General features: G+C 39.1%; 2 protein-coding genes across 6 annotated transcripts in view; both read right to left on the reverse strand.

The window, feature by feature from the left end:
• Nucleotides 1-9,249, reverse strand: part of LOC111157900 (KAT8 regulatory NSL complex subunit 2) — a 19,908-nt gene extending 10,659 nt beyond the window's left edge. For all 3 annotated transcript variants that reach the window (XM_022519619.1, XM_022519621.1, XM_022519620.1), the window contains exons 1-7: nt 9,201-9,249; nt 8,388-8,646; nt 7,410-7,588; nt 6,770-6,884; nt 2,449-2,612; nt 2,059-2,225; nt 1,402-1,498 (exon numbers count right to left, since the gene is read on the reverse strand). In XM_022519619.1, coding sequence (XP_022375327.1) covers nt 1,402-1,498; nt 2,059-2,225; nt 2,449-2,612; nt 6,770-6,884; nt 7,410-7,588; nt 8,388-8,638 — 973 coding nt within the window. In that variant the 5' untranslated portion in view covers nt 8,639-8,646; nt 9,201-9,249. The remainder of the gene's footprint in view (nt 1-1,401; nt 1,499-2,058; nt 2,226-2,448; nt 2,613-6,769; nt 6,885-7,409; nt 7,589-8,387; nt 8,647-9,200) is intronic.
• A 9,586-nt stretch (nt 9,250-18,835) lies between these two features.
• LOC111157918 (cyclin T1) lies at nt 18,836-51,659 on the reverse strand. 3 transcript variants are annotated; one of them, XM_022519653.1, is made up of 9 exons: nt 51,390-51,659; nt 49,590-49,671; nt 42,177-42,305; nt 38,875-38,935; nt 37,039-37,101; nt 35,712-35,757; nt 33,835-33,998; nt 33,602-33,672; nt 18,836-20,269 (listed from the first exon to the last, which is right to left on the reverse strand). In XM_022519653.1, exons 1-9 carry the CDS (start codon nt 51,548-51,550, stop codon nt 18,866-18,868), a joined length of 2,181 nt encoding a protein of 726 aa, XP_022375361.1. In that variant the 5' UTR covers nt 51,551-51,659; the 3' UTR covers nt 18,836-18,865. The 3 variants fall into 3 exon arrangements, with proteins under 3 accessions (XP_022375361.1, XP_022375362.1, XP_022375363.1); XM_022519654.1 differs by lacking the exon at nt 33,602-33,672 and having other exon boundaries at nt 33,947-33,998; nt 51,390-51,550; XM_022519655.1 differs by lacking the exons at nt 18,836-20,269; nt 33,835-33,998 and having other exon boundaries at nt 33,607-33,672; nt 51,390-51,550.
• Nucleotides 51,660-52,508: the final 849 nt, after the last annotated feature.

The raw sequence follows: 52,508 nt of genomic DNA on the forward strand, positions 1-52,508 counted from the left end.
AAGTGGGTTAAAGCCTCTGCCTTTGGCTCAGGTCATGATCCCAGGGTCCTGGGATCAAGTCCCACGTCGTGCTCTCTGCTCAGCGGGGAGCCTGCTTCCTCCTCTCTCTGCCTGCCTCTCTGCCTACTTGTGATCTCTGTCAAATAAATAAATAAAATCTTAAAAAAAAAGAAATATGAATACTGCCAAGCTCCTCTCTAAAAAGCTTGTACCACTTAATCTTCCCACTGGCAGTATTTAGAAGGACTCATTCACCACAACCTCACCTCAACTTCAACTTGAAATTCACACATTCATTAAATATATATATACAAGTATCAAATTCACAGATTAAAAATTTTCTTATTTCCTGTTTCACTTATGTACAGTGACAATAAACTTTCCAACATTGAGCCATCTTTTGCCCAATTGTTTTGAGCATTTATCTTTGGTTTCTAATTACCTTGCGCCAAGTAATTTGTGTATTAAGGACAATAATCCTTTATCAGATATTACAATAATTAATAAACTGGTAAAATATTCAAATAAACAGAACAGAAAACAATTTTTTCCTCTCAGATGACCAAGAGAAGATTCTTTTTCTTTTCCTATTGGAAAAGATAAACTTCATTTCCAAATATTTTATATCTCTTGCCAGGCAAATGAAATCCAGCAAGATTTAAGCCTTTTAGATAATAAAGATCGTCATACTTAACAAGTGCTTTTACTGTGAAATTAACTTTCTTGATATCCATAATAAGGATGCACTTTCACAATCCAATAAACTCAGAAAGTCTTACAAACTGACAGTAAATGTGGTCTCATAGCAGAATCAAGAGATGCTAGGATGGTTCAAAGGCAAACTAACTGGGAGGGTGGGGAGTGGAATCATTCTATTTTTGGAAATAGTAAGTTTTCAATTTGAATGAAGTCTAAAATATACAAATTAGGGCCCTGACCATACAAAAGGATACTTCTTAAATAAAGGTCACAGTTCAGAACCGACTGTTTTCTAGTAGAAAACCTGTATTAATTGTGTGTGTGTGTGTGTGTGTGTGAGAGAGAGAGTGTGTGAGATAATTGGATTTAACACTATTCTATTTCCAGTGAAAAAGTTCTAGCATGGATCTCTGTATTTTGGAATCCTAATACTAATCTACTATAAATAAATATTAGCCCACTGCTATCTCCAATGACTCAGATATTTCTTTCTAATGAATTGACCATTACATTTCCAAAGTTTTGAAATGGCCAACAGACCATAGAAAGACATTTCTTTAGGCTCCTGTTTGAAACCAACAGCTTCAGCAAACTGCTGGCCTTGATTCAGGGCCAAAGGAAAACAAAGACCTTCAATTAAGCAAACTATCAGAGATTCCCACCAGCCGTTAGCTAGCAAATTGAACTGAATAAAAAAGATACGGGTAAGGCAATGTCTGGTCATTGGAAGAGACTGATTGGAACAACGAACATCATCCACAAAAGCCAAGCACCTCTGACTGGAACGAGTCGTGTGAGCCTACAATGGAGAAAACAGATAAATCAAACAAACCAACCATCAATAGAAAATACAGCCAACTGGAGCATCTGGGTGGCTCAGTTTGCATCCAGCTCTTTGTTTCGGCTCTGGTCACGATTTCATGAGTTGAGAGATTGAGCCCATGCCAGGCTTCCTGCTCAAAGGGGAGTCTGCTTAAAGATTCTCTCCCTCTGCCCCCACCCCACTCACATGCACTCTCTCTGTCTCTATAAATCTTACAGAAAGAAAGAAAGAAAGGAAGGAAGGAAGGAGGGAGGGAGGGAGGGAGGGAGGGAGGGAGGGAGGGACGGAGGGAAAATACAACAAATTATCTATGAGAATAGATACTTGTAACATATAAGAAAGGTACATCCTTAAAAGCTAAAAAACTCAACACATGGCAACCTCAAGATCAGCAGTCTCTGGACTCAAGTGCTCTTTTCAATTTACCCCACATCCAATTAAGTCAGATTTCAGAGCCAAGACTGTACAGTATCTTGACTATTACTCTTAGTAAACAAAGCAAATATATACCCCTTAGAGGTATAAACACAAATTACCTGTTGGGCAGCACCATCTGTGGCCAGCATTCTGCGTTCCTTCAGCTGCCTGTGTAATAAGGCTTCCACTCCATAACGCTGGCGATACCGCCGAAGACACTTCAGACGCTTTAAGTTCTCTCGTTCTTTGGCCAAAAGTCCCTCTGGTCCAGTCAGGAGACTACTACCTGATGAGTCACAACAGTCAAGATGTTATGTGCTGAGCAACCAATAAAGGATGGCTGCTCCAAATTAACAAGAAATAAACAGGGTAAATTCTGGCCATAAGATAGCTATTTTCAAAAGCAAATTCTCCTTCACTCCAGGTACCAAGACAGATAAATCTAACTATTACCAAATTCACATTGTGAACCCACAAATAGCTGGTTGGGACCAGCATAAAAAACTTACCTAGAGCTTCATGTTCCACTTTGCGATTATGTAAATAACGTCTCTTCTTCTCTTTGAGCAGATGTTGAAGTCGTTTAAACTGATCGATGTACAAAGACTGCAAACGAATTAGCTTCTCACGCATTATCAGAGCAACTTCTTCTGCTGTGTAGACACCAGCATGTCTGGAATAAAACAGAATTCAGCAAAGAATAAGAAAACACAATATTAAACCCAAGCTTAAAAGGAGAAAAGGGTAGAGAGAAAACTTAAGTTTATTATTTAACAGTAAGCCACCACTCAGACCATCACCTTATTAAATACGAATGTTTTCATACACAGCATTCGAGTTATTAAAAAACAAATAATAGGGGCGCCTGGGTGGCTCAGTGGGTTAAAGCCTCTGCCTTCAGCTCAGGTCATGATCCCAGGTCCTCGGATTGAGCCCCGCATTGGGCTCTCTGCTCAGCCAGAAGCCTGCTTCCCCTTCTCTCTCTGCCTGCCTCTCTGCCTACTTGTGATCTCTGTCAAGTAAATAAATCTTTAAAAATAATAATAATAATAATAATAATAAAGAAAATTCCTGAGCATTGGATACTAATGTATGATCTCACAATATGAAGAAGGGGAGTGGTTTCGTTATTTTTCCCAGTTATCTGCAGTTAAGAAATGAAGATTTCGAACATTAAAATTTTTTATTGATCTACAATCTTATTCAATTTCATAATTCGTAATTTAGTCACTTAGCAGTCAGGATAGCTTAAAAGTATTCAATTTAATAATATTACTATCTTAATACAGTTTAATTGAAATACAAAAAATAGTAATTTCAATTTCTAATTTAAAATATATTCCTATATTGGAATTTACATGAGCCCTCAAAACACTGGTCCACAGTGGCTATTCACTGTCCCCAGCTCATTTTCTTGACAAATTTCTCAAAAATATAGCACCCTGGGGTGGCCCCTAATTGCCAAAGATCTAGATCCACATCATCTTTACTAAGCTTGGCCACCAATTATAAACATAAGAAGTTATTCCAGTGATTATGATTAGGTCACATAAGCAACTAAGTTAAAGAAGCAATTTAACTAGAGACTTTCCTGATTCTGACTTAAGTCTAAATGAAAAGATTAACTGCAAATTTAAAAGATTTTTGGTTCCATTAGCCTTGTATGATCATTAAATAACCGGGAAGAGGACATTAGATATATACTTGACTTCCTATTTTCATATTTTAACTGAGTAAAAATTATATCCTTTATTTAAAACCATACATACAAATTATGTACTCAAACTAATTTGAAATACAAATATTACACCTTCTTTAAAAATTATCTGTTAAGCCATTAAAACACACAGAATAAATAGAATTATTAACTTCAGGACCGAAAGCAAGTAATCTCTCCCCAAAACCTTTCTCGAATATAAATGGAAGCCAATATTACCTGTGCATTAAGTACAATTACAAAGTAGTCTGAAGTAAAAATACCAAATTAAGAACCAAAACATGATGAATAAAAACTAGCCAATTATACAAATGACAAAATCTAAGACTACCAGAAAGTTGTGAAAAGATTTTAAAAATATCTGAAGTCTAAATAAGATAACTAATTTGCATCTTCAGGAAAACAGGTTTGTTGCATTAGTATGTTTGCAAACCTAAACTATTGAGGACTTAACCTAATGTTAATTTTGTTAAAATGAAATTAACTTCATTGTACCCTGCCAGAAGAGAATTTAACCAACAGTCTGGGGACTAGAATTTATAAATGGAAAGTCACTATAATTAGAATTTACTACAAATCACTGGGGGGAGTGGGTCATTTATTTAAAGATGGATGTTTCAGGGGCACCTGGGTGGCTCAGTGGGTTAAAGCCTCTGCCTTCGGCTCAGGTCATGATCCCAGGGTCCTGGGATCGAGCCCCGCATCAGGCTCTCTGCTCAGCAGGGATCCTGCTTCCCTTCCTCTCTCTGCCTGCCTCTCTGCCTACCTGTGATCTCTATCTGTCAAATAAATAAATAAAATCTTAAAAAAAAAAAAAAAAAGATGGATGTTTCAGATATTCACAGCTAGTTACTAAAATTACGTACCAACTTCCTTTACTCTGATATTCACAAATTTAAGTCAGGGTTTTATTACTTGAATTCATCTTCAAAAAAGAGGGAGCCATCTTATATTCTATTAAATAATGTCTCTTGGGGTGCCTGGGTGGCTCAGTGGGTTAAAGCCTCTGCCTTCAGCTCAGGTCATGATCCCAGGGTCCTGGGATCAAGCCCCAAATTGTGCTCTCCGCTCAGGAGGCAGCCTGCTTCCTCCTCTCTCTCTGCCTGCCTCTCTGCCTACTTGTCACCTCTGTCAAACAAACAAACAAACAAATAAATAAATAAATCTTTTTAAAAAGGAAAGATTTAACAATTAGTCTTAAGCTAAAACTTCACCAGTGCAGGATGTTGTTGTAAATGAAGTCCTCAGGTTCCTTTTTACAAAGCAATTAAGTAAATGGTTACTTTGAGGAAAATCACATAGACATACCTAAAGGTGAGGAAGAAACTATACCAATATTAATTCTAGTCAGGATAAAATCTCTAATGACATCATCATAAACAATAGAAAAGCAGCCTTCTGAAAAACCAAGTGAAGAGGATGTATGCTGGGCACGTGAGTGGCTCAGTGGGTTAAGCCTCTGCCTCGGGCTCAGGTCATGATCTCAGGGTCCTGCATCAGGCTCTCTGCTCAGCAGGGAGCCTGCTTCCCCCTCTCTCTCTGCCTGCCTCTCTGCCTACTTGTGATCTGTCAAATAAATAAAATTTTTTTATAAAGATATATGCTGTTGTTAATGATTCAAAAAATGGTCCTAGTAACAACAAAACACTGTCACCAGAGAGGAAATTAAAAGAATTTCATTAAATAAAGACTTATATTAAATTTAAGACATCGGTACGTAACCTTATTAACAAATTTAGTATTAGAAGACATTTAACAACTCTACTGACATCCCTAAAAATGCAAGTATTTTAGGAGGCCGAAGTTCTTTTTGGATCATCTCATAGCGGAATTAAGAGAAACCTTATACTTAGTTGCCTACTTCATTTTCCCCTTTGAATATTCCTTTTAGGAGAAATTGACATCAAGTACCTAGTCCTTTTAACACTTATACATCTCATAAAATTAAGTGGTATTTTTAAGTTACACCAGCATAAATATGTCCCCTAGAGACTGATCCACTCTAAATTACTACTGACAAAATCAAGTTTTTGGACCTTCGAAGCTGAGTTATTTACCACACCAAAGGACAGTCATTTTGTGACTATAGAGAGCATAAACCTCTTCAAAGTAGCAAGTCTGGAATTTCCAGAAGCACAACTGGGTGGGTGGGGGTGGGTGTTTGGTATAAAGTTACTGCTGTGAGAGAATCCTGCCAGGTAATGAACACTCCTTTCTTTTCAAAGTACTTAGATGAGACTTTCCAAACAAGTACTTCCTAAAGAGCTGACTAAATTGACATTACTCAAGAAAAATACATGAAATTAATTCTACTTTGAAAATGTAAACCTAAATGACTTTTTATGACGAGACCAGAAATTCATTATCCCTTGTACTATTTACTTCTATGCAAACTGTCAACGGAATTGTTGAGACAGTACACAGAAAGAATAAAGAAAACAAAAAAGGAAAAAATTAAACTAAACCCAAACCATGAGACAGAAATATGAGATTGGGAGTGGCAATGTTTTTTTCCTACAACTCCTTAGGTGATCATGGGCTAAGTAAAGAGTAGAACCTTAGTTAAGATATAATTAGCTGATCACTCACTTCTGGGATCCTAAATCAGTTTCTCTTTCTTAGGCATGAAACAAAAGGAAACTCCTGAACATCTTCTTATTTTTCTACCAGGGAAAAAAAAACTCATAAAATGTAAATTTGCAAAAAAAAAAAAAAGTAGTTATTCAAATACAGTAACATTACTGTTCCTGAGGTTTAAGCCAGGAATCCATTTAAATCAATTTCCTCTTCTCTAACTGATCGAAGCATTTCTCAACCGACCTCCTGTTATGTCCAAGAAATTTCCTATTTTCTCCCCTATACATTTTCATGTGTAGAATTTGATACCCAAAATTTTTCCAAATTCCCGACTTCCAAAAAAGAATAAAATCTTGCTGTGCAGCAAGACAGTGATGAACCAGGACACTTTAAAATACAGAAGCTATTACTGTTCACAAATAGCTAAACTCTCTTCACCCCTCCTAGGTTCTTTATCTATTAAAAGCATGCATTATTGTAGTCCACATTCTAACTACAAAAAAAATTTTAAAGTCTTATGTGGAGTTACAACTTACTTTAGGGGATCTTCTTGATCACTGTCTATGCTATCAGCTTCACTGTCAGGGTCACCTCTCCATGTCTGATCCACAGTAATGGGTTCCTGCTCCCCATCACTCCAGCTGTCTTCATCTGAGGCAAGGAAGGGAGAGCAGCCATTAAGACTTCCCACCTCTGTAACTCCACCACACAGAACTAGATTACTTAACCCACCAACCCAAACATTAACATTTAAGAGAAACAAACAAACAAAAACCCCCAACAACTTAATACAAAGGCACCGGCAAATAAAACTGGCTTGTAAAAATATAACCCAAGTAAGGTTACTTAAAACATAAATAAAGTAACCGTGCCCTCAAAAGGACAGAGAGGTCAACTCAAAATTATTCTTGCTTCCTGAAATTACCTTGCCTAACAAAGACAAGCATAAAAATGGCAATGAAGGAAACAGTCATAAACTCAAGACAGTAAATCCAAGTACACACTACCTCAAACCGAAAAGAACTGGTGAACACAGCAATCCTGGAATTCTCACCAAATCGTCAATGAATTACAATTTTATTCTATTATCATGTGTATGTTAAGGCACTGTGCTAAACCAAAATAAGTTCTTTAACTTACTTTTTCCTTTTTCATTCTAGGAGAAAAGATTCTTACCCAGAATTCGACTAGCTTCACTGCGGCTACTTTCTGGAGTTTGAGACCCCAGCTCTGTCTTAGCGTAAGAGCTTAGCTGGCACAAGAGTGTTTCACCCACAGGCCCTGGATTGGTCTTCTTCATTTGAGCATGAAGTGCCAGGGCATTCCTACGGGCATGTTCAGCGCAGAAAGACACGCTAAGGAGACAAAATATTAACATTTTATACTCAGGTCCTTTCTTGAAAGAGTTCAACCATTTTCACAGTCACTAGTCTTTACATCATTTTTAGGAAATTAAAATAACTACTACCTTCATTTATAAGTTAAAAAGGCCAGGAAGGCAGAGTAATTTAACCGGCCCAATGTCAACTCATTTGGTCTTACTAAGGGGACATGCAGGTAGCATAATAATCTGGCACTTCATTCATCAAACTAAACATCCCAACTATAAAAATGCTGACATCACCTTAGAACAAATCAAAGAGATCCACTTGCATCTCTCAAAAATTGTTTCTGATAACTCTACATTTTACTTCAGTATCTATCCACTGAAGGTAGTAAGATATAAGGCACAATTTTAAATCCAAAATATACATGCAGAATTAACTAGCCAAGTTATGTTTCTGCATGAATACTTTTGCTTCAATGATGAAAGCTATGAAGCCATTCCCAGAAGAATGCACATATACACAACTTAACAAGGTTCAGGGATGACCCAAAGGGCCAGGGACCCCAGGGTTAAGAATAATCTAGAATATCCCCTTATTTTATAGACAAGGGAAAAGGTCTAAAGAAATTAAGTGAGTGCCCCAACTGGAAGTGGCCTCTTTGCAGTCTTCAACGGTTTGGGTGTTTTCGTTTTTGTTTTCTTCTCCTCAAAGATATATCCATAACCCCAATTTTACAAAAACTCCAGCTATTCACAAGGCCACAATATCCACCTCCCCCTCTCGTTTTAAAACTTAAAAACGATATAGATTATCTATACATATATACCCATCTTTCTTCTCAGGCTTTGGTGCAGCACTGGGACATCTTTTTCCATTCTTCGTTGATATATAACTACACTGCTTGAAGGGTGCATTCTTGTCTTCAAGGATATGCTTAATGCAAAACTCCTGCCCCTCCAAGCGAGGTTGCGAGCATGGGCGATGAGTGAATGAACAAGACAGGGGTTCCTGGGACCTGGGCACTGGGGTGATCCTCCCCCGATTGGTCGGCAAGACGTGGATCCGAATCCTGTTCATACCAAAACCTGCAGGGTCACACAGATCAAAAAGCCCTTACCCTTCCCGAAAATTCCTGCTCCACGACATCCGGGCCGACCCCGGGGAGTTTCCAAAAGACTGGCAGAAGTCACACTCCGTAACTGCCCTCCTCCCACGTCTCCCAGGCCACCAGTCCATCTGTCTCACTTCATTTTCTCCCCCATGCCCGCCGCCACCCGAACCACCAGCACGTCCTAAGTATCCCGGGCTCGCACGGCCGCCGCACGAGCCGGGAGTGCCCGCCCCACGCGGCGGCAGCAACGCCACAGCGCCGCGCCGCGCCGGGCCTCCGCCTCCCTGCACGCCTTCTTTGTCCCGGCCCGCCTCAGAGCTCACGGCTGGGCCCTGCCCGTCCTCGGCCGCCCGTGCAAGCGCCATTTTGTCCTCCGGCTCCGGGCACCAGAGAATCTGGCTTCTGGAAGCCTACAGAAGGAAAGCAACCTCGACGTTGACTGGGACGAAGTTGCAGCTCGAAGACGGAAGAAGGGGAGAAGCAGCAGCCTAACTGCGGTAGCGAGATTAAGCAGCACCGCCATCTTACCTCTGCCGCCGCGCCGCACCGAGCCGCTAGCTCTCCGGGCGCGCCACCCGCGTCTAACTCGACCCCGCTCCTTTCCAAGCTCCCAACCCCTGATTGGCTACTGTGCCCACGGCTGTGTGTCACCATTGGCCGAGGCGTGTACCTATCACGGCCGGGGGGGGCGGGGCGCTGAGAAAAAGCGCGGCTGGGGTGGCTAAGACAATCTGTCCATCAGTCAGCAACTCCGCCCCAGGGAGAATGAGGTTGACCGTACGCTGGCTGCGGGAGTCGCTCACGCTGCAGGGCTGTGCTTCCAGTTCGCGGCATGGCTGGTTTTCAGGCTGCTTTTGACCGCTGTGTAGACGTAGGCTGCTATTACCTCACCACCCTGACAAAGCGAGTAAAAAATCAGACATGCAGAGGCCAAAATAGCTGTACAGTTGACTCTTACAGTTTATACAGGAAAAGGCTGTAGTTTTCTTTTGTGAGCAGTTCATTTATTGAAACATTGAGTATTTACGGAGCCTGGGGAATTTATAAACACTTGATTTTTCAGAGCAACCCTGATTTAAGGGGGCTATTATCTCCAGTTTTACAGTTAAGATAACCGAGGAACAGAATGGTCCTATATCTAGTTATGGGAGAAGGAGGTGAATGTTGTGAACCCAGCCCTCATTCTTTATCCCTCCTCTCATATAGTATAGACCATGACCGAGAATAAGGAAATACGAGTTCCGGTTTAGGCCCAGTTTCTCTAAAACCCTCTACGATTTCATGCTAAATAAGGCAGGTATATAGAAATGGCAAACATGGGTGCCTGGGTGGCTCAATGGGTTAAGCCTCTGCCGTCAGCTCAGGTCATGATCTCAGGGTCCAGGGATCAAGCCCCTCAGCCGGGAGCCTGCTTCCCCCTCTCTCTCTGCCTGCCTCTCTGCCTACTTGTGATCTCTCTGCCAAATAAATAAAACAAAATCTTAAAAAAAAAAGGGGGGGGGGGCGCCTGGGTGGCTCAGAGGGTTAAAGCCTCTGCCTTCGGCTCAGGTCATGATCCCAGGGTCCTGTATCGAGCCCCGCATCTGGCTCTCTGCTCGGCAGGGAGCCTGCTTCCTCCTCTCTCTCTGCCTATCTCTCTGCCTACTTGTGATCTCTGTCTGTCAAATAAATAAATTAAAAAATAAATAAATAAATAAAATTTAAAAAAAAAAGAAATGGCAGACACAATCCCAATTTTATCATATTTTAACGATTTTTAGTTAAATCATCTTTTTTCATCTCCACCGCACCTCTTATTGGAAGGAACCAACAATTTCCCCCTCTCACCTTTCTGGATCTTTTCTGCATCCCATCCTTCCAATGCTTCTTTATCTATTGTCAGTTTAAGAGGTTTCTCCAGCACCAATGAGCAGGTATGATTCACACTGCGGGTGAGCAGACAATCTACAATGCTCAACAACAGCAGTTTGGACACAAAAGTGATTAAAATTAAAATTGGGGGAGGGCAGGGGCGCCTGGGTGGCTCAGTGGGTTAAACCTCTGCCTTCGGCTCAGGTCATGATTCCAGGGTCCTGGGATTGAGCCCCGCATCGGGCTCTCTGCTCAGCAGGGAGCCACTTCCCCCTCTCTCTCTCTGCCTGCCTACTTGTAATCTCTGTCAAATAAAATAAATAAAATTTTTTAAAAAATGGGGGGAGGGCAGTTGGAAGAGATGTCATTTCCAGATTAGGGCGTCCCTAGAAGGCCCTTTCCTGAAATTCATTCATTCGATAAATATTTTTGAGCACCTAAGTGCCAGGCACCTGGGGATACAGAGAGCAGAAGAAAGATAAACCTGCTCTTTCAGAGTAATCATTCTAGAGCAGTTTAGGGTTGTGGATGCAATACAAACGGTATTAACAGCAACTGCGATTTATACACAAAAGCAAACACTCCAACCCTTAGAATGGGTACAAAGAAGACATTTGTTATAAACTCTCTACAACTCAAAACTAGCGGGAGGCAATCACATTACAGAAAATAGGGGAATCAGAATCTGCAACCAGGGCTGTCTGGCTGGCTCAGTTGCTAGAGCATGCAACTCTTGATCTTGGCATCCTAAGTTTGAGTACCATGTTGAGCGTAGAGACTACTTAAAAATAAAATCTTAAAAAAAGAAAAAAAAAGGAATCTGCAACCAAATGTGATATTAAAAAGGAATATTAAAACTCTACTACAGAGAACAATGAAGAAGCAATAGGAACTATATAGGGATGAACAGACTTTGTTTAATTAGAGTGTCTACTATAGGTCTTAGCTGAAAAAGAAAAAAAAATCCTCCTGATAAGCTCAAGATAGGCAAAAAAATGCTATTTAGAACCACTTCCTTCTAAGCGGGGAAGAGGAAGGATATTATTAAAGACGTTGGCAAATTCTTTGTGCTGTTTAACAAAGTAGATGGCTGTTTTTAAACCACTGAACACTTTGTTAGCTATTGAATAGGTTAAAGTGGACCTGAGGCTGTTTGTAAATAGAATTTGGCAAAGATGAATACTTGAAGGAAATAGAGTTTTTGAGAATTTGGGGTTTGGGGAGCCAATTGTAGAGAAAGAGGTTTGTGTGTGTGCACGCATGACAGAGAGTATGAATGAAGGCCAAACTCCTCCTTTCTGTAAGTCATCCTCATCTCAGTATGACAACTCCATCTGTGCAGTTGGTTAGGCCAAACACTGGTAATCATCTGTGACTACTCTTTCAACCCTATAGCAGATCCTACTGGCTCCTACTGCAAGATATAGAACTTCTCATTACCTGGTCTAATCCGCTTTCATCTCTTACTTTAATTATTGTGAAAACCATCTTAAATACAGCAGGCCAGGGGTGCCTGGGTGGCTCAGTTGGTTAAGCATCTTTCTTCCACTCATGATCCTGGACTCATGGGATCCACCTCCACACTGGGCTCCCTGCTTAATGGGGAGCCTGCTTCTCCCTCTCCCTCTCCCTCTGCCCCACCCCACTCCCGCTTGTTTTCTCACTTGCTCTCAAATAAATAAAATCTTTTTTAAAAAAAATAAACACAGCAGGCCAAATGAACACTTTAAAACCTAAGCCAGATCATGTCACTTTTCTGCCTCAAAGCTTTTCAGTGGTGAATTTCACTATCTCCATAGTGGCTTACGAGGCCATACAGTAACCAGCCTTCCACTGCCTCTCTAACCACATATTCCACTATTCTCTCCTCACTTGTATCTGTATTAGCTATACTGGCCTCCTTGCAATTTCTCACACATACCAGCATGTTCTCACCTCAGAACCTTGCACTTGTTTCCTGGAATGAGCCCATAATGTTCATAAGAAGATGGGGTAACCCAGCTATTCTCATGGCTTTCTCTCTCACCTCTTTCAGATCTTTGCTAAACTGTAATTTCATGAGTCCTTCCTTCCTAGCCATCTTATTTCCAATTTCAAGAGCCCTACTTAGCTACACACAGACACACAAAACATCTCTATCGCCCTTTCTCTGCTTTACATTCTCCAAAGCACTTAGTATTGAACACACTAAGTTTTACTTATTTGTCTCCCCTACAACTACAATGTGTAAATTCTATGAGGGCAGGATGTTTGATAAGTTTACTGCCGCATTCCCATCAGTACACAGTACATAGCAGTTGATAGGTATTATTTTCTAATGAATGAATAAATTTAAGGCAGTAAAGTACCTGAAACCACTCTTCAGAAAAGGTCTATATTCAATTTTAACTTGTTTTTATCACTGTTGTTTTTGGTTACCTGTTTGTTATGTGAAATGAAGGGGCTGATATACCACAGTGCAAAAAAAGGCAGCACAAGTAGGACACGTGACATAAACCAAATCAGTTCAGAAATAGGCCCCAGAGCTACAGATTGCAGTGAATACATGCCTCTTATACTGTAACCACAACCCACGGAAGACATAGAAAGGGCTTCAAACTTTCTTCAGATCACTGAATGATAGAGATCAAGTCTATCTTATTCCACTACCAAGTGCCACAGAGACGAGAATCATGGTAAACACTGACTATAAGATGAAGCCTAACTCTGTATCAAATAGTTTAACAAGCCCTATTAACAGAGATCCAGTTGCACACCACACTGATTTCTATCTTATCTACTGCCAAGGATGACAGTTGATAGTAAACAAAGGCAAATCACTAAACAGGATTTTGTAATATCACCCATTTCTACAGTCTTCATTTACTTCTCTTTTCTTCGATTCAAACCAGAACAGAATTCCTAAAATGTTATCAACTTCCGCAAAAGTTTCAGAAGAGGCACAGCAATCAAAAAATCTTAAGTCGTCTTATTTTAGAAAATGGATGACCAGAACTCAAGTAATTATTTTTTTCAGAAGTGTACATCATTTATTCTATCAAATTGATCTTTTTTCCCTTTAAACTATAGCTTCTGCTACTTTGTGTTATAAGTTTGTGGAGTATTTTAACATAAGAATTCTTTTCCTGGGATGCCTGGGTGGCTCAGTTGGTTAAGCTGCTGCCTTCAGCTCAGGTCATGATCCCAGGATTCTGGGATCAAGTCCCGTGTGGGGCTCCTTGCTCAGCGGGGAGCCTGCTTCTTTCTCTGCCTCTGCCTGCTTGTGCTTTCTCTCTCTCTGACAAATAAAATCTTAAAAAAAAAAAAAAAAAAAGAATTCTTTTCCTTTAAGTGTGTAATTCACAAGATTTACCTTGTGTGTGTGATTTTTTATCTTCCAGGAAGAGTATTTACTATCAATTTTCCCAGGCATCACCAAGAATGCTGTACTGAGGGTTTTTTTCCCCCCTCTGACTACATCATACTTTATACTACCAGGTTCACTGTGACAACCAAATCTTAGGTCTTTCCAACGGACTTAATTCCCACAGGATCTTGCGGTCAGAAAGCACACACTACTACCCAAACTGAAAACTGTAATCCTAACAGTAAAATGACAGTTAAAGACTAATTCGAAGACTTAGGACACATAAACAACAATCAGGTGAGTGTTTTATCATTAACATTTATTGATGGGATGGATAAATACAGATTGAGAAACATACTTGACAGCAAAATATCAAACTGATAGCCAGACTATAAAATGTATACAACATCCTTTTTTAAATTTTTTAAAAATGTGTTTGAATTTTTTACAAAGAGCCCTTACTGTAATGGTCACTTACATCCTATCAATCACATAACAGCAGTAGAGATCCCAGGGGTAGCATCCAGAACTGAGGTGCCCCAAGGAGGACAGAGGCAACAGCAGAGTAGTATGCTGAGAAAGGACTCTTTAGAGCAATACAAAGAAAACAGACAAAAATATTACCACAAAATTGTACCTGAGTGACATAGATTGGTAAAGTATTTTACTCTTTTTTTTCTTCTTTGCTCTTTGGTCTGACAAGAAAACGGACAGTTTCGGGGTGTGCAGAGTAGGGTAAGGGAAAGGTCAGTTTCAAATCCAGAAACCTAGGTTAACACTATGTTAGGCTGCTGCATTCTTTTCTTTGGGTGCTTAACCCAGATAGCACTTCCATCTTGCAACCAATTCCAATGTGATCTACCACTAACTAGTTAGGTCCTCAGCATTCAACTGAAGAGTGCCTGATAACCTGATGGAGACATACTTGCTCTGGCTTCAATTAGCATGCTGTCAAGCATCCCTCTCCATGCTTAACATGGAAACAGAAAACCCAAGAGTCTTTCTCGTCTTTTCATTCAACCATAAATATGCACTCATAAAGGGGAAGGGCGGACACTGCTTTTTAGTAAACATTTTCTTTCCCTCCCTTTTCCAATGCCAAGCTCATATTAAAAACTTTAGAAACATTAAAATGGAAGGGTCTCCCACTTAGAAAATTCTCCTTCCAGACCACTCTATCAGGTAGGATTACAGTACCATGCTTGTTTCAAACTTACACCCACAGAGGGATAAAAGACAAAATAAAACTTGATAGTGTGATACAACATGAACATTTCTTAAACCATCAGAAGCAAACACTCAGTTAAAAGCTGGGTGTTAACAAGCAGCAATACAGATTTGGGGCGGTATTAAAGTCACTGAAAGCTTAGTTGGGACTGCAAAAGGCTTATTTCTCACCATGTAAAGGGTTGCATAGACTGCTTAAATTCTCCAAAACCCAAGATAATATTTGTATTCCAACTTCAAGATGTTCTAGAATATCCCTTTTCCTAGCATTAGTATCAAAATAACTCATTGGCAAAAGAATAATCCTTTTAAAAAATTAATCTGTTCCCAAGTTCCCACATTTATTGGGGGGGGAGGGGAGGCAAAGATCTTTAAAATCCTACCATTCTGGGCTAAGACCCCTCTAATTGCCTTTGTCCAGAAGCAAAGTATAAGGGGTATGCATTTTCAACATGGGAAATTAGGTAGCAGAAGCTTAAGGAAATCCAGCACTGATGTTACCATGATTTTATTTCTATATCCTAATCCATTGCTGTTTCCAACTGGAGATTAAAATTTTTTTTCTATCAACACTGGTGAAGCCAATAATACAGAACTATGAAAAATGATACACTGAATCAAAACACAGAATCATTTAAAAAAAAAAAAGAGGAAGCTGAGAGTCTCAGATATGGAAACACACTGATTCACGAGTGAGCAGCTTAGACTAATTCCTATGTATTTTCTAAACCGAAAAAGCGTAACTGATGTTGCAGAAGAACAATTTAGCTTTAAATTAATGCTTCACTAGAGTTCAGCCAACAGCAACACAGGTATCTGATTAAAAGCCCTAAGGACATTCCACAGGTGTTTGTTTTTGACAACATAAGAGTCAGACAAGGTTTTAGTAAAGAGATTTATAGAACTTGAGGCTCCAGGCCTGCTTACCACCACTTATCCTTGATAGTCTAGGTTAAAAGGAGGAAAAAAGCCATGTTTAACTAGACTAACTTTGGATGTATAAATCCCATTTCTCACCCTTCAAAGGTGTGAGCATAGAGAAAACAAAGTTTAGAAACCACACAACTCTTTGAAGCCTAAGTTTATGTAATTTGAAAAATATGCATGCTAGTTGACAAGCATATCTGCTAACCCAAATGCAGCAACTTCATGCAGAGCACACAGGACATTCAGGACATATACACAGATCTAAAAGCAGACACTGTAGATATCTTAAAACAGTATCAGGAGGCATTAATACAGATCTTTAAATTGACCTACATCAGCAATGAACTCCTAGTGCAAAGGCCAGACTGCACAGCATAAAGCAGCTCTTAGGCTCTAGTAAGCACTTTTTCTAGTCCACTCCTGACAAAAAGTCTCAGGAACTAACCACAGATGCCATGGAGAACTGCTTTGAGGCCAAGTGGATATGTCTGCCTCTGTGGTGAAGGAGTGCGCACAATTAGAATATACGTGACATTTGATGAGAAAATCTGAACACTGGAAAAGACATTTTCATAATCAAATCAGTGATCAATTCCACAAAGATATAGATCCAAACTAAATAAACGTTTGGGAAGGTCAGGAAGGAAAGCAGACTTCACCAAACAAAATCTAAACAAATAGAAAGCCTAGATTTAGTAATTTAGTAACTTCTCCCAACCACCTAGCACAACACAGAAAATACCAGGGGGATAGAGGAAAATGCCATCAGTGAAAATGAAGTAACATTCTAAGTATTACTGGTTTATAGGTCAGCAGAGAGCTCATTTTACACAGCAATGGCAGGCACTCTAGACAGTTCAGTACAAATATGCAGAGATGCAGGACATTAATTCACCTTAAGATTTACTGTACAAATTCCTTCCTGTATTAGGCCAGTGCATCAACAACTCCAACTGCCTCAGTTTTCTCCCCAACCTGTTCCTGGCAAGCAGCAGCACATGTACAACTCCTATCTCCCTGTAACTTCCAATGAAAAATATTCCATTTTTCTATACAGAATATTTGGTGTAAAGGAAGCTGCACTAAAAACAGCAAGACAAATTCAAATTGCATCATCTTTTCCATAGCAAAAAATACCGTGAAGACCAAAGAACACCACATCAAATGATCTGTGGCTTAGTGGCATTTTCAGTTAGACAACCTGGCTTAGAATTCTTTCTAGTCCCTTGAGATTTCTTTCCTCAACAAGTGTTGAGCTTTGAGTGTTGGCATCCTGAACACCAATTATCCAGAAATCTGGGATAATCAAGCACCCATGACTCCTGATTCTTTTTTTTTTTTTTTTTTTTTTTTTTAACGACTCAGAAATCTCCTGAAAAACCCCTGCCTAGAAACTAAAGCCACCAAAGATGGACAACCTGCATCTGTGGGCTAGGCTTGCTCACCCTCATGACACCAGTACTGTTAAATTCACAAGTTCCAATCTCTGAAGTCAGGTTGCAAAATTAAGGTTGCAAAAATTAAGGATGCAGCTGTTTCCCTTCAGATATACAAATAAAAAGCAAGTCTTACATTCATAATGCAATTTAAAATTCAATATCCTAAAAATACCCAATCACAATTTCATTGTTTTCAGTATCCCCTAGGTCCATGGCTTCTCCCAGAACTATTCTCATCTATGGTCTGGGCTGTCAGAGGCAGAATACAGAGCACATCACCCTTCCCTTCAGAGACCCTGAGATTGCTCTCACTTGAACACTTTCCCAAAGCCCAACTTGAAAAAAAGACACACCCAATTCTGTAGGGCAGACGCCAGCCTTGCTCTCCAATCCTTCTTCCTCAACCCCACCTTTCTTCTGCATCAAAAAAAAAAGGGGGTGGGAGTAAAAGGGAAGTTTTTGTAATGGAGTCCAGAATCAAGCCACTGGCTGCACTTGCCCAAACTAGAATTTAGAAGGTTACCACTCAATTACAACATAAAGAAACGGGAAAATACCATGCTAACACATGCCTCTTCCTTCCTTTATGCTCTAAAGGCCACACCGTGTTCTCTCTAGTAGACTGTTGGGAAGTGAAAACGGTGAGGGACAGGGATGGAAAGATAAAACATGATTTTTAAACACACACGCTTAAAACCACACATACCCACACTTACATACACACTTAAAGGTCTCAACACTTCAAGTGGCCGGAGCCTATCAGACAGAACTCAAGGCCAAAAGCCTACCCTCCCATCCCCCTTATACAGCCCCCCCACCCTCCAATCCCACCCCCCAGGAGTCATTGCCATGTATCTCATACACACAGCAAAATCCCTATTCCCTCCTGCCCCGGATGATATAAAAAAAACTAAACAGATAACTTACTTTCTTTAAATTATTTTTTTAAAGTCTCTTAAAAGATTTTGACGTTTAAATACTTCCACTCTTCTGATATATTAAACACCAAAAGGATCCACAACTGTTTGATAAAACAAACCCTCCATATTTCAGTCCTGGCCAGAAGAGGGAAGACATCAACTCTAATCAACCTAATTAGGAGGTGGAGAGGCCAAGAACAGAGAAAGTATTCTTAATCCTTCACAGCTTCAACACATTCTCACCTCTCTAATACCAGTAAAAACTATAACAAAATAGTTCAATTTCTGAGGCAGTAGATATAATAACCAAGCCCCTCTACCACCCTCCCACCTGCATGTCAATATTACTTATTCCCTAGTCCAAGAAGGGTGACATATTTCATAAGGGAAGTAATTTCCTTAGTCCAGAATCAGTAGTTTAAAAAAAAAAAAAAAAAAAAAGTTGTTTTTAAGGAAGTTTTTTTCTCCTCTTCTTTTTCTTTTTTACTTAGGAAGGGGAGGAAGTGGTGGAGGAGGCTCTGATGGAAGAGGTGGTAGCCGGGGTTTGTCTGTATTGCCAGATCTGGAGGACATTCCACCAGCCCTTGGATTCAGATATTCACCGTAAGAATGAACAAAATCAAATGCAGGGGGCTGAGTGGGCTGAACACCCTGGGCACTGAGAAGAGAGTGAAGCATATTCACAGTATCTTGATAGTCTATTGTTTGGGTTGCATTGTGACCATTGGCCCCAGTGGGCCCTTTATCCAGTTTCATATGAGGAACTCGAGTTTTACAGCTGGGCTGTGAAAAAGGAAGGCCACTTGTGTCTGAGCTATGCCCAGGCAACTGGGCCATTGTAGGAAGAGGAGGGAAGGAGAAATTTATGGAAGAGGATTTAGTACTCTTGGCAATCTTGGCTGGATGATCAAACACTGCCCCTCCAGTCTCTTCAGGGGGGCCCCTTTTGCGAGTAGAACTGGAAGAGGAGAAAGAACTAGACAAGCTATAGGTTTTGTGTGCTAAGGTGCTTGTCTGGCTACTATGTTTTGGATCACCTGGACGTTTGTTCCCAGTACCAGCTGGAAGCTGTGAGTGAGAGTGCTTGTGTGAGTGGTGATTATGATGATGATGATGATTAGATGGGTGAGTCTTGTGCTTTTCTTTGTGCTCTCGGCTCTTTGTGACACTGTCCTCTACAGAATTGTGCTTGTCAGCTGCAGAATGGACTTTAATGCGCATTTTTATCTCCTCTGGTTTTGAAGAGGCAGCTTTATCTCCACTTGCCACTGGGATTCTCATTTTGAGAGCTGCTTTGTCAGCCTTTTCCAGAAAAGGCCGCTCAGGGTTTTCCGAGCCCTCTATGGGCATTTTTAGAATGACCGAAGAATGGCTATCATGGTGTGACAGGAGATTCTGGGCAGCATATGCATACTGTGACTTCACATTGGCCTCCATGTTCTCCAGCTGCCTCTTCTGGGCAGCCAACTCTTCTGCATGTTTTGCACGGTATTCTTTCAGTGACACTTTAGCTGATGGCACACTCTTACTATTCTGCTTCTGGGAAATAAATGTATTTGAACCATCCTGTTGCAAAGAATGATCAACTCCCATAAGTGCTAAATTCTCACTAGTCCGATGACCCTGAGCAGGTTCCAGTTTAAAAGGAGGTTGGGAGGACAGCCAACGCTCGCCCTGCAACATCTCCACATTGCTTAAGTTGCTGGATGACTCTTCAGTGGCTGGAAGGGAAGGCACTGCACTTGCAGAAGAAGTTGACATGCTCATTAAACCTGCAATAGTTGTGTCTGAAGAGCTCTGGGAAATCATATTGAGAATTGTCTGCTCCGAAGTGTTTTCATCTGTTCCTCGATCATCTGCTTTTGTCTTCCTGGCAGCCTGGCATGCCTAGAATGAAGCAAATGACATCTCTTCACCTCAGGTAATTCATAAAATGGGGGGGGGGACTGGAATGAAGAGACTGTGCTTGCTGCAACAGTGGAAGTTCTGGGTAGCCCAAAGGCAGGAGGCTACTCTAAAAATCACTAATTATAACCATTAGAAGTAAGATTTTGAAAACCTTCAGTCAAGAGTCATACAAACAAGACCTCAAGGAGATCTCTGAACTCCCATGTTCACTGCATCATTATTCACAATTGCCAAGATATGGAAGCAACTCAAATGTCCATAATGGATAATGGATAAGCAAAATGTGGTATAGAAGCACAACAAATCACACTTAGCCTTAGCAGAGAAGGAGGAGGATTCTAGGAAAATGTCAGAGTAGGAAGCACCAGGAATCTCTCCCCTCAGACAACAACTGCACTGACAGAATTTGTCTGATGTAACTATTTTGGGACTCTGGAGTCTGTTAAAGGCTTGCAACTTTTGGGGTAAGCCTTGCACAGTAAATTGGAGTAATTTACATCAATTTCACCTCTCAGCACATTAGCAACTACCCATCTCCTACCCCAGCCACAATGGAGGCAGCTTGCACTCTGGGAGAGCCAGTACCAGCAAAAATGACTCTCCTGCAAACAGCAGTCTCTGTGCTCTGATCCCTGATCGCAGCTTCTGACAAAAGAGTACAGACTAAGAGACAGGCAGCCACTGTTAAGGCTCCTTCCTCTACTGCTGCAAGCTCCTTGCCCTCTGGCTAAAGTGACTCTCAAGGGACTTAAAGGACCAGCACCTTTTCTTCTCCCCTTCATTTTTTGCTTTTTTCCTCTTTTGGGAGCCAGACATTAAGAGCAGGATATTAAAAAAAAAAAAAAAAAAAAAAAAAAAAAGCATGTACAGAGAAAATTAGAAAATTTTGACCACACGCTCCCAGGGAAAGACTTAGAAAAGAAGTGAGAATACCTTAAGTTTACATCTCAGGCTTATCCTCAGCAGAGACACCACCCCAAATCAAATCCAACCCCCATCCAAAAATAATAACAAAAAACAGAAAAGCCTGGGAATCTGACTTCCAGTTACCACATTATTATATTAGAATGTCCAGATTTCAACAAAAAAATTACAAAGCATTTTAAGAAATACAAAAGTATGACCCATTCAAAGGAAAAAAATAAATCAACAGAAACTGTCCCTGAAAAGGACCTGATGGCAGAACTACCACACAAAGACTTTAAAATAACTCCCTTAAAGGGGCGCCTGGACAGGGCTCAGTGGGTTAGAGCCTCTGTCTTCAGCTCAGGTCATGATCCCAGGTTCTGGGATCGAGCCCCACATCAGGCTCTCTGCTCAGCAGGGAGCCTGCTTCCCCACCTGCCGTCTGCCTCTCTGCCTACTTGTGATCTCTGTCAAATAAATAATAAAATCTTAAAAAAAAAAAAAAAAAAAAAAAAAAAAAAAAAAAAAAAAAAAAAAAACCTCCCTTAAAGATACTCAAATTACTTAAAGGAAGTATGGAGAAAGTTAAGAAAACAATATATGAACAAAATGGAAATATCAAAAAAGAGATAAAAAATCTAAAAGGAAACCAAAAAGAAACTGGAGCTAAGAAGTACGGTAACTACAATGAAAAATCCACCAAAGGGATTCAAACATAGATTTGAACAGGTAGAAGAAAGAATCATTAAACTTTAAGACAGGACAATGAAAATCACTGAGTCTAAGGAACATAATAAAAAAAGACGAAAGCCTGCTGGACACCATCAACTGGACCAACACATGCACTGTGAAAATTCCAGAAGGGAAAAAGAAAGGGGCAGAGAGAATATGAAAAAATAATGGCTACAAAGTTCCCAACTTTGATAAAGACATGAATAGAAACAAAAGCTCAATAAATTCCAAGATGAACTCAATGAGACTCACATGTGAATATCAAACTTCAAAAGCCAAAGACAGAGAATCTTGAAAGTAACAAGAGAAGTGAGTCAACAGGTCCAAGAGATCCTCAATAAGATCATGAACAGGTATCTCATCAGAAGCTTTGGAGACCAGAAGACAGTGAACCAATAGATTCCAAGTGCTAAAAGAAAAAAACTTGTCAACCAAGAATCCTATATCTAGCAAAAATGCCCTTCAGAAGTTAGCAAGAAATTAAGACATTTCCAAATAGATAAAAGCTGAGGAAGTTCATGACTATTAGACCAGTCAGTCATCCAAGAAGTACTCAAAGAAATCCTGCAACGTGAAATGAAAGGAGACTATATAGTAAGTCGAAGCCATAGGGAGAAATAAAGATCTGCAGTAAATACATGGGCAACTATAAAACCTACCTTTTTTTTTTTTTTAAAGTAATCTCTACCCCCAACATGGGGCTAGAATCTACAACCCTGAGAACAAGAGTCCCATGCTCTACCAACTGAGCCAGATAGGTGCCCCCAAAGCTACTACTGTTTTAACAATGGTCTATAAATGGGCTTCTTGTTGTCTATATGATTTAACCGACTAACACATTTTAAGGAAAAAAACACAATTATTAATGCAAAAGCTAATATTACTGTAACTTTGGTTTGTAAATCAAGCCTTATTTCCTATTTAATTTAGAACCCTAATCCATTTAAAAGGATTATTAGGGAAGCCTGGGTAGCTCAGTCAGTGGAGTGTCTGCCTTTGGCTCGGGTCAATATCCCAGGGTTCTGGGATTGAGTCCCATATTTGGCTCCTTGCTCTGTGGGGAGCCTGCTTCTCCCCGTGCCTGTTGCTCCTCCCTGCTTGTAATAACACATTCTTTCTCTCTCTCTGACAAAAAAGAAGAAAGGACTATTAGTTTATGTTCTGGGGCATGCAACGTACAGACAACTTTGTGACATCAACAACTAAAAGATATAGGGACACAGCTACAAAGAAAAGAAATTTTGTATGTTACTGAAGTTACATCAGTATAAATTCAAATTATTATAACTTTATGATGTTAAACATAACCATCATGGTAACCACAAAGAAAACAGACGTAGAATATACACAAAAGAAAAGAGAAAGGAATTTGAAATTTTCACCATGGAAAAATCAACTAAAAGACAGTAATGCAGGAAATGAGGGACAAAAACCTATGAGGCATGTAGAATACAAACAGCATAAGCATAATGACATTATCTACAATTACTTTTTTTTTTTTAAGATTTTATTTATTTATTTGACAGAGATCTCAAGTAGGCAGAGAGGCAGGCAGAGAGAGAGGGGGAAGCAGGCTCCCCACTGAGCAGAGAGCCCGATGTGGGGCTTGATCCCAGGACCCTGGGACCACGACCCGAGCCGAAGGCAGAGGATTAACCCACTGAGCCACCCAAGTACCCCTTTTTTTTTTTTTAAACATTTATTTATTTGACAGAGAGAGAGAGATCACAAGTAGGCAGAGCAGCAGGTGGGAGGGGGTGTGTGTGGGGGGGAAGCAGGCTCTCTACTGAGCAGAGAGCCCAATTCGAGGCTTAATCCTAGGACCCTGAGATCATGACCTAATTCAAAGGCAGAGGCTTAACCCACTGAGCCACCCAGGTGCCCCTCTATAATTACTTTAAATGTAAACAGATTAAACTCTCCAATAAAGACAGAGATTATCAAAAATCCATAAAAATATATGATCCAGCTATATGCTGTCTACAAGCAACTGAGATCCTAAGACCCAAACAGGTTGAAAATGGGAAGAGGGAAAAACATACCATGCAAACAGTAACCAAGAAAGAGCAAGGATGGCTATACTAATATGAGACAACATATATTTTAAAACAAAAAAGGTTTCAAGAGACACAAAAGGACATTATACATTAATAAAAGGCTCAAGTTAGCAATTGTTACAATTATAAACATTTGCACACCTAATAAAACACAATCAAAACTGACAGAAGATTTCACTTAAAGACTTCAATACCCACCCACAACAATTGACAGAACAACTGGACAAAAGATAAGGAAACAGAGAACTTCAAAAAATAAACCAACAGGATCTAACAGACATATACAGAACACTCCACCCAACAACAGAATAAACACTCTTTGCAAGTTACACATGGGACATTTACCAGGATAGACCACATGTGAAGCAACAAATAGTCTCAATAGATTTTTAAAAGATAGACACCATACAAATTTGCTTTTATGACTACAAGATAAAGTTAGAAATGAGTAACAAAAGGAAAACTGGAAAATTTACAAAATTGTGGAAACTAAAGAACATTTTAAAACAACCAATAGGTCAAAGGAGAAATTAAAAGGAAAACTGGAAAATACTTAGGGATGAATGAAAACAAAAACACAACATATCAAAACTTATGGGACGCAGCAAAAGCAGCACTAAGGGAGAAATTTAAAACTATGAACACTGACATTAAAAATAAAGATCTCAACAAACTAACTTTATAATGTGAGGAACTGGGAGAACAACAAACTAAAGCCAAAGCAAACAGAAGGAAGGAAATAACAAAGATTACAGCAGAGATTAAAAAAAAAATAGAAAACAGAACACAGAAAAATTAATAAAACTAGCACTTGGTTCTTTGAGAAGATCAACAAAATTAAACCTTTAGCTAGATAGTCTAGGAAAAAAACCAGAAGATTCAAACCACCAAAATCAGAAATGAAACTGGAGACATTGCTATCAATTCTACAAAAATAAAAAGGATTGTAAGGGTACTCTGAACTTAGACAATCTGGAAGAAATGGATGCATTCCTAGACACATATAAACTACCAAAACTGAACAAGAAGAAACAGAAAACCTGAACAGATCCATAACCAGCAAGGAAATTGAAGCAGTAAGCAAAAACCTCCCAACAAACAAGAGTCCGGGGCCAGATGGCTACCCAGGGGAATTCTACCAAACATTTAAAGAATTAATACCTATTCTTCCGAAGCTGTTTCAAAAACTAGAAATGGAAGGATAATTCCCAAACTCTTTCTATGAGGCCAGTATTACTTTGATCCTAAAACCAAATGCCCCACTAAAAAGGAGAATTACAGACCAATATCCCTGATGAATATGGATGTCAAAATTCTCACCAAGATATTAGCCTATAGGATCCAACAGTATATTAAAAGAATTATTCACCACAGCCAAGTGGGATTTATTCCTGGGCTGCAAGGGTGGTTCAACATCCAAAAATCAAAGTGATACACTACATTAATAAAAAGAAGGAAAAGAACCATGTGACCCTTTCAATACATGCAGAAAAAGCATTTGACAAAGTACAGCATCCTTTCTTGATTAAAACTCTTCAGAGTATAGGGATAGAGGGAACATAACTTCGGTATCATAAAATCCATATACGAAAAGCACACAGAAATATCATTCTCAATGGGGAAAAACTGAGAGCTTTCCCTCTAAGATCAGGAACATGGCAGGAATGTCTACTATCACCACTGTTGTTCAACACAGTGCTACAAGTCCTAGCCTCAACAATCAGACAACAAAAAGAAATAAAAGGCATCCAAATCACCAAAGAAGTCAAACTCTCACCCTCTGCAGATAACACGGTTCTCTATGTGGAAAACCCAAAAGACTCCACCCCAAACTTGTGAGAACTCAAACAGGAATTCAGCAAAGTGGGAGGATATAAAAATCAATGCACAGGGGCGCCTAAGTGGCTCAGTGGGTTAAAGCCTCTGCCTTCGGCTCAGGTCATGATCCCAGGGTCCTGGGATCAAGCCCCACATCAGGCTCTCTGCTCAGCAGGGAGCCTGCTTCCTCCTCTCTCTGCCTGCTTCTCTGCCTACTTGTGATTTCTGTCAAATAAATAAATAAAATCTTAAAAAAAAAAAAAAAACAATGCACTGAAGTCAGTTAACAATGAAACAGAATAAAGAGAAATTAAGGAGTCAATCCCTTTTACAATTGCACCCCAAAACCGTAAGATACCTAGGAATAAACCTAACCAAGAGGCAAACGATCTGTACTCAGAAAACTACAGAATACTCAGAAAAGAAACTGAGGAAGACACAAAGAAATGGAAAAACGTTCAATACTCATGGATTAGAATAAATATTGTTAAAATGTCTATGCTACCTACAGCAATCTACAGATTCAATGCAATCACTATCAAAGAGCATCAACTTTTTTTTCACAGAGCTGGAACAAACAATCCTAAAAATTGTATGGAATCAAAAAGACCCTCAATAGCCAAAGGAAGGTTGAAAAAGAAAACCAGGGGCGCCTGGGTAGCTCAATGGATTGGGCCTCTGCCTCGGCTCAGGTCATGATCTCAGGGTCCTGGGATCGAGCCCTGCATTAGGTTCTCTGCTCAGCAGGGAGCCTGCTTCCCCCTCTCTCTCTGCCTGCTGCTCTGCCTACCTGGTCTCTCACTCTCTGTGTTGAATGAATAAAATCTTAAAAAAAAAAAAAGAAAAAGAATAAGAAAACCAAAGAGCTGGTGCCATCACCAGACTGAAGTCCAATGCTATCACCGGACTTCAAGCATTACAAAGCTATAATCATCAAGATAGTATAGTTCTGGCCAAAAAAAAAAAGACACACAGCAAATTAGAGAACCCAGAAATAGACCCTCAACGGTATGGTCAACTACTTTTCAGCAAAGCAGGGAAGAATATCCAATGGAAAAGACAGTCTCTTCAACAGTGGTGTTGGGAAAATTGAACAGCCACATGCAGAATGAAACTGGACCATTTCCTTACACCACAGACAAACATGGACTCAAAATAGATGAAAGACCTAAATGTGAGACAGGAATCCTTCAGAATCCTAGAGAACATAGGCAGCAACCTGTATGACCTCAGCCACAGCAAGTCATGTCTTCAAGGGCAAGGGAAACAAAGGCAGAAATTAACTACTGGGGCTTCAACAAGATAAAAAACTTTTGCACAGCAAAGGAAATAGTAGACAAAACCAAAAGACAACAAACAGAATGGGAAAAGTTATTTGCAGATGACATATCATATAAAGGGCTAGTATCCAAAATCTATAAAGAACATACCAAACTCAACACCCAAAGAACAAATAATCCAATCAAGAAATGGGCAGAAAACATGAACAGACATTTCTCCAAAGACATGCAAATGGCCAACAGACACATGAAAAAAACCTCCACGTCACTCAGCATCAGGGAACTATAAATCAAAACCACAATGAGATACCATCTCACATCAGTCAGAATGGCTAAAATCAACGAGTCAGGAAACAGCAGATGTTGGTGAGGATGTGGAGAAAGGGGAACCCTCTGGAAAGAGCTGGAGGTTCCTCAAGAAGTTGAAAAGAGAGCTACTCTATGACCCAGCAATTACACTACTTGGTGTTTACCCCAAAGATACAAATGTAGTGATCCGAGGGGCTCCTGCACCCCATGTTTATAGCAGCAATGTCCACAATAGCCCTATTATGGAAAGAGCCCAAGATGTCCACTGACAGATAAGTGGATAAAGAATATGTGATATATATAAATACATATATACACACACAGACACAATGGAATACTGCTCAGCCACCAAAAATCCCGAAATCTTGCCATTTGCAATGACACGGAAAGAACTAGAGGGTATTATGCTAAGTGAAGTAAGTCAATTAGACAAAGATAATTATCATATGATCTCACTCATATGCAGAATTTAAGAAATAAAACAGAGGATCATGGGGAAGAGAGGGAAAAATAAAACAAGACAAAATCAGAGAAGGAGACAAGCAGTAACAGACTCTTAATCATAGGAAACAAAGTCAGGGTTGCTGGAGGGGAGAGGATTGGAGGCAGGGAGAACTGGGTGATGGAGTAAGGAGTGGGGGAAAGAGTGAATTTTACTCTATGTAAATTGTACCCCAATTAACCTGACTTAAAAAGAATTTAAAAAACAGACTACTCTGAACGACTGCATGCCAATAAATTAGATAATCTAGATGAAAAGGACTAATTCCTAGGAACACAAACCTCACAAGAATAAACCATAAAGAAATAGAAAATCTGAACACATCTGTAACTAGTAAGGAGACTGAATCAGTAATAAAATAATTTCCCAAGAAAGAACAGCCTCTTTCCCAAAAATATGAAGAGGCAGCAACACCTCTCAACTCATTCTATGAGGCTATCATTACCCTGATATCAAAGCCAAACAAAGACACTATAAGGAACTACAGACCAATATCCCTAATGACCACTGATGTAAAAAATTCTCAACAAAATACTAACAAACTGGGACGCGTGGGTGGCTCAGTCGGTTAAGAACCTGTCTGCCCTAGGCTCAGGTCATAATCCCAGGGTCCTGGGATAGAGTTCCACATTAGGCTCCCTGCTCTGCAGGGACTCTGTTTCTCCCTCTGCCTGCCTCACCCCCTGCTTGTGCTCTCTCTCTCTTTCTGACAAATAAACAAAATCTAAAAAAAGAAATACTAACAAACTGAATTTAGCAGCATACTAAAAGATTATACACTATGACCAAGTAGGACTTATTCCCAGAATGCAGGGATGGTTCAACATACAAAAATCATCCATGTAATATGCCACATAAATACAATAAAGGAAAAAAAAAACCTGTATGATCTTCCAGATACAGAAAAAACATTTCATAAAATTCAACAAACTTTCATGATAAAAACACCCCACAAACTAGGAACAGAAGGAAATTACCGCAATATAATATAAGTCATATATGAAACACTCAAAGCAAACATCACATTCAACAGTGGGAAAACTGAAAACTCATCTGCTAAGATCTAGAACAAGGCAAGGATGTCCTTTTCACTTCTATTCAACAAAGTACTACAAGTTCTCATCAGAACAAGTAGGCAAAAGAAAGCACTCAGGGGCATCTGGGTGGCTTAGTCAGTTAAGCATCTGACTCTTGATTTTGGCTCAGGTCATGATCTCAGGGTTGTGAGATGGAGCCCCATGTCAATGCTGAGCACGGAGTCTGCTTAAGATTCTCTCTCTCCCTCTACCCCTCCCCACTCACATTCTCTCTCTCCAAAAAAAAAAAAAAAAGAAAGAAAGAGCATTCAAACTGGCAAAGAAGTAGAATTATCTGCTTGCAGAGGATATAATTTTTTTTTTTAAAGACTTCATTGAGGGGCACCTGGGTGGCTCAGTGGGTTGGGCCTCTGCCTTTGGCTCAGGTCATAATCTCAGAGTCCTGGGATCGAGCCCCTCATCAGGCTCTCTGCTCAGTGGGGAGCCTGCTTCCCCCTCTCTCTCTGCCTACCTCTACCTGTGATCTCTCTCTATGTCAAATAAATAAATAAAATCTTAAAAGGAAAAAAAAAAGACTTCATTGATTTGACAGAGAGAGAGCACACAAGCAGGGAGAGGAGCAGGGTAAGAGAAAGAGGGAGAAGCAGACTCCCCTTGAGCAGGGAGACTGATGCAGGACTTGATCCCAGGACCCTGGGATGATGACCTGAGCAGAAGGCAGACGCTTAACTGATGAAGCCACCCAGGTGCCCCTGCAGATGATATAATCTTATATAGAAAACTCCACACACATAAAAAGTCAGAATTAATGAATTCAACAAAGTAGCAGGATACAAAGTCAACACACAAATTTCAATTGCATTTCTGTACATGAACAATCTGTAAAGGAAATTATGAAAACAATCCTATTTATAACAGTATTAAAAAAAATCCTTATGAATTAACTTAGCAGGGAGATGAAAAACTTGTACAATTAAAACTGGAAAACATTGCTAAAAGAAATTAATACCTAAATGGAAAACTCATTCCATGTTCTGGATTCAAAGACTTCATGTTGTTAAAATGTGAACAATATTACCCGAAGCAACCTACAAATTCAATGCAATCCCTATCAGAATCCCAATGTTTTTTGCAGAAAGAGAAAAAGCCACCCTAAAACTCCTATGGATTTCAAGGGACCCCAAATAGCTAAAACAATCTGAAAATGAAGAACAAAACTGGAGAATTCACATTTCCTGATTTCAAAACTAACTACAAAGCTACAGTAAGCACTGTGCAGTAATACAGTGTGATACTGGCATAAAGAGACATACAGATGAATGAAACAGAAGAGAAAGCACAGAAATAAACCCTTGCATATATGATCAAATGATTTTTGCCAAAAGGCTAAGACCATTCAATGGGAAAAGGATAGTCTTTTTTAATAAATGGTGCTGGGAAAACTGGATATCCACATACAAAAGAATGAATTTGGGACCTTACCTAACACCATATACAAAATTAGCTCAAAACTGAATAAGGGACTTAAAGCAATAAAACTCTTGGAAGAAAACAGGACAGAAGCTTCACAACAGTGGATTGGCAATTTCCTGGATATGACATAAATGGCACAGGTAACTTAAAAAAAAAAAAAGGAACAATCTGGACTTCAAATAATTTTAATTTTTCTAGTTAAAAAATTTAAAAACAGGGGCACCTGGGTGGCTCAGTGGAAAATTAAGCCTCTTCCCTCAGCTCAGGTCATGATCTCAGGGTCCTGGGATCGAGCCCCACACTGGGCTCTCTGCTCAGCAGGGAGCCTGCTTCCCCCCTCTCTGCCTACTTGTGATCTCTCTGTTAAATAAATGAAATCTTTTCTAAAAAAATTTAAAAACAACTTCAAAAAAATTAAAATTAAAAACAGAACTACCAAAAAATAAAAATAAAAAAAAAACCCAAAAACCACATAACTACCATACAATCCAGCAATTCCAATTCTGGGTATATAGCCAAAGGAATAAAAGCAAGGTCTTGAAGACATACTTGTACACCCATGTTCATAGCAGCATTATTCACAGCAGCTAAAATTTGGAAGCAACCCAAGTGTCCATCGACAGATGAATGAATAACCAAAATATGGTGGATACATACAATGGAATATTACTAAGCCTTTAAAGGACTCAAAATTCTACAATATGACACAACATGGATGAACCTTGAGAACATTATGCTAAATGAAATAAACCACAGAAAAACAAATACTGTATTATTCCACTTATATCAAGTATTTAAGAGAAGCCAAATCACATAGACAGCAAGTGTAATTGTGGTTGCCAGGGGCTGGGTGGGGAGGGGGAATGCAGCGTTATTTAATGGGTGTAAAGTTTCAGTTTTACAAAATGAAATGAATTAAGGAGATGAATGGTAATGATGGTTGCACAATAATATGAATATACTTAACACCACTGAACTGTACATTTAAAAATGATTAAGATGGTAACTTTCATGCTACATCTATTTTACCACAATTAAAAAATAAAAGAAAAGATGGAAATCCTGTCATTTGTCACAACATGAATGAACCTGGAAGGCCTTTTGCTGTGAAATAAGCCAGACACAGAAAGACAAAATATGATCTCACTTAAGTGAGCAATCTAAGATTTAAACTCATACAGACAGAGTAAAATAGTAGCCTGAGGGGAGGGGGAAAATAAGAACCTTGTAGTCAAATGGTACAAAGTCAGTTATACAAGGTAAGTCCTAGAAACCTACTGCACAACATATTGACTGTATACTCAAAAAATTGCTAAAAGGGTAATCTTAAGTTTTCTACCATACCCCCCAAAAGTTACAGCAATCTATACCAATGCTACAAGCCACTTAAAAAATTAATTTGTGCATATCTAAAATTCATTCATGAGGGGCGCCTGGGTGGCTCAGTGGGTTAAAGCCTCTGCCTTCGGCTCAGGTCATGATCCCAGGGTCCTGGGATCGAGCCCCGCATCGGGCTCTCTGCTCAGCGGGGAGCCTGCTTCCTCCTCTCTCTCTGCCTGCCTCTCTGACTACTTGTGATCTCTGTCAAATAAATAAAATCTTTTAAAAAAAATAAAATAAAATAAAAAACAAAAAAATAAAATTCATTCATGAACATCTATGCCTTATGACTGCTTATGACAGCAGTTGGTCCAAAAACAAATCCGGAAATTTTTGGTGAGGTGTCCTACGATCACAGTGATGAACTATGTGCTCTCAAGCCTCCTTTGAATCATAAGCTAACTCATTTTCTACAATTCTCTAAACTCAGGAGAATGAAATTAAGTTTATCAATCTGGATTTCTGAGAATGTAAGGAATATATTTTTTTAAGATTTTATTTACTTATTTGGGAGAAAGAGAGAGTGAGCAAGAGAGAGCATAAGGAAGAGGAAGAAGCAGGCTCCCTGCTGAGCAAGGAGCCTGATCCCAGGACCACAGAATCATGACCTAGAGCCAAAGGCAGACACTTAACTGAGCCACCCAGGCTCCCCTGCAGGGAACTTTTTTTTTTTTTTTTTTTAATTTATTTGACAGAGAGAGAGAGAGATCACAAGAAGGCAGAGAGGCAGGCAGAGAGAGCAGGAGGAAGCAGGCTCCCTGCTGAGCAGAGAGCCCGATTCGGGGCTTGATCCCAGGACCCTGAGATCATGACCTGAGCCGAAGGCAAAGGCTTTAACCCACTGAGCCACCCAGGTGCCCTGGGAACATTTTTTTTTTTTTTTTAAAGATTTTATTTATTTATTTGACAGACAGAGATCACAAGCAGGCAGAGAGGCAGGCAGAGAGAGAGGAGGAATCAGGCTCCCTGCCGAGCAGAGAGCCCGATGCGGGGCTCGATCCCAAGACCCTTGAGATCATGACCTGAGCCGAAGGCAGCGGCTTAACCCACTGAGCCACCCAGGTGCCCCGGAACATTTTTTTTTAATAAAAAAAAAATTTTTTTAAGATTTTTATTTATTTATTTGACAGAAAGAGAGAGAGAGGGAAAGTACACAAGCAGGGGGAGCTGCAGGCAGAGGGAGAGGGAAAAGCAAGCTCCCCACTGAGCAGGGAGCCCCATGCAGGGCTCGATCCCAGGACCCTGGGATCATGACCTCAGCCAAAGACAGAAGCTTAACCGACTAAGCCACCCAGGTGCCCCTGCAGGGAACATTTTTAAATGAACTTTCTATCTAATGCCAAGGGAAAAAAGAATGATTCCATTTTATAAGACTTTGAAAAATATTTGAAATACAACTTTACCCTACAATCGATATAAAAATAAAATTCTAAAATCCATTTAAAAAGTAAATAATGTCAAAGTACAATGATACCAGCTCTAACCTTGTAACTCTATCTTTCCTCTACCAGAACCCAACACTTTAGGACTCCGAGAAGCCACATTTTTTCCCTAACAGTCTCCACACAGAAAATACTCAACAATGTTGCCAACTGACCATATCACAATAGTTGCACAACACAAAACAAATCCTGCTATCACCTATCACCACTGACTTCTGAGCAGTATCCAAGCTATGAAGTTGAAGTCATGATTACTATGTAACTAAGAAAAAGGAAATTCCAAACCTGGGGTACATATCCAATTCTGGTATATTCACTGTGCAGTCAAAAGAAAAAACTAGTTTTGTACTACAAGCTGACAGCAATAATTCTTACCCTCCAATTCCGAATTCGTTTGAGCCTGTTAGGGGTTTTCTCCAGAATCTGTAGAAATTCATGTGTCAGTTCTACAAATGAAATAGAACATTTAAGAAAAACTCAGACAAGCAGAAGTAAAAAAACAAGAATAACCTCAACTAACTAGTTTCATCTGAATGAAGTCACTTTGGGCCAGATATGTGACAGATCAAGAGCAAGTGCTTTCCAAGGTCCCTTACTCTAAAACTTACCATCTAAAAGTTCCAAGGTCACAGTGCCGTCAACATACTCCCACCAGTGCTTCCCATCAGTTGAGACTGGGATCTCCCAGTTGGACCACTTGCAAGCCAGGTGAATGCAGACACAGGCCACCACAGGAGGTGTGTACTGCAGGCTAAATGTGGTCAAATGCAGGCTGACATCAGAGGGAAGGAAACAAGAGAGTGTCATGAGCTCTCAATTTTTTTTTTATGAGCTCTCAATTTTGAACCCAGTTAAAACTCTCCATTATTTAAAAAGAAAAAAAAAAAAATTAAAAAACACTGGAGAGTAAGAAGGGTAAGAAATATCCAGTGCTCTGATCCAGCACCCAACATGATTTTTCATTAACCCACCTGCTCAGGTAACGTTTCTGAATTTTTTGGCTGTACATCATCAATCCCACATACTGACAAAAGACCAGGGCCAAAACCAAAGAGACAGGGTACTCAGTTTTTTTTTAAATAAGGATCTATTATCCTGAGAAGAAACTTAGAACTTGAGGAAAATTTTAAGATTTTTAGTTATGTGTAATTCCTAAATCAAATACTTAAAACCCCCTTAAAATTATCTCGTCTCTTGCCAACCACAGGTCTGGTCAATTGAAAATAAGAGGGGTAATTAGAGATGGACATTTAGGAGGGCACATGATATGATGACCACTGGGTGTTATATGCAACTGATGAAGCACTAAATTCTACTGCTGAAATTAATATTATAGCATATGTTAACTAAATTAAAAAATAAAAATATAATAAACTAAAATAATGAATAGACTATCACTCTCTCAACTGTGAATATGCTTAACTGATGATTTACTTCAAAAATTTCTCCTATCAGGCTATAAAAATAATGACAGTCAACAGAAGTATCTTTGATTTCCACGATCAATTGGAGACGAGACTTATCAAGTAATTTGGTAATACAAATTATGTATTAATTTTTGTCTTAAAAAGGAAAGAATAAAGAAAAAACAAAAAAAAAAGAAGAAAGAAAAAGCTCTTTACACATATTCATGCACATTTATCTGGCAATGAGGAAGAAAAAGGAAGTTTTTTAAACACCTTAATTATTGGGAAACCTGGGTGGCTCAGTTGGTTAAGCATCTGACTTTGGCTCAGGTCATGATCTTAAGAGTCCTAGGATAGAACCAGTGTCCAGCTCCCCACTCAACAGGGAGGCTCTCTGTCTCTCTCCCTCACCCTCCACACCTCCCCCTGCTTGTGCGCGCTCAGTCACACACGCGTGCACATTCTCTCTAATAAATAAAATCTTTAAAATAAATAAATAAATAAATAAATACTATAAGTATTGCAGAATCCTCCAAATTAGATTCTCAGTTACGATCAAACCCAAGTTTACCTAACTAACAAGAACTAACAAGACTAACAAGACTGACTAACTAACAAGAACTAACTAACAAGGACTACGCTCTTGGATTTTTTTAATGTTTTTGTTTTAGATTTTATTTTTAAGTACTCTCCACACCCAACGTGGGGCTCAAACTCGTGACCCTGAGATCAAGAGTCACATGCTCTCCCAACTGAGCAGCCAGGCGCCCCTGCTCTTGGATATTTTAAAGTAAAGGAAGACATGCAGAATCAGGTAGGCTTTCAAACAATAAGTACCACATAATTGCATCACCTTAGCAAATTAAAAAGCACCATGGAAAGGTAAGGTAAAATATGGAAACTGTACAGAAAAATAAATATTTACCAGAGAATTGTCTGTAATACACTGTAGCAAAGATCTATCCTGGGTCTTTGGGTTCTAGTTTACTAAGTGCTAGACCTGATATCTTTCCATATATTCCTCAAAAAGTGACAAGCCCTATCCCAAAAATAGAAGGGAAAAATATTAAAATATAAACCTGTTGGTTGCCATGAAGTAAGAAGTCTGTGCTAAGTCCTTGCTTGCTAAAAAAAAAAAAAAAAAAAAAGGAGGGGGGGAACAGGGAAAAAGTTATTAGTTCCATTCAGTCTCAATTATTTAGTTAGCATTTAATATTTCCAAGTAGAGAACATAATAACGAATAAAGCAGATGTGGTCCCTAACCACCAGATGTCTAACATTCTACAAAAAAGGTCAAATCAGCAACTTTTAATTATAATAACTATACTGTTTCCAGACCTAGGAACTCAAGCTTTACACTGCACACCAAGTATCTGGAGTACTTGTTTCAACTCCAATTCCTGGACATCCTTCCTAGAGTGTGACTCAATATGTTTAGAGAAGAAAACATGCATTTTTAACAGGTAACCTAGAAATTCTGATCCAAGAGTTTACTGAACTAGACGATAAACTAGTTTGGAGGCAAGATCAGAATCCAGAAGACCTCTGTGTATTTGGGAAAAGTGATCTGCGCTCAAAAATTTTTTTTTAATTGAGTAGCCTGTGATTCAGACCCCAAATCATCAAATAACATAAATTACTTGATATACCATAATAAAGGGGGGGGGAGAACACATGCCCCCTTCCCCAAAAAACTGCTCTGGGTAATAAAGTAAATTTTAGTTTTCCTTAAAACTTAGTTTTTTCAATATCAGCATGTATCTACCTTTGTTTATCCTTGCTTAATGTAAACCCTCTAATGTTTTCTAAATACAAAGAACTTAGGAAAACTGGAAATTTACAGATGAAGCACATACTAGCAAAATATAAAATAAGGCCAATTATCAGTTTCATCTACAAAAGTATAAGGCATTCCAATGCAGAAGTGTCTATATGTTGATACTACTATTCAAACTAAGAAGAACAAGGTTTCATGCAATTACAGCTACTAAGGTTTAAATCAGAATAAAAAAGTCTTTCCAAGGCTTTGTCAATCATTGAAATAAGTCAAATAAATTCTAGATCCTCTGGGTGGTTTGTAAAAGGCTGTCTAGGGCCATCAATCCTAGAATCACATTAAGATCACCACTCCCAACGTATCCTTAAACTGCTATTAGATACTTGTCATTTGACTTTATGAAATCTGTTCCAGGTTCTGACAAACACCCTCAAGAGGCTAATTCTCTTTAAGAACCCAGGAGAAAAACCCCAAATTAGACACACTCATTTTGATTTAAGCAAGGTAACCCTTTCAATTTAACTTCTAGCCAAAGCAGCTGAGTTATACATTTGTCCACCATAAATAAATCATAGCCATTAAATGGTAAAACAATTGAAGACAGCCATTTCAAGCTGGGATTCCTTACCTCGAACCAGCTGAGTGCACTTTACCACATGTGTATGTGGGTGATCAATTGTTAGTTCAAAGCCTAAAAAAAAAGTACTATGGTTAAAAAGCTAAAGATACTGGAGACATTTTATACTTCTTTTATCTGAGTCATCATTAAAAGCCTCCGTCACTTTCCTTTCCCAGAATTACTGTTCAGAGTCTAAGAGGGTCACACAACACATATAGCACACTCTTTTCTAAGACACATTATCTTCAAAGACAACCATATTTTGAACTAAATAATAAAGCTAATGCAGTCTCAAAACCCCTGAGGAACCAATAATCTCTAAACAGAAAATTATTCTCAATGGACAAATGATTCATGCAAGTAAGATCCTACTGGCTTCCACATTAAAATATTAATACACCAGAAGATCATTGTCCCCTAAAACATAGTTACTTTGAAGATAATTTAAAGTAAAAAGCGAGTTAATAGAAATTAACTTCAGAGATAAGCTTTGAGTGCTCACTTTGGCAGCACATATGCTTTAAAAAAGAGAGAGAGAGAGATAAGCCTTAAAGAACTGTGTGTACTGACATGCAATAACATACAGGTGTACCAGTAACTTTTCAACACAACTCATGAACTCCTCCCTTACCCAGAGAAGAGAAAAATAGCACCCCCACACAAAAAAAAAAAAAAAAAAAAAAACTTGAAAAAAAATCCTTATTTTCCAAATTTGCTAAAAACTTTTAAAGGTAGTATCTCTGATAAAAAATAGTAACAGATAATCATCAAGGTTGCCCATCAACCACTAGAGCTGAAATTCCTCCACCCCTACTCTGCTGTTCTAAACACTGATTAGAGGTGTGCCTAGGTGTTCAGTCCACGAAGCATCCAGCTCTTGGTTTCAGCTCAGGTCATGACCTCATGGGTTGTGAGATCAAGCCCCATGTCGCCCCACATGGAGCCCCAAGGTAGGGAGTATGTTTGAAGATTCTCTCCCTCTGCCCTTCCCTCCATGCAGCTGCACACACATGTGTGCTTGTTCTCTCTCTCAGATAAATAAATCTAGGGGCACCTGGGTGGCTCAATCGGTTAGGTATCTATCTGCCTTCAGCTCAGGTCATGGATCCTAGAGTCCCACATCAAGCTCCCTGCTCAGCAGGGAGTCTGCTTTTCCTTCTGCTTCTCACCCCGGTCACGCTATCCCTCTCTCTCTCTCTTCCTCAAATAAAATCTTTTAAATAAATAAAAAAATAAATCTAAAAAAAAAAAACTATATGACCTCTTTAAAAAAAATAAGCTTTTACCAATTTTAAAAATAAACACTGCCCTTTAAATATAATGACAAACAGATCATAAAAATCCATAAAAGGAAAAAAAGTTCATTAGTTTTTGCCATTATTTATCATAAGGTTAAAAACTGACAAGGCTTCCAAAGCAAATTATGAACACAGAATTTTTTTTTTTTTAAAGATTTTATTTATTTATTTGACAGAGAGAGATCACAAGTAGGCAGAGAGGCAGGCAGAGAGAGAGGGAAGCAGGCTCCTTGCAGAGCAGAGAGCCTGACGCGGGGCTCGATCCCAGGACCCCGAGATCACCACCTGAGCTGAAGGCAGAGGCTTTAACCCACTGAGCCACCCAGGCGCCCCTGAACACAGAATTTTAAAAAACCCTGCTAGCTGCTATTCCAAAGGACGGCTATGCCTGACTTCTGTCTTTGGTATAGGTCAGGGTTAAACCACATTCCACAACCTCTATAATTTGCAAAAACCTTCAGTAGAGACTTTCTTCCTGTTTCCTATTCTGTAAATTTTAAATTTTTACATTACTTATATTTACTATTTTAAAGAAAAATAAATTTACCTAAAGTCTGCAGAATTATGCTTTCTAGTATCACCAGATCTTGAACTTGTTGCAGGTAAGCCTGTAGGTGAGAAGACAAATAAATTATTTCCCAAAAAGGCACAATAAATAAAGTGTAAACAATTCTAACAACTCCTTCCAGGAAAACCAAAGCAACAAAAGGCAGGCATGAAGTGAGGAGGTAGCCTAGGAACTGAAATACAATCCTTATCTCTATATTTAGCACACCTTTTCCTCTTTGAAGAAGGAAAAAAAGTGATATATTGAAAAATAACACTTCATTCATAATTAGCTACAGAAAAGGCACCAGAGAGTTGGTTCATTTCAAGACTAACATTTTAGGTTTTTTTAAAGTCATGTGATGCAGACACAAAATAATTAAAGATACATACATCTTTTTTCAACATCATCAAAATACACTGTAGACCCTTCCTAAGGTACTGTAGGCAATTTCAAACATCTGACTCCTGACAAAACCTCCCAGCTAATGCTAGATTTCTAAGAATCAGAAGAGTTCAAAGGAAAAGGGAATAAACAACAAAAAAAATTTCTCTCAGATTTGTACCAGTAAATACTGCAGCCATTGTCAACATATGGCTACTAAGCACCTAAATGTAGCTAGTCTAAATTGAGATGTCCAATAGAATATATGCCAAACTGGGATGCCTGTGTGGTTCAGTCAGTTAAGCACCTGCCTTTGGCTCAGGTCTTGATTCCAGAGTCCTGGGATCAAGCCCCGCATCTGACTCCCCACTCAGTGTGAAGTCTGCTTCTCCCTCTCCCTCTGTCCCTCCTCCACTCATGTGCTCTCCAATAATTAAATAAAATTTAAAAAAAAAAAAAAAAAATATATATATATATACACACACACACCCCAAGTTTTGAAGACTTAATTTAAAAATATTGTAAATGACCTCATTAATGTTTTAATACTGATTTTATGCTGAAATGGGATTAAATAAAATATATTAATATATCATAATTAATTTCACCTTTCATTTGTTTTTTTAAAGATTTTATTTATTTGAGAAAGACAGAGAGCACGAGAGAGTGAGCATGAGTGGGGGTGGAGGGGCAAAGAGAGAGGGAGAAGCAGGCTCCCCACTGAGTGGGGAGTCTGATGCGGAGCTTGATACCCGGACTCTGGAATCACGACCTGAGCTGAAGGCAGACACTTAACAGACTAAGCCACCCAGGTGCCCCAATTTCACCTTCTTTTATATGAAGATTTTATTTCTAATGAAGATTTTAAATGAAGTTCAATGAAAAGTTAAAAATTTTTAGTTATACATGACTCTACATGACTCCCTCTGTATTTCTATTGGACAGCAATGGTCTAAAACTCTAGGTCAGAGAATGAGACTTGGGGCAGGAGTTAGATCTATAGTGTAGTGAACTTTCCACCTAGATTTATGATCTTGAATCAAGTCCAATAAGGACTTAAATTATGCTAGTACTGCTTTCCATATAGTAAAGAAAATATCCTCCTCTAAGATACCCCATCTCACAAGGAATAGAAACTCAGGTGAGAAATTACATAAATATACCTTAGAGGGAAAAAAAGTAAATTATTTTTTTGTTTTACTCTGTTAAAACAAAATTTTGTTTCATTTGGTCAGTCCTATGGACCAAGGGCATTTACTAGTCTAAAACCAAAATAAAAACCCAGGGCAGTAACTCTCAACAAGAGCTATTGCTGTACCCAAGAGAAAACGAAGGGCAATCAAAACCCTGCTATGGGAAACAATTCACATAATTAGGGGCTATTATCAAAATAAAGGGGCAACTGGATGGCTCAGCTGGTTAAGTGTCTGACTTGTGATTTCAGGTCAGCTTATGATCTCAGGGTTGTGGGAATCCACACTCTGCACGGAGTCTGCTTGAGATTCTCTCCCGCCCCTCCCTGCACTCTTTTCTCAAATAAATAAATCTATAAAAAACAAGCAACCAAATAAACCCCCCCCCAAAGAACCACTTTCTCCAATATAATGAGAACAGGTAAATTTATCTATTTGATAAAAGATGACTCATGCATCCATCGTAAGAGACTTAAATAATCTAGTAACAGAAATCCACAGTTTAAACACAAATGTCAGACCTCAAAATTTCTCACAACTCATCACTCCCCAACAACAGACTTAAAAGCCAGGACAGAGTTTCCCTTCTTTAAGAAAGTCAAGGAAGGATGGAAGGAAAAAAAGCTGTGTGTACATGCACAGGATAGAGGTTGACAGAACATATACTGAAATTATAATCAGCAGCATCTTGCCAGGAGGAGGGGAGATGAGCTTTAACTTTTACTACAAATGATTCTCAAATATTTGGGTTGTCTTTAACAAGCATATGTAACTTCTGCAATTTCTTTAAAAGTTAAAAAAAAAATTAAAAAATGACAGGACTCATTTTTCTGAAGAGTCCATAACAAAAATTTATTGGTAAGAATATTATTCATGGGACGCTTGGGTGGCTCAGTCGGTTAAGGGTCTGACTTTGGCTCATGTCATGATCTCAGGATCCTGGGATAGAGCCCCCACATCTAGCTTCCCATTGAGTAGGGGGTCTGCTTGTCCCTCTGCCCCACCCAGCTCATGGGCTCTTTCAAATAATTACAATCTTTAAAAAAAAAAAAAGGAGGGGCACTTGGGTGGCTCAGTGGGTTAAAGCCTCTGCCTTCGGCTCATGGGGTCTTTTCAAATAATTAAAGTATTAAAAAAAAAAAAAAAAAAAAGAAGAGGGGTGCCTGGGTGGCTCAGTGGGTTAAAGCCTCTGCCTTCGGCTCAGATCATGATCCCAGGGTCCTGGGATCGAGCCCCACATCGGGCTCTCTGCTCCGCGGGGAGCCTGCTTTCCTCCTCTCTCTCTCTGCCTGCCTGCCTACTTGTGACCTCTGTCTGTCAAAGAAATTTTAAAAATCTTTAAAAAAAAAAAAAAAAAGAGAGAGAGACAGAAAAGGGAGACTAAAATGGGAAAATATTTACATTATAATAAGTGGAAAAGACATAAAAATACATATGTGTGTAGCTATTCATAGAAAAGAACTGAGAAATAATAATGATCACTTACATATCTATGGTCCAAATTATACCTAGGTGATACATTTTCTTCTTTGTTTTTCTGTATTTTCCAATTTCACTATATGAATACAACTAACTTTTGCTATAGTTTCTGATGTTTTTTGTAAAGGAAAAATAAAAACTAAAAATTCAACAGGCCCCACTCAGACTTAAGTAAATCAAAGTTACAAAACTAAGCTACCATCAAAATAAATAAAGAAAAACAGATATGTGTAATGAATCCCCTACCTCACTCCTAGTATCAGGAAGTGATTCCTGCGGATGGAGACAAGCATGTGCTACCTTGATGACGTGTTCCAATTTTTTTGGTTGCTCCTCTACTTTAGCTGCTAGAAATAAGGCCGCTGGAGCCACAGACTGGATGGAAAGAAAATAAATTACATTCATTATTTATTCCTAGATCAAGGTAGATCTAAAAAAGACCTAAGTCTCAAACCAAATTCCCTGCTTGCCCTAACTTCATCACTTCTCAGTAATGCCTTTTCTCCTTAAGATGCCATCCCCTCTCATATCTGTTAATCTATATCCATCCACTCCCAAACATCAACCGTTCAACAAACTCTCGTTGAAAGCAATCTATGTGAGAAACGACTAGACGTAAATAGTTGGTTTTCTATTTAAAATGAAGTTCTTTAAGTTTATATCATAACCCTCTATATACTTTTTTTTCAAGGGGCAAATTGAAAGTAGATTAGTGATTGCCAGGGGCTAGAATAGGAAAATGGGAGTGACCATGAATGCATAAGAAGTTTCTTTCTGGGGCAATGTAAATTTTGTGGAATTAGACCATGGTGATGGTTGCATAACTTGGTGAATATATTAACAACCAGTGACTTGGGATACCTGGATGGCTCAGTTGGTTAAGTGTCCAATTCTTGGTTTTGGCTCAGGTCATGATCTCAGGGTCATGGGATCAAGCCCTATGTCCACCTCCATTCTCAGCAAGGAGTTGACTTGATTTTCTTTCCCCCCCCGCCTCTCCCTCCCCCTCTGCTTCTCCCCCTGCTCATGCGCAGTCTCTCTAAAAGAAACAAAATCTTTTAGAACAACAAAAACTCAGCGTACTGCAGACTTTAAAAGGATATATTTTATTGTATGTGAATCATCTCAAGTATACTTATATATGGAGGGAACACAAATCTTATAAAAGGGAATTTTAAAATAGTGTTATATTCAAGATGTTATATAAAGGCACACAGGGAAAAAAAAATCTCAAGCCAATACACAAGTAAACAACAAATTCAGTCACAAAACAATGTTAACAGATTAGAGCAATATGACATAAATGTAGCCTGGTGGGGATCTGAGAAATCTCAGAAGAAGTTCTACTGAATCTTAAGAATATTTCAATGAATCAAAGATGGCAATGGCAAGAACCAGGAGTCAAAGAAATATGATAAATAATTTTATATAATTTAAGTATCTATTTCACTTTACGGAGTAGAACTGATAGGCATTCTAATACTTCTTTATATCCTTGCTGCTATCTGCTATTTCGCTGGAAGAGATTTTTATCCACAAATCCAATTCACAGCAATAATTCTCTTCCTTCATGTTTGTTGCAGTTTTAAGCAGCAAACTCCATATATACTGCTAGACCTCAGGATAAACAAAGCAGGACCAGAGGAAGATAGGCATGAATGAACAAGATGTGAGTAATCAGAGCATACTAAATTGAGGGGTGCCTGGGTGGCTCAGTCATCTGCTTTCGACTCAGATCATGATCCCAGGGTCCTGGGATCAAGCCCCACATCGGGCTCCCTGCTCGGCAGAGAGCGCTTCTCTCTCTCCCACTTCCCCTGCCTGTGTTCCCTCTCTCACTGTGTCTCTGTTAAATAAATAAATCAAATCTTAAAAAACACACACTCTCAAATAAATATTTAATAAAGGAAGGAAGGTCAGACGGACAGACATATCCAGTCCTAGGGAGGACTAAAAAGAGGAAAGAATGAAACTCATTAAAAGTTAATTTTAAAAAAGAAAAAAGAAATTAGTAATCCAGGCATTAAGAAATAAAGTTTAGAGTAGGCATTAGCAGTAGAAAAACGGGGGGAACCGCAGGCATGATTTTAGAAAATTAACGGGGCTTCACTAAATTTTTGTGTATGTATTTGTGTGCCAAGAAAAAAAATTCTAAAATGTCAACAGGATTTTCTCTGAGCAGTTAGCTACAGGAATATCATCATTTCCTCTTTTATTCTCTGTTTAAAAAAAAAAAAAAAAAGATTTTATTTATTTATTTGCCAGAGAGAGAGCAAGCACAAGCAGGGGGAGCAGCAGGAAGAGGGAGAGTGAGAAGCAGGCACCCACTAGCAGGGAGCCTAACTCAGGGCTCTGTCCCAGGACCCTGGGATCATGGGCTGAGCCAAAGGCACACACTTAACCACCTGAGGCCACCCCCAGGTGCCCCTCTCTCTCTTCTTTCAATTTTATGATGACTATATAAAGAAAAAACAGCTAACACTCTAAAAATTAACAGGACTTTTTAACTGATAGGAAAAAGCAGAAAGGAAAAGAACTACTTAAAGACAACACTAAGATTTTTAGCCTACAACTTTGTCTTCAAGGAACTAACAATATATTCAAAAGGCACAAATTAAAATATGGTGTACAAACAATGGCTAAGAAGGCAAGGTAACAACTCATTAAGTGGAAGACTGCAAGAGGTAAATTTCAGTCTAATTTTTGCACAACCATGTAAATACTCATTGCTCCTCATGGAATCACTTACCAAGCCAATTTACTCAAGCACGTTCCTATCAAAGGCAATTTCTAAGAGGAATTCTTATACCAGGTTAGAATCTAAGATCTTCTCCATTTTAAAAGAATAAAAATGCCACCTAGTATTTATTCGTTATGTACAGGCACTTTGTAAATTAATTCATTTAAATATTGGGGCGCCTAGGTGGCTCAGTGGGTTAAAGCCTCTGCCTTCAGCTCAGGTCATGGTCCCGGGGTCCTGGGATTGAGCCCCGCATCGGGCAGGGAGCTTGCTTCCCCCTCTCTTTCTCTGCCTGCCTCTCTGCCTACTTGTGATCTCTGTCAAGTAAATAAATAAAATCTTATATATACATACATACATATATATATATGCATGTGTATATATATATAAGAACTATGGGGGTTTCTGGGTGGCTCAGTTGGTTAAGTGTCCAACTGTTGATTTCAGCTCAGGTCATGATCTCAGGATCATGGGATCAAGCCCCAAGTTGGGACTCCTGGGCTTTGCACTCAATGAAGAGTCTACATGAGATTCTTTCTCCCTCTCCTTCTGCCCCTCCCCCACTAGCACTCTCTCTAATAAACAAATAAATCTTATTAAGTACTCTAGGAGACAGGCACTATTACTGACTCCGAAGAGATGAGAAAACTGAGGCCTATGGTAACTTACCCAAAGCCATGTAACTAGTAAGCAGTTCACAAAATCCAAACCTAGACAGACATGTCTGACTCCAGAGCCCATTCTCTTAACCACTAAGCTTGACCCCTTAAGGATAAGCTAACCAGAATAAAATAGACCCAATTAAATCTGTTAGATATTAAAATACAGCACCCAATTTCATAATATATGAAATATTACATAAACACACCAAGTTGCTCACCATTAATTTTACACTCCCTCTTTTGAAAACATTTAAGACAGTACATTTAGAAATTCAATTCATGAGGTTAAATTTCTTCTCAAAAAAAAAATACAATGCCAAAAATTAAATGAAAATTAATCATTTAATCATGTCCACTAAAGAAATAAAATTTATTTCCACTGAAAGACAAGTTCTCGGGGCGCCTGGGTGGCTCAGTGGGTTAAGCCGCTGCCTTCGGCTCGGGTCATGATCTCAGAGTCCTGGGATCGAGCCCCGCATCGGGCTCTCTGCTCAGCAGGAAGCCTGCTTCCTCCTCTCTCTCTGCCTGCCTCTCTGCCTACTTGTGATCTCTCTGTCAAATAAATAAATAAAATCTTTAAAAAAAAAAAAAAAAAAAAAAAAGACAAGTTCTCTATCCTCCAGGGTGCTGGAAATATACTTTATCTTCATCTGAGTGGTGGCTACATATACATACAATAATAATAATAATAATGCAAAAAGTAATCAAGTTGCACATTTCAGATTTTTGTGCTTTACCGTTATACCTCAACAAAAATTTTTTAAAAAGTTTTTAAAGGCAAGAGTTCTAGGCTTCAAAACTCTATGAACAAAGTAATAGAACAAAATGAGGAAAGTATTCACAACACATGACATACAGCCCTAACATATGGGAGCTCGTATAAAAAAGAAAATCAGAATAAAAGAGGAGCAAAGAGAATCAAGTCAATTTTTAAGTTGATTTTTCAATTTCATAAGAACAATGACCTAAATAGGTTTAAGAAGCTTGACTTCACTAATTGAAAAAAAAGGTAAATTAAGAAAATAATTTAGGATGCCCTCTATCTTGTTCACCGCTGTATCCCAAGTGCACAACAAGTAGTTAAAACTTACTATTTCCTGATGTAATAAATACGTTATTTGTGAGAATGCAGAGACAAGGACCCTCTCTCACACTGCTGGAAACAATGTATACTGATAAAATCTTTCAGTAGGGCAAACTGACACAACAAAACAATGTATACAGATACAATCTTTCAGTAAGGCAAATTGACAGGACAAAAATTTTTTAAATGCAGCCCTGTGGACACAGTAATTTTACCTATAAGAATTTATATTAAAACAATCATGTAAGTCATATAATATATGTACCAATATTATATAACATTACCTATAATTACTAAACTACAAACAACCCAAATATCCGCCAGTATGGAGGTGAAATAAATGGTAACAATACAAAGAAATACTATGTGGCCATTTAAAATACAGCTAACACACATAAAAAAATAGAATAAAATACAGCTAACACTTGAACAACACTGGTTTGAACTGTGTCAGTCTACTTATATGCAGATTTTTTCTCTATAAATACAATACAGTACTATAACTGTATTTTGTCTTCCTCATGATTTTCTTAATATTTTCTTTTCTCCAGCCTATTTTTTGGTAAGGATACAGTATATGATACATATAACATACAAATACGTGTTAACTGTGTTATTGGTAAGGCTTCTGCTAGTTAACTTTCTGGGGAGTCAAGAATTACATGTGGATTTTCAACTGTGTAGAGGTAGGTACCCCAACCCCTACCTCGTTCAAAGGTCAACTGTAATGAAAAACCACTATGAAAAGATATCCAATATATACTGTTAACTAATAAAGGCAATTCACATAATAGTATTATAATCAGAAATTATTTTTTAATAGAAATACATAAATACTAGGTATTTACACACAAAAATGCCCAAGACACTATATGACAAAACATTTATCAATGGTTAACCCTGGAGGGTGGAATTACAGAGGATCTTTCACTTTCTACATTATACATTTCCATATTAATTTTTACGATAAGCATTTATTACCTTTATCATGAGAAAAAAATAACATGAAAAATGCACAGGAGCTTGATAGGACAAATATCAATGCTACAACAATGTATTAAGTCCTCTCAAATTTGAACTTGGATTTATCACGTCTTAAAACTAAGATATTAAAGGGTGGTATTTTTTTTTTAATTTTATTTTTTATAAACATATAATATATTTTTATCCCCAGGGGTACAGGTCTGTGAATCGCCAGGTTTACACACTTCACAGCACTCACCATAGCACATACCCTCCCCAATGTCCATAATCCCTCCCCCCCCAACCCCCCTCCCCCCATTAACCCCCCCTTTGTTTTGTGAGATTAAGAGTCACTTATGGTTTGTCTCCCTCCCAATCCCATCTTGTTTCATTTACTCTTCTCCTACCCCCTTAACCCCCCATGTTGCATCTCCTCTCCCTCATATCAGGGAGATCATATGATAGTTGTCTTTCTCCGATTGACTTATTTCGCTAAGCATGATAAGGGGTGGTATTTTTGATCGGTTCCAGAATGTGCCTAAAATCAATTCTCTAGAGAGGATCGACAATCCCAAATTTTAAAAGTCACTGTATTTTGGAAAAGGTCATGTCATCCACTGGAATCTCTCTATATTTATTGGATAATTACCAGTTCATTCATTCATTCATTCAAGTTTACTGAAGGTGCTTCAGAGGATACACAGAAAAGTGAGTCTCTGTCCTTGCTAAGCTTAATACACAGGAAACAAGGAAAAAAATGACTTAAAAGATATAAGCAGGAAAAGTATATAATATACATGTGCACAAAGTGGACAAACGGATTTGAGATGTATTTCATTCCAAATTTCAAATCTTTACCATTATAAAAGGGAAGACACGAAGAACATTCAGAATTGGCAAGACAGCTATGGACTTCCTCCTCAAATTTCATTCTTTATCCACTACCTTCTATTATAGAGCTATCAGACAGATATCCTCATTAAATGCTTTTCTCTGTCTTAATAAACTTGCTTCTTGCAATCAGTGGTAGGGCATGGCTGGAGGTAAGAGGTCTACTGGTAGGAGAAAGCCAAGCTGACAGGATAAAAATTGGGAATACTTAATCCACAGATCCAAAGGGTTTCCAGTACAGTTACTCCCAATACTGAGTATGCCAACTTATATTACAAGAGCACTATATAACTTCACAGATTCTCTTTCCGTGGCATTAAAAAAAAAAGAGCTCAGGGGCGCCTGGGTGGCTCAGTGGGTTAAGCCGCTGCCTTCAGCTCAGGTCATGATCTCAGGGTCCTGGGATCCAGCCCCACATCGGACTCTGCTCAGCAAGGAGCCTGCTTCCCCCCTCTCTCTGCCTGCCTCTCTGCCTACTTGTGATCTTTCTCTGTCAAATAAATAAATAACTTTTTTTTTTTTAAAAGAGCTCAAAGCCTATCATCCTAAGGGTAAGTCTTAAACACTTTTCTTCAAAACATAACCTTTCTTTTAAAAAAAAGGGGGAAGACATATTTGACTCACAAACCCATCTTAAGTATTCATCAAGTTTAGCCCTATTACCTTGTGATTTAATTAAACAAATATAGTCTTACCTGCAACCGGGATATCACTATGTACTCACTTCAAAGTCATTTATAATAATGTTAAATAGGACCATTTCAGGTATCAAAACTGAAAATAGCACTATTTACAATTCTGTCCAGGAAAAAAAAAATCCCTTTATTATTATTATTTTCTTCTTCCTGTCTTAAAAGTCGCCCCCCATCATCATATAATGTGTTTTCCCTCTCTAACCAGTCACTGATTGCAATTCTATCAAAGATTTTTAGAAAATCGAAATCACTTAGATTCACTTGTTTTCCTGTGGCTACATTACTATTTACCACTTCAAAAGTTACTCTTAAATTAAGCATCATCTCCCTTTTAATGCTCCTCTCCCAACCCAAAAATGGTGGTGTTCAATTATCTATTTCTTTATTAGAGAATCCATCTATCCTAAAGATGCACTAAACCTACCAAATAACTAACCAGACAGTTTACTGAAAAACTGGAAGACTGGATTCAGGGTGACACACAATGAAAGTGATCAATCCTATTTTCTAAATTTCAAATCCCAGTTCAGCAACATAGATCAACCTCCTCACCCCCCACACACAGGAAGCTGCTGGAATCGATCACAAAATGATTACGCTACACAAAATAGTAATAATACTTACATTTCGATGGAACTGTGTAAAGGACTGAATCATGTAGAATCGATGCATGTATACTATAGCAGTGTTGATAGTCAATTGTGAGCTATAATGTTAAAGTTAAGGCCCCAAAACAGGCAGGCAGAACAACTCCCAAAAATACAGCCTATATATCCTCCCAAAAGGACCACGCAGTTAAGCACAGTACATGGTTCTAAATGAAAATCATACTTAATTTTCCAAATTAAAGAGCAAATCTGTTTCCTTTCACCAAATTATTAACCACCAACTGACGCTTAACATAATGCCTTACCCACAACCGGTATTCAGTATGTAAATCTGCTGAACTGATAACAACCAAGCTTCTTAGCATGTGTGGATCAAGGAATATAAAAAATTTATGTAGACCTAATCCTGTCACTTGCCTCCTGAAAATCCTGCTGTGATGATCCATTAGCTCAGGATATCTCTTCACGTGACTCATAACACCCTCCCTGATCTGGCCCCTAGGTATGTCTCTACTATCTACTCACTTTCTAAGCTCCAAAAATTAACTTTTCAGTCCCCCTTGTGTGTGACAACTAAGCCTTCTCATATGGTGATCCCTGGGAGAAGAAACACTGTGGAATGATTTGATACTCATTCACTGACAAAATTTTAAATGCCTTACTTCTGAAGACCTCAGAGACAATGTGGGTTATTCAGGGAAGAGGTTGTGGTCCGAAGATGTCAACAACCTTAATAACAACACACACATAAAAAAGGGCTAGATGTACTAAAACAGAATTTCAAACAGGAAATTTAACTTAGTACTGACCTAATGCTTGGGAAACAAATCAAATATCCTCAATAAACAGGACACCTCTTTTGAGGTGAGCACAACTTTAAGGTACAACATTACAGCCAGCCACACACTATAATAGGAGCTTCACCCAAAAATAATTTTTCATTTCCAGAGTGGAAAGAACTTTATAACTATATAAGTTTTCTCTGCTACAAAGTGAGCATATTTTCTGACAAAAATACTTGAAGGGGGGGATCACTAAATTATCTGATCTTTGAAATATAAAGAAAACAAGTACACATCAGAACTCTGAGTAAGTTAAAAACTCAACATTCTGTAAACGGTTTTTTAAAACATTATATCCCTGGGTCTATATCCTTACAAACAGAAACTGACATCCTTCCTTCCTCTGAAATTCTGTAAGTTTTACAGTAGCTACCATCTGAACATGAGTGCCAGGCATTTTCTTAGGTACAGAATTTACATGCAACAGTTATCACTCCATTTTACAGACAAGAAAACCAAGAATTTGACAGGTTTCTTAAACAGCTAGTAAGTGGAAGGAACGATTTTGAACCATAGCTGGAGCATTAATTCTAGGCCACCCTCTCTTCTTAAGACCTACAGGTCCCGAATTTCTCAAAACTGTCTTTACACACTAAGTTCAAAAAGCAGCCATCAACAGTGAAACCTCCACCAAACCCCTGAGGAATAGCAGAAAAGTACTATCTCTAAATCACCAAACCAGGAGACCAGAACACAACGAAATGGGACCAGGAACGGCTGGTTAAAACACAAAGCTGCGAAGGATACGAATTCCCAGCAACGCTGGTGGCATTGGTGAGCGAGCGGGAAATTAACTCCGCCTCGCTTCCCTGGCGCAACACTGAACTTCAGCCCGCCCCATCGGAGGCTCTCTCACCTAGACATTCAGCCCCTGCCCACCTTCTCTCTCTTCCGTCCCTGACAGAGCCTGAGGCCTTGAAGCCCTAGCAAGGCGGGTCTGACTCCAAGGCCGGAGGCCTAGGCCGCAAGGATACACGTTAAGACGTTGTCCCATGTCCTGGAGCAGATTGGCCGCCTGCTGGCGATTAGAAAGTTCTTTATCTGGGTCCAGGCCAAAACGACGTGATGGGCTATTTTCCAGTTGTTCTCGAGTAAAATACCACCGTTTGTTATTGTTCTTCCTCTCTCCCTCCATAGTGCTTCAACCAGAAGGCAGCGGCGGAGGCTGCAAGCACTTCCCAGCGTCACCTAAGCGGCGACACACATCCGCTGTGCGGGGGCAACTGCGACGTGACGAACTTCCGCTAAAATGTGGACGGCTAGGTTGTGACAGGCTTCCGCAAAGGAGGGCTAGTTGAAGAGTCTATATCCGGAATGGACCTCGCGACAACCTGTAGCCGAGTTAACAGCCAGTAGGCGACCAGGAAAGACCTTGAGTCTAGGACGCAGGCGCCAGTCATGTGACCCTTGGGAGGCGGGGTAGGGGTAGAAGTTCTCGCTCGAAACCACGTTTGCTCCCGCGAGAGCGGGGTTTAGCTTTCGCGTGGTGGACGAAGCGGCGAGTCGACTGTTGTGGCGGGATAAAGCGCCCGCCCACGCGCCCCTCGGCGGTTTCTTGGAGAACTTCGTTTGTAGCGGAGGTGACGGTAGAAAATGGGGGAGATCGCGAACTTGATAGAGAACAGGTGAGACTGTCAAAAACAGAAAAAAGTGATCAGAGAGTGGCCCTAACGTATATCGTAATATAAAGCAAGTAGAAAGCTCTTAACGTTGTTGGTAGCAGTGTAAACCGCCCATTTGCAAAACTTTTTACAACGTTTACCTAAAGCCTTGAAAAAAGTCCTGTGCTTCGCCACAGTGATTCAACGTGAGGAAATGAAATTTAATTCACAATGTTTAGTGATTACCATGTTCCAGGCACACTCTTGATACACTATTTCATTTAAAAGACACAACCCCAAGAGGTAGTAACGTTTCAACCCCTGTTCTGTAGAGAGCGAACTAAAGCTGCTCCTTTGTGGAAAGCTTCTACCTCCACCTTGCACACCTAAGAACTTGAAAGTTCCTGTCCTCTATCAAGAAATTTCCCAGCGGAACGCCTGATGCCTGTTTGATCCTGGGCAAGATACCTAACCTCTTTGTGCCTTTTATAT

The sequence above is a fragment of the Enhydra lutris genome, unplaced genomic scaffold (assembly GCF_002288905.1).
Source record: "Enhydra lutris kenyoni isolate GAN:26980312 unplaced genomic scaffold, ASM228890v2 scaffoldscaffold56, whole genome shotgun sequence".
In the NCBI taxonomy this organism is placed as follows: Eukaryota; Metazoa; Chordata; class Mammalia; order Carnivora; family Mustelidae; genus Enhydra; species Enhydra lutris.

Coding starts and splice junctions, on each gene's coding strand:
- LOC111157918 (XM_022519653.1), bottom strand. CDS start 51,550: ATGGAGGGAGAGAGGAAGAACAATAACAAACGGTGGTATTTTACTCGA. Junction 49,672..51,389: donor ATGGGACAACGTCTTAACGT/GTATCCTTGCGG, acceptor TTAACATTATAG/CTCACAATTGACTATCAACA. Junction 35,758..37,038: donor GTGCACTCAGCTGGTTCGAG/GTAAGGAATCCC, acceptor TTTTTTTTTTAG/CAAGCAAGGACTTAGCACAG.